The 72089-nt window shown below is 40.6% G+C and overlaps 1 protein-coding gene across 2 annotated transcripts; it reads right to left on the bottom strand.

The window, feature by feature from the left end:
* Positions 1–7808: 7808 nt before the first annotated feature.
* Positions 7809–18660, bottom strand: LOC148038574 (Transmembrane amino acid transporter family protein). 2 transcript variants are annotated; one of them, XM_087673579.1, is made up of 14 exons: positions 18188–18660; positions 17941–18006; positions 17498–17821; positions 11648–11928; positions 11353–11567; positions 10955–10978; positions 10681–10861; positions 10192–10411; positions 9757–9892; positions 9624–9647; positions 8593–8740; positions 8301–8344; positions 8154–8216; positions 7809–8055 (listed from the first exon to the last, which is right to left on the bottom strand). In XM_087673579.1, exons 3-14 carry the CDS (start codon positions 17692–17694, stop codon positions 7957–7959), a joined length of 1632 nt encoding a protein of 543 aa, XP_087529705.1. In that variant the 5' UTR covers positions 17695–17821; positions 17941–18006; positions 18188–18660; the 3' UTR covers positions 7809–7956. The 2 variants fall into 2 exon arrangements, with proteins under 2 accessions (XP_087529705.1, XP_087529697.1); XM_087673571.1 differs by lacking the exon at positions 17941–18006 and having other exon boundaries at positions 18188–18659.
* Between the last annotated feature and the right edge of the window lie 53429 nt (positions 18661–72089).

Raw genomic sequence — 72089 nt, forward strand, 5'->3', positions numbered from 1 at the left:
AATCATGATATTGGACAAAGAGGACAAGCCATATAAGCCCCACATCCAATTTTTGAGACGCTTCACTAGAGCTTCACATCCTCCTGATTGCTATGAGCCCTCTATGAATTATGTCATGGTGGTAGTCTATTAAGCCACTTACCTATGAGGAGGCTATGTACAAAGGTGATTCTCATGCAAAACATGTAAACAATATGAAGTCCACCTCTAGATATATCTTTATCTTTGTTGAAGATGCTATCTCATGGATGTCCATGGTGCAAAACATTGCAGAGCCTGAGGCTTGCAAGGAGACCCTATGGTTAGGCCATCTAATTGTAGATATTAGCATGACTATGACTCCTATACTACATTTGGATTCGAGGAGTGCCATTCAGTTGACCCGTAATCTGATCTTCCATGCGAAGACAAAGCACATTGAGGTGCACTATCAATTCATCAAAGAGGTGGTAGAGGACAAGTTTGCTGAGCTTGTCAAAATCCCTATGGATACGAATCCTACAAATTTTCTTAGTAAAAGTCTCCCAATGGACCAATATGCCTCCTCAAGAAGACAATGGGCATAGAATGAGATGACATCTGTTCCTCATCTTGTTGTACTTCTATGTACACTTTATACTTTCAACTTTTTTCTTGTTTCCTCACAATCGAGCACATTCATCTTTAAGTGGAAGGTTATTGGGGATTAAAGGCCGCATGTGCCTAGCCGCCTATATTTACTTGTGTATTGCACTTGCACACATGTGCACTGTAGGTGGCAAGCGCCCATCGCCGTTGCACATTGTGCTATTGGAGTTCTTGCACACTGGTCTCTCTCCTTACTTGAATCTCCATAGCTCTTGCTCCCTTCTTACTTTTGCTCATGCTTTCACTTTCACTCCGTCTTTCAATCAAACTCTCTAACACAACCCCACCTACTACAAAACTACTTCTTTGAGGTCAATAATCCTTGCAAAACACCCAAATTCTCCATGAGAGTATCAACATCACCTACTATTAGACACAATTTTGCACGAACATAAACTATATGTAGCTAGTTGATATGAGACACCTAATTTTCTATTTGATATCATCACATATCTACACATCTTATTGTGCCACCCATTTAGTCTAGATTCCCTAGCAAAACTCCAAAACTCCACTATAATCCAACTTCAAGGACTAATGAATACCAAAGGTATAGGCATAATAACACTTGTACAAAAATAAACACACTCATTACATTGTGCACAAATAATTTAAAACAAAATCACACATAACACAAGAGTCTACCCTTGCAACGCTTAGGATCATCGCCATATTTATTGCATGATAGGAGATATGAGCTACAATACAAGGTAAAGTGGTCTTCACCAACACACTTAGTTCTTCTTCAAAAATACTTTCATCAATGTCAAGGGTTTGTAATTCAATTATCTTGGCCCTCAATATCCATTGTATGCACTTTGCATGAATTGACCTGTCTTTTATCAACCTTTGTATACTCTTGCACTTCCATCTCTATTCATACAAAGTTAAAAGGTCTAATGCAAGATGATTGTAAGGTTGTCAAGTTATGTACACTTGACGGCCTCCATCATCCAACTTTCGCTACATACACTCAAGGCACATCAAGAATAGGACATACTCAAGGAGTCTTAACTCGCCTACACTTCCACCTATCACCCTAAGTAACTTGCACTTCTTTCCTTTACTTCCCATTCACTCCAATGTTAGAACATCAAACCCCTTCCAAGCAAGGGGGAGAATGTACTTCAAGAAGAAAGACAAGCTTGTGAACAATCCATTGGAGACCATGTCCTTCAAGGACTATTTGGATTGTTCTTGAAATTCATCCATCATACTTCCTATATGTCTCCTCATTATCTTCTTTATGGAATCCTTTTTCTCAAAAATGAAAACTTTTTCTATCCCTCACCCAATTAAGTTCCCTTACTACATCCATTACCACCAATAAGAAGAATCCCAATGAAGTTGTCTTTTAACTAACTACTACCTTATTTCAGTATGTGTACTCACATCATATTTACATCCTAATTTGTATACATGTTGGGTCCTCGAGCATGGAATAACACTCAAGGCTTGCTTAGAGTTCCATACATCTCCCAATCCAACAAAATATATATTGTGTATAAGAATAGAAGACTAGCACTCCCCCCTAGAAAGCAAATGCATGTAAGGTTTTAATTGCAAATATATATATTTGTGGAGAATCCCAAACCATCACCTCTTCTTCTACAGCAAACCTCCCACCTTCTACACCCCACTATCCATCATCCTTGACCCTTCAAGTCCACATACCAACAAAGGGCCATTTATCAAGTGTATCACCATCAATGACATAATCCTTTGTAAAACTTTGTCACCAAACAACATTCACCACCATATACAAAATTAGCTAGATGCATTCTTTGTCATCAACATTAGCATCAACTACTCTTATCAAACCATCCCAATGTTCTGTCTTATGGTATATGTTACAACATACTACCTTTAACAATGTGAGTGCCAAGGGATTAGCATTTGTCTAAGAGGTAAATGTTAACCTTAAGAGAGAATGTTGAAGACAATGAAGAACAAAAAGTCCAAGTGGTGTAGTTTTTTTTTAATAGATATTTTTTTATAACTTCATTATATTATTTTAGGCAAAGTTTATCTGTAATATGTAATTAAATGGTAATTCCATCTATTAGTTACGCATATGAAATAATGCTTTTTTTGTAAAGATTTAGTAAGATTTGGGCTTACTCTCATGCAAATTGCAATATCACTAGAGGTATATTAAAAGGCCCACAAAAGATGAGGGCTACAAGTAACTTCTATTCTCCTTTACTCAAACTAGAGGTATATTAGAAGACCCACAAGAGATGTGAGGACTACAAGCAACCTCTATTCTCTTTTACTCAAACCAGACCCAATTAAGCTAAGTTGTCTAAATTTAGAGGACCTATCAAGAACCACAAAAAGAGAGTAAAATGCCTCAATTTTTTAAGTGGGAAACCCTAGTCCTAATCCTAATGTATAAAAAGTGTGAAATTGAATTAGAGAGCCCATTCTTATATGTGTAAACTTTGGAATTTCCACTCTTCTACCTTTTTGTCTACAATTCTTATGCACCATTGCTTAAGAGATAGTGTATAAGTGAGTGAAAGTGTGAGCTTATGTGAGGGGGAGATTTTAAGAGAGCAAGAAGGTCTTGTTCTCTATCATCTTTCCTTGGGAGTGGAGCTTCTTAACACAAATGCAAAGGAGTTGGAATGGCAACTTAAGAAGCACACTACTTGAACCATGAGACCACCTATGAGCCTTCAAAATTAAAACTACAATGTGGAAAGATAAGTAGAGTCTACTATAGCTCAAGTCTCTTGGTTTCTTGCTGACATAGAAAGCACAAGAAGCTTAGTAGTTTAAAGTTAGACTATGAGCAACTAAGTGAGATAGTTGAGTCATGGAAGAGTTGAGCTTTTGAATCAATAAGTGTCAATCCAATATCACATCGTTGAGATATTCAATTCACAAATACATGCAAAGGTGGAGAGGCCATTCAATGCATGGGAGGAGGTTATACCCAATAATGAGTCACAATGTTGCCTTTTACCTTTCTTGACTAAGGTAAGAAAAAGAAGAGAGAAAGACTAAGTTTAAAACTACAAGCTTAATCCTAACAAGTCCCTCTAAAGTTCATTTGGAGGTTTACTTACATATTAACTTAAGATGAAGTATTACAATAACCTTGAAATGTACTACCATCAAACATCATAGGCCAACAACGCCTCTAGTACATTCCATTCCTCCATCTCCATGACCATAACATCTAGTATCATTATAATCAAAACCATTGCCCTTTCTTTTTAGCAACCCTCACCTTCTCATCCTCAATTGTCACTCCTTCCACAATTCCAAAAAGCTAGAGCTCTAGCACAACTTACCAAACATTCTAACTTAAGAGGAGAACATAAACCCACTTTTGTTGAACTTTTGTTCAATTGTCCTCACAACATGCAAACACAAATACCAACTCCTTGACAAAGAGGTGGTGCTCCCATTGTGCAATATTTGATCACTCCTACAAACACTTCTCCACTATAGATTCTAAAATTTCCCAAACTTCTTTAGACCTAAATGCATGTCTTTTGCTTCACCTGAAGCTGCTTCCTTCCTTCTCGCTATATCTAAATAATCAAAGATATTGTGCTTGTAGGTTTTTCTTCCACACATCACATTCCCCAATCCTTGTACTTTTCTAATTCAAAGAATGAGATAAAAATGAAAAACTTGTGCATAGCATGCATCCTACAGTCAACCATACCTAGGGTCTTGAGCACAATGATGTATAAAGACCTACACCACTCAAATCTTCTACTCACCCCCTAGCCAATTCACCCACTTATCCCAAGTCACATGAAGGATAGTATGCACTCAATGAATTTCAACTTACCTACATTTACATGCACCCTTGGACATTGTAGCTCTCCTTTTTCTAGTAATCCTTTTTTGTTTTGTTTCAAGTTCCCAACTACTACCATTAATATAAAATCCTCTCTCACCCTCCTTAGCTATGTCCCATCCTCAAGTTCACCATGGTTCTCAACCATAGCAAGGAAGCTACCCTTTGGATGTGACATTGGGTGATCTCACACCTCCACACCACACCACACTATGCATTGAGAACCTCCCATTGTGTAACATCAATTCATCAACCCAAATTTCCATACAATGCCACAAAGCTCACCCTCCAACAATAAGGGCCCAATCTAAGACCACATTGCACTAAGCAATAGGCCACAAAAGATCAAGTATCAATCCTAGATACAAAGTTTAAAGTGAGGCATAAATCCACTAAGATAAGCATTAAAAGATAGATATCTAAGGATTTCCATGTGTATTAATGGCATTAATGACATGCTATTGTTAACAAACTAATGCCATGTTGATATTCACACTAAGAAGATAGTGTGATGCAAACAATAGAAAATTCCAAACAATTTAGGAGCAATCAAGGCCACAAGTTTCTTTGGGTGCACTCTTAACATTGCATAGTAAGATTTACAATTGTGGACTAAGAAATTTGGGTTAAATATAATCAAACAATCCAAAATAATGTATATATGAATGTGTTCTTCTGCTAACTATAACTAAATGAGCACTATTATATCAATATAAAGAAGAGTGTCATTTAATTGGCCCCTTCTCCATTACATGCTTATTGATTTTACTCAACTAGTTAGACAAAGGGTGTTTTATTGGCATATCCTATTGCATGAAGTTTGGGTGGCATTTTTTCTTAATGCACAACACCAAAAAATGAGAAATGTGTGCCTTTCAATATAAATATTGGTATCCCACAATGACAAAAGAATGATTATACAATAAAATATTGTTAAATTGCTAATGCTCATGATAGAAAAAGTTATGCACACCCATCTCTCTCTCTCTCTCTCTCTCTCTCTCTCTCTCTCTCTCTCTCTCTCTCTCTCTCTCTCTCTCTCTCATATGCATGGTTTAGTTTGATAATTTGATACTCTTCTATTTGTTCTTTCATTGCCTTCTACAAGAATCATATGACTAGGTCACATAATTTGTAACACGTTCCCCTCAAGTTTCATTAAGATTATTAATATATCCTTCTAACTTTGTATCCTTACTTTTCGTTAGAACTGTATATATTGCAATACATAATTCTTCAAGTTCTACATATACATAATTCTTCAAGTTCTACATACCAATACCCTCTTTGATCAAAGTGAACTTTTGTTAACAAAGATAAGACTTCTAGCTAGCCTATATTTGAGCAAAAGTTGACCAAGAAACAAGCACCATATGTAATATTGACCTTGTTTCCATAACACTATCAATTTTACCTTTTAAGGGTCATGCACTAATTCAAGGTTTTGTTGAATTTTAGCATCAATTAGTGCAAGGTTTTTTCCACACCTATGAACACTATTTTCTTAAGTGCTTCATAGATGACACTAGCAAAATGGATATGATGGTGTCAAGATACCATATTTTACCACCTTGATGCAAAGTGCTACATTAAATGTGCTTATCTTCTCCAAAAAAATTAGGAAGGGGAGAAAAAGACAACCATCAAGCTCTATTAGAAACAAATAGCATAAATTACATTCCACAAGCAATTAGTTTAAAGATAACTTAAGATAAGTTTGAGGTTTTCTTCCTATCAAGAGGAAGGGAGGAGAGAGGTAAAGCAACAAATCAAAATTTCAAGATTTTCTTTGAAAATAAACTTCAAGTTAATGATGCACTTCATATTCAAAATCATGGAAAAAAGCTTTAAAATGCTCAATAAATTTTTGTTTGATATAAGGTTGCAAAACAAGGGATGGACTCCACAATTGTATCCAATGACAAAGCAATGTAAAATTTTAAAAATATATAAATTTTATAAGAGTTTTGAAGCTCTTATCACAAATTCCTTTATTCTACCCATTCTAGAGCTTTAATGTACTTATATGTAACTTTTTCTCAAGTCAAACTTTAAAATTCACTTTAATGTATGGTTCTAAGCCCTTGGCAATCCCTTGTGGTTACATCACCTTGTTTCAATTGGGTGGCTTAATGTTGTAGCCAAAGAATAAACATTTGCTTCCATGATAAGCCTAAAGAAATATTTGAAAGCTAAGATGTAAAGATGGCCGCTTGGCCAATCTAGACCATCAACAATCTCATAGTCGGATAGCACAAATAACCCGTCTACATTATGATATGAGTGCAAGCTAAGGCCATACTCCATGAAGGGAAGTTTCTCAATTTGAAGTCGAATAAAGCATACACACCTTAAGTTGTTATTTGATGTGATGCTCAATCAATGACTAGTGAGACGATGATCAAGGGCATGTACAATGTTCTACCAAATTGCTACACAAAAAAGTCACACTAATAGATACCCAACCATTGCCATTACTATGAGTGTGAAGAACAAGGATCTATACTACCCATGAGTAATATCCTTGGACACCATAAGGAGCAATGTAGGAAGGATACAAGCCTAAGTGTTGTTAATTGGCCAATGATGGAAGATTGTGTAGATAAATTATGCTAATCAAACTTTTTCCAAGCAACTAATGGCATGGCTAAGCCAAAAAGCATAGATAACTAAGCAATTTATAAGCCTATTGCAAGCAATCACTACAAGCCTAACAAGTGGACCACAACAAGTGTTAGATGCAAAATTACTGCAAAAAGAAAATTTGAGACAACAATACGCAAGAAAGGTGTCACAACAACTAGGCTAAGGGGTAGGCTAAGGGGGCAACTATAAAAGACATAAGGAAAAATATGTATTTTTTTGGTGGGGGGGATTTCACATTTTAGAGTTTTTTACGAGCCAATAATGTAACACTTTTTAGCAAAATTTATACCTTAGCAAGATTCTCAACATATTCCTTGGTTTTTTGACACATCAATAGCCCCAATGTGTTTGCTTTTTGACACCGATTTTGGAATTGGCCCCCTTACCACAAACTAGGCTCGTAAACTACTACTACAGCCTCGAAATGTGTATATTAGAACGACATGTATTCTGGTTAACGGGGAAAAGACCTTACCCCTTATCTTTATTAATGTGGGGAGAGAGAGAGAGAGAGAGAGGGAGAGGGAGAGGGAGGGGATCTGTGAGTGTGAGAGTGTGCGTGTGTTCATGGCGATGCCCATTTGCTCTGTGTGTGTGTCTGTGTGTGTGTCTCTCTCTCTCTCTACACACACACACACAATAGTTCTCGTGCCCATTTGCAATTCCCGAATCAGCCTTACCTCATTCGAATTCGCAGAAGAAAGTGCACATGAAATCTGAGAAAGCTACGCTAGCACCTCCGCAGAAATTTGCAGGCCGATAATAATATTGTGATACAGAAATCGAGATGTATCCTGCCAGAAGGGCTCTTCATGATTCAGCTACCTGAGGAGCATCTAATCTAATCTCATATCTAATGCCTACTAGCTAGTGAAGCTTTCGATTATTCCAAGAAGAGATGAGTAGGTGCCTGTGATGGCACAAGCGATCCCTATAATCATGATCAGAATACAGAATAACCTCTGCAAAAAACGATAGAGAAGCTAAATGTCAGGTTTCCAAAAGATGTCGAGATCAAGCATTTCATTATGGAAAGCAGTCAATGGAGTTGCGTATATACTTGGAAAACCGTGGCCCTCCTGCCAACAATCTTTAAAAAGCATGCAGCAGGCAGGATTAGGCACTGCAACACAAAGAGACAAGGGAGATTTGCATAAAGTTCATCACAAAAACTTTATTAATAGCACTGTGATAATGGAAACCCTACCACAAGCATGCTGAGGAATGAGCCAATGAAGGCCATAACATATCCTGCAATAAATACCATGCTTTATGAGCAAAATGATAAGCGGCGGACCAACAGATAATCATTCACAACTAAGCACAGCTCTTTGATCCAGATTTCATGAGCTTAGTCTTAAAGAACATTTTGGACATTTTTTAAATCTGCCTTTCTGTTTTTGATCCAACTAGATTAGCCTGTGTGTGTCTGTATCTGTGTATGTGTGTGTGTGGGGTGTGTGTGATTGATATGACAATTGGAGAGAGAGAGAACTCACCAAAAAAAGGAATCAGTAGGGCTACACAAAGCGTAGACACGACAAGAAGAGTTCGTATACCAATCGAAGACCAGTAGTTCTTCAAGCCATAATCAGATGCAGGAAGTAGCTCCTCCAAACTCAAAGCAACAGGAGTTATGGTCAATGCATATGTTTATCACGCTGTGAAGTCAAGGAGAACCAACATTGGACATTGGAAGCCTATGTACCATTGAAAGTCACAAGACCATGCATAAACTTATAACTGCTTTCTTGATCTAAATTTCATGCTCTTCAAAACGTATGCAATAATTTCATGCCCTCAGAAACATAGGCAAAGTGAAGATCCTCTAGAATTTTTAAAAAGTGTGACACATACTTCCCGGTGCACAGAAAAGTCAGTCGATGTGGTACTGCATACATATTCTATCACCTACTTATGATCAGCCATAAAGCAAAAGCTTTTGTTCCAAGCTGCCCAGTTGCTCCATGAAGTTCGTCGTAGCATGTCATTCCTAATGCATGAGGAAAGATTGTGTGCTCTGAGGTGAGGTACAAGTTTGTGCTCAATACATGATCTACTCAGTTAATGCATGTTTCTCTAAGGACTTCTCTTAATGTCACTTGTTCTTCAAATCCTAGCCTTGCTCTAGACATGTTCCAATTCAGGCATTCCACTTAATGGCACAGTATACACAGTTTAAACCCTTCGCACAACATAGCTAACAAGTCGCTCCAGCTGACATCGCCAAATTTGGGTCTGGAAGAGTTTTCCCAAACAATCAACCCAGACAACCGTACACAATTACAAGCATGTCTACTTTCTACTGCACTGTAACATAGCGCAACCTATGCCACAGAATAGGCTACTTCTCAAGTGGCTTTTCTCACACCCTTGCCATCCTCATCCAGCCTGACCATAAATAATTTCCAGATGACAAATTAATGAGAAAATATCTAGCAACAACTAATACATCATATCGTTGCAAGTAAAACTTGATTAGTAGGAGTATAAATCTGGCTAAAGACAAAGAAGCTGAAGTTCTAAAAGGATATTTGGTGAATGGGTTAACAACCTGCAAACAAAATTTAACTTGTAAGAGACATACAAACACACTTTTCGATTCATGACTATGCTCCTAGCTAATTCTAATTTAAAGACTGCACCAGAAATCATATACTTACAGTTGTCCAAAGTGCAATCTTTGATGCCAAAAATTGCTCCGGTAGATTAAGAGTAATCTGAGACTGTGTCTCATCTCCAAACATTGTAAAGCCCATGATGGCCATTCCACCATACATTGATGTACATATGATGAAGCTGAAGTTCACACAAACAACTTTGTTATGACATTATGGCAAAGTCAATGCATAGCTATAATCAATCATGTTTTCCAATGGCATATGAGTATCCAATTAGCATCACTGGGTAAGGAGCCTGTGCTAGAAAGATTTACGATTGTTTGCCAGTACACTTAACTCTCAGCAGATAGAGCACACTCAAATCTAACTGGCGATTTTTCATGAACTTGTGAACGGTGTACTCACCAAATTAGGCCTACTATTATTTCCGCTTTCTTAAGAACACCAAAAACATGCAGATCCAGTTCAGTTGCATACCTTGTTGTTAAGATAGCAGTAAAGTGAGATCGGTTTTTTAAAGATGTATAGATGTTTGGAAAGACTGCATGCCCTGAATAGCAAAAGCCGTATAGGCCAATTGAGACCGGAAGATTTGACAAGTTCAATAAAGGACCGCTTTTGTGAAAACCTACACCATCCACAACGCCTATCCAAATTACACAAATCACCACCAAAACTGAAGCGATCACACCACCCGCTGCAAATAGGAGAACAAAAAGGGCCATATTTAGAACCTTCGCTCCAGCAGCCAGAGTGCAGCAGCACCTAACTGGCGATGAAGGTGTTCAGGTAAACAGTAAGATGCAGACATACTATAAGATACACATTATACTTCATCATGTAAAACGTGGGGGATCATTGAGAATAAGAGGGAGGGATCATCGAGAATAAGAGGGCAAACTTTCCTATATTCTATCACTCAATCATATGCGATTTTCAATGTTACGAAAAGGGGGATGTTTGAACCTGAAACATATGACAGCAGACTCAAATTCCGAAGCCATACTGTGGGCAACACAAAGATGGCTGTCATTATAGTAAAGAGCTCTGCTGCAGTCAGCTGAAAACCACTAAAGCTTAGCTGTGCATTGGGGAACAATGCAGATAAATTGTCACCCTCTAGAATAAGAAACTCTACACAGCAAGCCTGCAGATTAAAGGTTATAATTAGTTATCTTTGGAGCCAAACTTAAAATATATGCATTCAAATGGAGCTTTTTGTTTCAGGTAGAGCACTTACATAAAGTTCAACATACAAAACTATCTGTTGACACAGACAAACACCATCATGTCAGACAAAATTTCTATCCATCTTCAGTGGAAACTAAAAAGCAAGTAAGGTTAAAGCAAATAGTAAAATCTGGTGAACAAATGAACATTCTCAGATTTGTTCCTAAGGAGCTATTTCTGTGAATTCAAATTTCACATGAACTGCCAAATTCATTATTTATGAAATGCATTCAGACGTCTTCACAACAGATCTGTCTTTCTGAACTTCTGTATACTTCTGTGCATATGGATGTAATGAAAGTTCTTTTTCAGGCCATCCAAATATTTGATCAATGCACAGTGATTCTGAAGCTCTTTAACAGAATATTTAGGTTGCATGTAAAACGACCTTATGATGAAAGAACTTACAGATATAATCATTCTTCCAGTCATTCCAAAAGCAGCTTGGCCAATATCTGGATATGTTTCTAGACCATCGTGACTATCCAAACATCTCCGAAGAAGCAGCCCAGTGTAGCAAGAGACGATAGCAAATATAAATAGGAGGCCTAAGCCAAGCCAACCTCCTTCCTTCACAGCAAATGGTGTGGTTAACACGCCAACCCCACATAGCACATTTATACCTGTGAACACGAGCCCAACACTGTTATTTCAAACTTGCAGACTTTTATTGAGTTCTGATCAAATTTGCATGATATATTACCATTCAAGGCACCCTGTGTTGCACTGCACCCATGAGGGACCTCATGAAGGTCTGCAGTTTTAACAGCAGGACGCTTAGGAGGCACCAAGGGGACTTGCTCAAAATCAGGAGATTCACTTTTGTCATCTTTTGTCGTCAGAAGTGAGGTAGTTAAAGTGTCAGATGACTTGGGACGTTTCCTGAAGGAACTTGATAAATAGGAGGAACTCAGCCGAGTGATACTTGGGCTCAAGAAACCTATACTGGGGGAAGTGAGATTGCTATAAACATCCATAGACTGCCTGAGCATTTAGAAAGAGAAAGTTTTGGGTCAGTTGAAATGTCAATATTACTTCTCCATGTTTATGATTTCAGAAAATTGACATTATTCTGGATCTTAATTGACACAAACCTCACACACTGATATAGCAGCTTATATCAGAGGGCAACAACATCATGCAGTGGGAAGTAAATTGCTTATCACCAGATATTTAATTTAAGACTTGCTACTAGGAATTAGGAATAAACAGTTGGAAAGCTTATGAAAGGAAAGTTCAACAGAAGTAATATGTTACATATTTATCTGCAGATTGGCTTTGACCTTCTCTTAAGGATAATGTGCCAATCTTTTGAGTGCTATATACAGTCTAAATATTCTCAGCCCAGCCACTAATAAGTAAAATTGCACTGTCAAAAATAATCATATGCTTGGGCTATTGTAGATAAAATTTCACCATTGGAGAAGAATGTAAAGTTTGGACTGCAGTTGTTGGAATAAGATTTATCTCGTCCAAGAAGCCACAAGGATACAATGACAAGAAAAACATGAAGTGGAACAACCAGGGTGGAACAAATGATCTCCATCTATGGAGCAGCCACTTCATTGAGGACCGCACTAGCAGAAATCTCAGTATCCTTTGTTATTACTCATTGTACATGGTTTTGTCTCATAGGCCATTTTCAGCATCACTAGACATTGATCTCTCCCTCTTTTCTTTTCCGCAACGTCTGTGCGTGTGCATGCGCATTCAGTGTGAGATCCTCCTGAGATGGATGGCAGCATAATACTGATCTGCTTGTGACAGGAGCACAGTTGTAACCTAAAATTCCTGATTGTTGCAGTGAGATAATGGTATCAAGGCCATGAAGTATCATGGCAATAAAGCAGATATGATCACGAGTAATGATGCAAGAGCAGTTGTGCTTTCCAATGTTCTGACATTAAAGCCGAATGCACTCATGACACTGATCACTCATAAATGCTGTCATGACCCTGGTGTGAATACAAGACTGCAGTTGAGGCAGTTATTACGAACTTGAAACTGTAGTTAGCTACAGTATTGCAGTTCGTGAACATTAAGGAAGGCATGTTAGAGCACTTTTTGCAGACTAACTGCTGTATTGCAGTTACAAGTGTTGTTAGCCACTGTTGACCAACACTTGCAGGTGTGAACACTGAACACAGAAGTGACCATTGAGGCAATTGTTAATGCAGTGTGTATGCAAACGTGAATCACAGTATAAGAAAATGGCCAAAGTCAATGTTGGACATGCTGAAAAACAGGGTATTTACCAAATACAACCCAAATTTTGGCACCAAACAAGAATGAAAGACAACCACACTTTCTATGATCTTGATAAGGGTCGGCGAACTACGTAGAACTAAGAATGATGCAATGCGGGCAGAAGTACAAGTCATGATCAAAGAAAAAATGGACAGCATGAAATATTGGAGGAAGAAGCTAGGAGACAGGCAAGAGCCCTACCAGTGAGGGTCACAAGGTTGGGAAAAAAGGGGGAGCCCACAAGATCATGGAAATGCACTTGGTGCAAAGATAGGGGCATTGCACATTGCCATTGCAAATGCATGTGAGTATGCGAGGATACAAACAAAACATGTGCTTTGATTTAGGGATTCTTAGATATGGGATGAAATCTTAAAGCAAAATAGCAGAAACATAAAAACAGAATCAAATAGTGGAGCTAGAATGCCTCTACACCCAGACACAAAGAAAGATTGGCTCCAAAGCCAATGCTCCTTGTAGTATTTCTTTATCATTAATGACAAATTCACCAAGCACAAGACAACTCCCCCTGCACAGATACTGCATGTTAATCAGCATCTCTAGCCTGTAGAACAGCATGATTAGCTTCAGCAATGGTGCAATCAGAAGAGGATGGCAATGGATCTCTCTTGGCAGCCATGATCTTCCCAAAAATAGGCCACATGATGAAGAAAAGTAATGTTTTCATGCCTTTCATGTGTTTCTCTTGCTGTTCCTGTGGTTTGTTAGCTTTTCACTTGAATACAAAACTTTAATTTCACAGTAAAAGTTAATTATTCAACCATTAACTTATTAAAGTAAATTGTCACAGCCCGAAACTTTGGCCCACGCCCAATTTAATAAATTGAACAAAACTTTCATTAAGGTTCATTCAGATTAATTAATTCAACATGTGCACAAACTTGCACATTAATTGATTTCATTTTTTTACTCATAAAACCTTAATCACTAATGGACCTACCCATGTCCACCGCAACCCATGCAATGTCCTAGACTCTCCAAAAAAGAGAGTTCCAAAGATAAACCATATCCCTGTGACATACCTTGAAATGGCCCTTCAAGCCCCCAAAGGGCAATAAACCACATTTAAGCAAACACTTAATTCAACATAACAGTAAATTCCAGCAACATACAACTAGAGCTAGAGTATTGCACCACATGTGACACTTATTGGCCCAAAAGCCTGGCACCTCTTTCAGTATATCTCCAGATTACTTAGAATATTCTGAATTAGATACACATGGTTGGATTTCCAGCAGTTCTGGCAGCACAAGTGATCCTTCATCTACAATCTTCACTAATACATGTGCCATAGCCTTTACTATTAGTTGGAGAGGGTAGTCATAGTGATGCGATTGTTTGGAGGCGGCTTCTTCATCTTCTTCAAGTATTGTATCATTTGAGAAGGCCCGTGCAAAGGATGGTTTTAGGAGATGATCAAACACATGTTGAGGCCAAGATATGAGTTCCTAGAGACCCCCTAGACTTTTACATGAGATTCACATATTGTGCATTCCAGAGTTTATCTATGATGGAGTTTGTTGATCTCAAAGGATCAAACAACAAAATGAGATAGCAACGAGGTTCTCCATGGAAGAATTGTGTTTGTTAATTGGAGGACCCTAAGCCCAACTGCGGTTGCTTTGTCATAGGATACTTGGAGGCATGTATAACAAGAGGAGCTTGCTTCTATGGAGCAAGAGATGATTGACTACCTTGTTTGAGTCATGCTTGAGTTGTGTTTCCCAAACCTCCCCTTCCCAATAGGCTAGAGGAGTATATCTATATGCAAACAGCCGCTTATTCATGGTTTGCTTCTATAGCCTAGTTTCTTGGGAGATCAGCTTCAGATCTCCCCCTCTATGCTAGCTTATGGGAGGGATCTACACCTTTGTTGTGTGATTGCTTCATTATTACAAAAGGTGGCCAAAATCATCAATCCTCAAAAGTTCCATGTATCTTGAATTTGTACACTTCTTCCAATCCTTTTCACACTTAGAGCTTTCTCTTGGACCCAGTCTTGGTGCAAAGAGGGTTCACCATTGCTTTTCAGTACCGAAAGCTTTGTGTCGTCCTCTCATGGCTTGTACACAACACACTTGACTATTCGTTCCTATCATTTAGAATTTATTTTTCTTCCTATGTTGCAGGGATTCAAAGGGGGTACCAATCTAGGTCTCTATGGTGAGGACTTTTAGTGATTGCTTTGGGAGCTACTCTCCATTGATTCCTTTATGCCAATTGCCTCTTAAAGGTCAAGTACAAGCGATAATGTCTTCTCAAGCCCCACTTCTCAACTTCTATATTCAAATGTGCTACATACAATTTCTCTAGAACTATTTTTGCTCAAAAATGTTTCTTGGAGCCATGACATGACGTGGAGTCACAAACTCTATATAGACAATCCACAGGACTCCTTTGAGAGTAGTTAGTCAAAATTCCAAACCATTTACCATTTATATAAACATTTAGTCTGTCTTTGCTCCAATTCTGGTAAGTTCAATGACCCATTGGAGACCTAAAAGGAAGTCTTCCTAAGGAATCAGTAGGGTTTGCACAGAGAGACACAAAAGTCTACTACAAATACTAAGAATGACAAAACACTTAGACACAGAGAATGAGGAATATAATGGGGGAGCTCAAGGAGCGGAGGCTGTCCAACAGCCATTGTCTCTTGTTGGAGTAGCCTCAGGGGTAAATCCTGAGTGCAGCAGACAGAGTATCATTATGATGATGATGACGACAATGTCAACTGTCCACCTCCTGGCTGTTGTAAATGCAGCCTGCACAGCAGAAAATGCAGACAGCGGCAGCTCCAGACGATGATGGAAACGCAGCCCAATCTCAAACAGAGGATGAAGATGATGATGATGTCAGCTTCCACCTCCTGGCTCTTGTAAATGCAGCCTGCACAGCAGAAAATACAGACATCAGCAGCTCCAGATGATGACAACATGGCTGGGCATCAAGCAACACACTGCCAGGCTAGCAACAGCTCCTCCAGACAGGATAACAGCTCCAGCAGGCTGGCAGTTAGGGCGGCAGCAGCCAGACAGGGCAGCAGCAGGAGCAACAGCCGAAGAATTAGGAAGATGATGGACAGCTGGCACTGGAAGTGAGGGAATGGGATGATCAAAATGTGTGAGATGGTGAAAGAGTGAGAGAAAATGCCCACATGCCCTTTAATTGGAAGTTTTGGGCATAGCTTTCTTTAGATAATCCCTTTTAAGACTAATTTTGTGGAGTTAAATTAGGTCGGAATGCATGATTTATCTGACATTAAGGCCTTTATTTTTCTTGCTCAATGCCCGCTCTCAAACCCAAAAAGGTGCCCAAGGAGAGAGACACAGGATAACTCCGCCATTATGTAGCCAAATGTACCACCCCAAAGAGACCAAGGGTGTCACAATGGACTACCCAAGGGCCTACCACGATCGCAAAGACAATGGATATCTCCTCATGGGTAGCCCAAGTGGATGGGTTTTATGGTGTGTCTGTGTGTGTGTGTCTGTGGTTTTTTTTTTGGAGAGGGGGGCAAATTACTGGTGGCAGAATTCCCCCATTATGGAGGACGGTCATGAGACAAGGATGTCGATGACAAAGACCTGACGAGGTAAAGCTGCCAACTTCCAAGGCAGAGGGGATACCTGACTTACTGACCACCTGTAAACAGATATAGATAATAAGCTAGGATCAACCATCACCTACTAAGACATGTCTTTCCTCTCGACATTACTAATAAACTAGTCAGTATGCCTGCATAAACCTTGTTTCCATCATTATAATGATGTTATACATACGGATGTTACCTCCTTTTTTTTCCATTCACATGGACAGCCATTAGCTACCACCTGATTGAACATGATATGTAGCATTTAGACTCTTGAATTATGACGAATAGGAAATTAGATGCTAAAAGTATGAAAGGCAAAGATAGACGTAGTGTTTGAACATGATAGATAGGCCTCAAGTCACTTCTCTTACTTGAACGTCTATCGATTGACAGATTATTTAGTACAATTTATACCACAAAGGAATGATGATACTCAGTAAAAGAGCACATGCGACATCAATCTCAGAAAAGGAAGGAAAAAAAACTCAACTCAGAATCAAATTATGAAGAATCATCAGAACACATTCAACACTGCCTATGTATTCAGTAAACCTAGATTCGGCTACCATAAAGAAATGCAAACTCATAATTCGACTTGATTGATCGCAGTGTAGGCTTCTGAAGAGAAGTATGAGTGTAACTTTCATAGCAGAACATAGTGATTAGCAAAAGGGGTTGTCAAGAGGAGGGCACCTGTAACTTTGAGGCCAAACCGGTGTCTGGTTATAAGATCCTCCAACTCCAGACCCTCGTCGTCGAGGAGACAGTGCAAGGGACGAGGAAGAAGAGTCAGAAGTCTCACCCCTTTCATACCCACGGCCCTCACCTTCAGGATCGTCTCCGGCATATATGTGTCCATCAAAAGCAGACAAGGATTGATCCTTCCGCATTGCTTCTGGAGGCAAGAGCTGGCTTGAGAGGTGTGGTGACTAATGTATTTTGCACTTTGTCTTGGATCTACTTATCTACTGGTCACAAGGCCTTTATGTAATCCACAGTGTCTTGTGCTCGGATGCTCTGAAATCAGCAGAAGAGGGGAGCGAGAAGGATCATATTTAGAGAATAGATGTCCAAAAATCTCATATATCAATCTCAGATACAAGACCAGGAAAACAGGACAGGTAAAAGACCCAAACCCAGAAAGCCCGCAAACCACAATCCAACAAGCACCAATAACGACAACCCACATCCCATTTTCTTCTCTTTAGTTTCGGTGACACCAACCGAGGCCATTTACCGAATGTGGACGCGAACCAGGAAGGAGAGGATCAGACAAGAGTCCGCAAAAACAGAGTAGTAGTTATAATAACTGACGTCGAAAAGAAAAAAACTGGGTTTGTCCTATAAAATGGAGCCATGTATAGTGTGGCCCTGCAAGTTTACCTCTTATAACCTCTGCTGCCATGGATGGATGATACAAATTGCAATGCTATTTTAATCTATTTCTCGGAGGGGAGGCCAATGCTGTCTGCGCTTGGCATTGGGACACGAGTTGAGTTGTGAGTCAGAAGAGGGATTTAGGCGGAGCAATAGGGGGGGGGGGGGGGGGGGGTGTCTGTGTTCAATAGGCGGGGCGGAGGTTGGTGGGCGGGGTGTGTAGGTGTGTCTTTGTGGATCTTGTGTGCAGCTTGCAGCTGTCTACGGGGCTTCGATAAGGGAACGAGAGACACTTGCAAGTCCTGCCAAGGAAGACTAGGGCAGGCACTACATAGCCTCTAGCGATAGAGAGAGAGAGAGCGCGCCGGGGAGGGGGCGGGGGGGAGAGGGAGAGAGGGAGGGGTGGCCAATTCTGGGAAGTGGGGTTAAAGGCTCAAGGCTTTGAGGCTAAAAGCCAGATCATGCAAAGGCTCTCTTTTGCCACCTTCTCTGCCTCATGAGGCCCCTGGTCCCATGCAGCCAGCCCTTAGTAGCTTCCATGGTCCCTTCCGCCCTCGCTCCCCCAGAATTCTCTGTATAATATAATATATTTCTCTCTCCAGGTCACATGGGGTTCATGCTTGCCACGTGCTAATCCAAATCTACTTAATTCCCACATCCTTGTTTTTGTGTATCTTACTTTGAGATTATCGCCCATCAAAGATGCCAGGAAAATACTGGTTCCGGCCAATAGCTCAGACACTTAGTGCTACGTTTTCTATTTCTCCTTAAGTGCAACCTGTTTTCTACTTGAAAAATTAAAAGGGATATATCCCTTGACTTATTCTCTATGTGAAAAGTTAGAAGAAATATCTAGTTCCCTTCTTGACACCCCAAATTTTCACCAACAAGATGAAAGGTCCTTGGCACCATGATTATTCTTTCTCATCCATCACTATCAAAGCACAAGCATATGCTTACAGTCTCGCACTTACTTTTAGGAAGCCCTCAGGAGTTAGAAATACATTGTCTTGTTTTGCATGTGAAAAAAGTTGCAACTATATATACTAATTAAAGTTTTGAAACACCATTGCCAAATGGTTCAAGAAGGAAAAATGCCTCTTCAAATCCACATAGATTCGGCTAAAATCTTACATAAACATGAAGATAAAAGTTCAAAAGTCTCAAACTAGGATGACAAGCTTTCATATATGGTTGAAACAAAGACATTTCTTGACCCCCGTAAGGCTTACACAAAATATCGATATGTGCACATTTAATAACTTGGTGACAAAGCCTTCAAAGATAGTGAGCCTGAATGCGTCCATTAACAATTTCATTGAGATGAACATGTGGTCCCGAAATGGCATGCCTTGTACTTTTGCTTTCAAACTTACTTGAGACACCGAGAGATCTAGACGCCATGATTGTTTGTTCTAGGGTGTTCCAAAGTTTACCTCTAAACATTGACCTTTTTCTTACAATTGCTCTTTGATTGCTTGAACATGATTGGATGCTCAAAACATGAGTCACATGTGGACCTAGGTTGACAAATATGTATTCAATCCCAAGAGGAAAAAATGTTGCAATTCCATGAGCATTTAGCAATTCCATGAACCCGAATCTATGTGAGGGTGCTAGGTAGTGATGTGTATAAAGTATGAGAATTTCACTCTCAAGGTTGCAAAGCAACCTTTTTTTTTGTTTTGTGTGAGTGTACAAGGTTGCATGAAGGGTCGTAATAGAAACACATCCTTGCACCAAAATTTTAAAGGGGCTAGTTAGACCCTTGAGCTTTGACATTCAAAGGCTCAAGCACATTCTCATTCTAACAATAGATGTGATCTTACGTGTGTGGGACACAAATATTTATGAGCCTCCACCCTATCATTTCGTTTGCTAATTCTAGAGCCTAGAACACAAGGCAATGAATGCATGAAACTATCTACTTGCTCTTTACGTTTTGTAAAAGACAACATATGCATTCATTAAAGATTCCCACCATCTTAAAGATTATGGCTAGGAATGTTTATATCTTACATATTATGACTAGGAATGTTTATATAGAAATTATTTGAGTTTGAAAAGTGGTAAGTCATAAAGTCATATTATGAACTTTATTAAGGTGTTTTTGACCCCTACTAGAGGTGGACGCATTGACTTGAGGTGCAACGTTCCCATGCAAGTCTTTAGTTGTGGGGAGCTAAGTGTGTCGACCTGGTGATTAGCAACCGAAATTTTTTCCATTGCATCTCCTATTTATAATACCATATTACATGGTTTATCTTCTTAACTCTTGAGATCTTATGCTTGGAATTCCCAATAGAGTAGAGGCAAGACAAGCCTATGTGACATTTTTTTCCAACAAATTCAATGCATCAAGGTTTCTACTCAAAAGCATGATTTGTAGCTCTTTACAACTTTTGTTGTATCTTATTTAGTATCTTCCATAAAACCTACATTCAAGGTTCTATATTCTTCCTCAAGGGATAGACTCATATCCGAGTGTAAAGGAAAGATTCATTTCAGTAAATAAAAATCAAATTAAATGGAAACAAGAAACATGTACCAACAAGTGGAATGCTAATTTGGAGGAGTAACTATTGCATGTCCAAATCAACTTGTATGCAACTCAGTGATGCCTTACACATTAGAAATTGAAGAGTTTGGGATGAATGCTAAGAAAAATAAATTTAGAATCATTACATTGCCTACAAAGGCAAATGGGAGCTTGTGGATAGAAGCTATTAAGTTGTAGTGTTGTAAACATGCCTATTTCAACAAAGTCACTAATCATCTTCACATCACATGTGAAAAACTACAAAATGATGCATAAAGGCACTTTTTATAGGTTGAAGTGGAAAAATTTGATTGATATTTTATTGTTATGTTAAGATGATTAAGTTGTATCCATGCTCTTCAATTGGAAACCTCATTTTGTTTGGTGTTTGCCTTCATAAGAAGAGTTGTATGTTAAAAGAAATAATCTATTTTAATCTCTAAAACCCTGAGTAATCCATTTTCAAACCAATCTCACTTTTTTTCATTATCGAGAGACTTGAATTAAGAAGTTCTTTGAGAACTCCTATTAAAAGTAACAATAACTTTTAGCTCACCTGTCACAACCACATGATTGTCTATTTAACCTTAGCGTGCTCGTCCTCATTTGTCTAGAGGAAGCAAAAAGAGAGGTGCAACTTTTTAGATTGGCTAGCTTTTCTACTTTGTCATATGCAAAGAGGAAACTAACTTCTAGAGCTTTATGGCATTGATACATTTACATGTGGCCGAATGAATCTAGAATATTAATACATACTATCTTTCCAATCACTATGTACATAGATTCCAAATTGGCGATGTCCTTGATGTCATCAAAATCAAATTGGACAATATCTCACATTTCATTTTGCTTATATCTAGAGGATGACAAAATAACTCACATAAGATATGGTCATAAACATAGGTTGTTTTATTGATAGTTATAATCTACTTGCCACACTTTCTTGTATATCGTTTTCTTATTGTTTATATTAATACTACAATATTATAGAAACAAGAGTAATTGTATACCTATTTTGACAAACAATGTGTGTGTGCACATGCATGTGTATAGCATGTGGTACTGCTTAGAAAGCCCCTCTAACATGTAAATGATCAAACTAACTTTGTATCTATGGTGCAAAATATGGATGAACATTTAGGTGGTTAAATGAATTACCCACTCAAATAAATCTTGCAATTGCCAAGTTGAGTGCAAGATCCATCTCTTCCTCACAATAAGCAAACAACAATTCGGACTAGAAATGCACAAATGTGTTATGTCTCAATAGAACTTGTTCTACTCATCAGAATTAAAAAATACCAAAAGCTTTCCATATTGCGTGTATATTGAGTAGCAAACCACATTTAAGTATAAATACATAAGATGCATGCATGTTAAAATAAGGGAAACTTACCCTTTGTTCTATAAATACATAAGGTATATATGCACATCCAAAAAAGGGAAACTTTTTAATCATTTTAAGAATGAAAATGTTATCACCATTATTGATATGTACCATGGAAATTTGCAAGATGAAAGGTAGATAAATGGAGCTACCACCCGATCTCCTTTTTAGGTAAGCTATTGGTTATAAAGTTGATGCTAGCCTCACTTGTAACATTACTAGCAATGGTGCTAAAAAACCACTTGGGTATCAATAGAGAGGGAATTTGCAAGGAATTTGCTAGCTTTATGGAACAACCTTGTAGGAAAAAAGGGATGGAGATCCAAATAATGGCCAACGATCACTCCCCAAGTGAGTGATGGGGGGCTACATATCCCCAAATGAATTATCAAAGCCAAAGGTTTGATTTTCAATTTGTTCAAAAGGGTTAACGAGGACTAACCTTGGATGGCTATTCTAAGGGGTTGGCTATCATGCACCAAGCTTTAAAGAATTCAAAGTGGTTGGCATGCGATGGATGGATCTAATCATGTTAGGTCAAAGCATTAAACTATTGCAATCTTATGTGGCTTAGAAGGTGGTGACAACATGTGATTGGAGATGCATCATGCATCATGGGGTGGTGCACAAGATAAGAGAGGTGATTCCTAGTTAATGCAAATCATTTGGACGAACAAATGCATCTTTGATCCACCCTATAGACCGATAGATGAAAACGCCCACATGACCAATAGAATCTCAACTAAAGGCTTGGTAAGATGGCAAGACCTATGGGATTATAGGAGTATAGAGTTCATGGAGGTTGATAGATCCAAAGGTCAATTCAATTTGATGGAGGGATAGGCAGATTATTTGCATAGTAGATTTTACATGTTTATACATATTTTTAATCTTTAATAGCTCAGCCTTCTCAAAGGAGAGAAAGACTTCTCAAATAAGTCCATGGAGCACTTTACACAAGCCACTGCCTATGCTAGGAAACGTGGCACCCCAAATCATGGCTCACGACCTGGGCTAAGAGGATTATGAGAACTTACAATGCCACAGGATTAAGAGAACTTACAATGCCACTCAATCAAGAATGCTTAGCTATTTCATGTGGAAGATAGTCATGAACAAGCTCCCCATCACGGAGTGGTTGCATAAAATAACCAAAACCTCCCATTGTGTTCTTTTTTTTTAAGGGAGAAGGAGACGATTATGCACTTGTTTTGGGAATGCCAAGAAGCTAGAAGATTGTGGAATAAGGTCAAAGAGTAGACTAAGAGAGCAAGGTTAATTGAGAATTTCGATTTTAAACTAATGCTCTTTGGAGATAGGGGAAGAAAACATGAAGAGACATCCTACTAGCAACCCTATAGGCCTTTGGTGGGAAAACTAGAATTTATAAAGCTCTTTAAAAAGCCATCAATAAAGTTTGAGATTTTTGTATGCCTTAAAAGTCACCCATTTATGGCATTTATCTTTTGTATATATTTCTATTGATAATACAAATTACAAAGTTATAAAAAAAGTGGAGAGTTTTGTTGAAAGAAGGGAAACTTACCTAAATAACCTTACTTTTTGTGGAGTTTCCCAAATCACACCTCAATCCTCATTTTTACAATTACCATTATAGCCTCATTTTTGTGGAGTTTCCCAAATCACACATTTTAAAAATTACCATCATACCCCTCATATTTGGTCAAATTTTTCAAAATACCCCTCAATCTCAAATATTCCCAAATAGCCATCATAGCCCTTACATTTTGTCAAAGTTCTCAAAATACCCCTTAGATTTCAAAATATTCCAATGCCCCTCAAAGTTTGAGAAATTTTCAATATAGCCCCCATAATTTTTGCATAGATCTACCAATATGTTATATCATGCATGCTCTTATTATGAGTATATCTATTTCATGAATGCAATACAATAAAATGAATATATTTATTGATATAAAACATTAATGAAGACAACATAGCTCATATTCATAGACGCAAATGCCACAAATTTTATGCCGCTTTCTTGAAATCTTTGTTTAAAGGCACTCAACAATGGACCCTTATTGTAAAAACCAAATGACTATGAAAATGACCAAAAGATACAAGATCAGTTTAGTAACTTTAAAATTTGAGGGCCATTTTAGGAATTTCCCAATATAGAATAGATTGGATAATAGATATGACTCAGCATCTTGATAAGAAAATAAGTATAGTAAAGTTAGCATTGAAGGGAATAATACTTGGAAAAATATGGGGTTGGATGCAAGTACATGAATCATGCTTGTTTTAATGGGATGTACATTGCACTTGGACATATTCTCTTGCTGAAAGATTGAAGGATTCAATATCCTCAAATGTGCTTTTTTTTTCCCCATCCTAGATGTTTTGTTACATGAGTTGTGCATGTTGGGGAATTGTGCCATGTAAACTCCTCCTTGGTAAATGGCATGCTAAAGATCCATACATTTGCCTTCCTTCATAAAGTGTAAGATGTGACAACTTAAAAAGCTTACACCATGTGACTTTAAGGCGGTCTTAAAAGAATCTTTCTAGTCAACTATCATCTTGTTCAATTGAAGATGCTAGAACACTGAAAGGTTCCCACTGAGTTTTACTTTTGGCTATGTATAGCTAGAGTTAAGATATTCATCGCCCCACTTTCCATTGTGCAAATCAAATCAGTAAACGTGGAAAGGTTCCCATTGAGCTTTATTATTGGCTAAGTTGTACAACTCTAGCTAAGATCTTCATCACCCCACTTTCCATTATGCAAACCAAACTAGTAAATGAGAAACTATTTGCCCTTAGAGCATTTTTGTAAGTTGGTTTGCATGAGAATTCTACTTCTAATTTCACTATTAGACATGAAAACAAGTAACTTTCTTGAGGTTCCTTGGATTACCCCACACAATGTGGTGAAGGAAGTCCAAAAGCTCAAAATAAAATTTGGGGAACATTGTAGAGATATGCCCTTTAAAGAGCATGATAGACTCTCAAAATTCCACATGTCTCATATTTTGTTTGTAAGGTATTCCCACATGACAGTATAGAGATGTGTTCATGCTAGATGCAAATTCATGACTTGTTACTATCACTAAAAAGAACCACCATATATATTTGTTCTTAGCATAAAAATCACAAAAAGTTAAAGAGAATTGCCATAGATTGTTAGTGGCCTATATAAATGTTCCTTTAATACAAACAAAGAGGGCATGGATGGGCATTTCTATGGCAATTTTTGCTTTGAAATAAATATGTCCATACAAGAAGGAGTATTATTAAAGAACATGACGCATACTAAACAACATGGACATAAGATTCCATTTTCTATAGTTTTTATTTGGGAACATTGCCCTGACCCTATGGCAATGCTTAATAATGAGTGCCAAGTTGGGGGATATGCCCATTTAACTCTTTTATATCAAAGTTAACTGAAGTTGATTGTCATTTGGGTTATAGAGCATGGGATTTTGTATTTTTCTTTGGATTGCAATACTCTAATAAAATATATATTCTCTCAATATGTTTGCATGTAAGCACATGGTTCTATGCATGTGCATGTGTGTGCATGTACATGTGTAGGCAATGTGCTAGCATGCTTCTTCATGTTCCCAAATTTTGAAGAGATGACTTATGGCATATGGTATCTAAGATTCGTTAGAGAGAGGCATAACCCTACAAGTTCTAGAATTACAATGTGGGGACTCTGACATTCTCATATGTCACTTTATCTTGAATCTAAAATGTTTACTACCCACACAGATTGTGTGTGATGAAGAATGTTTTCCATTTTGTTATGAAAAGATTATTCGTGTGAATTTCTGAACATGTGTCCTATGTATGCCTTCAAAACATCAAGCATTGTAGGTTGTAATTTTATGTAATTGTCGGCTGAATTGCTATTCATAGATGTGGTATTAGCTTATTGATGATGAAATAAAATTTTCTATCGACGCATGATGCAAAATCAATCCTTTATCTTAGGAATGTAACTACCTCAAATTCCTTAATTTAATAGAACCAAATTGGTTGGTCATGCTATTCAAACAAGAGTAGAATGTGAGGGCTTGGTTTCTATGGTTGTAACATAGAACTCATTAGCAAGTAAGCTCAATGCTCACACCATTCAATAGCATTTACTAGACCTCCCTTACTCATGGATTGTAGTAAGTTCTATAAAGTCATGGATCTAGGAATGTGTCTTATAGTTCTATCTTTGACAAAAATAACATGGATGTCAAAGGCTTATCTCTTACCCATGTTTATTTGGGAGCATTCCCTTATCTTAAGTATTCGTTGTGTTGAGAAAGTCACAACACCATGATAATAATTTATCCAACATTACAAAACCCTTCTTCACAACATAGCAAAGTAGCCTATAGCACTCTAGTAAGGAAAATGTGCAAACACAAACATCACTTAATGTATTGCAAACACAAAGTCCACATTTGGACAATAAACTAGAAGGGTCTTTTACAAAGTAAGCAATAAAGCACAAGGATAGAGTAGTATGGAAGACCAAACATTAGACAAAAAGTGACTAGAAAGGGCAATGCTCATGTGCAGCTGTGCACTCTTTTTTTTTAATACTAATGATTCCTTGAGAATATGATTGGTTTGATTCATTTACATGGGGAATATGTTGTTTCAAGAAATGGTATATTCACAATTAAATTTGAAAAAAACCTGTCCAATATAAAAAAGGTTAGCTTTCCAAAGGAAAGATGAGGAGTGCATGCATGCATGTGCATGCACACGTGTGCACACACACATAGAACCAATGGGGGGAGGGGGGAGGCAACATTATGAAGAGTTCTTATAGCTTCTATGTCTTTTTGGTGGCATGTGGAAGTTTAATTATTTATTGATTAGAATGTTGGTTCTCGCATCTCCCAAAAAGAAATGGACACATGCACACACACTCCATGGCAAAAGGGAACCCTACTAGAAGCCATATACAAGTGTTTCTGTAGAGTGTGGAGCTTGGAACCAACCTAAATAATGAGCTACCTAAATTTCTACTTTGTATTTATCATTACTTCCTTGCATTTCTATTTTGATCCATTAAGTAGACACTCTAAACTTCAAAACCATGCTTAAAGATTGTGTTATTTGTTGTATGGTGCATTTAATTGGTCATAGTTCACATTACAAAGAAAACACCTTAATGATTGCTGATCATGATGAGAAGTGTAGTTGAGCAAGAGTCATTGGATAACTTCATACATATGTAATACAAGGGACATTGAGATGCTAACAAATAAGATAGACATAGGCTACATAGAGAAGAGACATTGACAATGTGTCCAAAGAAGTGGGGTATAGTCATTTTCAAAGGGCTCAATATGCAAAATACAAGGTGATGCGTGGTTAGATGCTCCACATTGGTGTGCTGATTTGTCATCACGTGGTGGTATGAACATCGCTATCCTTATCTAATTCAACTTAAGTCCATGCAAAATAATGTCGCATTTTGTATCATGGAAAATCAATGTGATATAAGGTCAATCTCAAGTATCCCCAAACTTGTCAGCAAATCATGTGTCGTCATGTTGCATATATTCCTACACATCTTTCTTACAACACATGTAAGTGGCTCTAAAGAAAAACCAAAAAAAGTCGATTGTCAAAATTATCCTAAAGTGAGAGAAGATGAATGCAAGATTCTAATACAAATTAGGAAAATACTCCAATTTATTATTTAACTCTCTATATCACTAGTCAATATCATCCTAAAGTGATAAAAGATGAACATGTATTTTAATACAATCAAGAAATTTGTTCAACTTGCCATCCAATGCTCCTAAAATATTCTTTCTTTAAGGTGAAAAGTAGACATTAGCTTGCTAGCTTTCGAGAGGTCACCATTAGTCTCTTGCACTAGAATTCGAATACCACATAGAACCAAATACTTAAACAACTAATATAAATGGTTTTTATAGTTTCTAAGAAATAATACTATTACAAGTACAAACCCCCAGTTATGATCAATTACATTTAGTTTGTCTCCTCGTTCATAGACCCAAAGGCATAAAGTTCAATTAAGCACATATTTTCCAACTTTGTTTCACTCTTGTATGTGTATGATACATTAATCCATATATGGAATAATAAAAAACTTTTAACCACCTTACATAGGGCATATACTTCAATTAGATTTATGTCTTCCACTTTGTTTTATTCTAACATGTTCCTATGAGCTTAGAGACATTTGTCCATGTTGCATAAACTTGATCATGGTCAAGCTTGAGACATTGGGATAGATTTAAATAGCTTAACCCTATCAAGATCATGCATTTTTTAATGTCTTTTAAACATTTGATTGAAAAGACACCAAAGAGCAACTTGCTTGTAGCACTACCTAAAGCATGAAATTGATTGATGATGGAGTTGTTTTGCTCATAATAATTTGCTAAATATCATGAATGTAAGCATGCATATGCTCGTATGCACACATATAATGGACTTGTAGACTAATGTAGACATAATACTTGCTTACTATTATCACTTAGGGGTCTACAAGAGTGTATAGAGATAATAATGAGGGCTATTTGACAAGTGTATAGCCCCAATAGATTCATCTATATGCTTAATAAACATGTGAAATCAAAACAATAGTTATAGTGATTGTGTCTATTGTTGTACCGTGCCACATTACACTCAAAAGGCTTAAGTAACAAGTTTAGGTTTTATCTTAGGCGGACAATCCTTCTATACACAATATCTTGTCATTGCAATTCAATGTCCTAATCTGGCCACTATATATATTATATGGGACGAAATATCCCTATGGCAAAGAGAATGTAGTGCTCTAAACACATCCAAGTTGAGGGGGTAGTTGTCCCTAAAGGAAAAGTTATCAAGGTCACAAAGTCTTCCACCTCACCTTGGGATTTGATTCACTTATGATATTATATATTTATTCGATACCTTAGATATGCACTATAAATGGACATGTGTGCAAGTGTCCGTGGGATGTCTCAATTTTGTCTACTATAGGCTTTATGTGCACTCTTCCTCAGCATAGACTCTAGTGTAAAATATCCTCTTTTTTAATTTGAAAATTTTCTAAACATGATTTTGAAATTATTCTATAATTAGAGAATGTACCATCCATGTTTTCTGAAATTAGTGTTTCTAGCATTAATGAGCAAGGCCTACAACTTCGAGTTTCCTGTTGGGGGTAAAAGCGCATGTGCCTAGCTGCCAATGTATTACTACACTAACAGTACCCACACTTGCACACTACAAGCAATAGGCACCCATCACTATCACTTCATTCTTTATTCTTTTAGCGAGATTTGAATAAAGGGAAGACCGGTCACACATTGTGACTGTTGGAGTTCCCACATCTTGAGGCTCTCTCTCTTGCTCTCTTGCTCCATCCGCCATATTGATTTGGGACTGATTCGAGCCCATATTTGGCTCAATTTTACTATCATTTTTACTACTGTAATAAGTAGGTCTAAAGATTATTTTATCAGTGAAAGCATATGCCTATTTCTTGTTGATGTTTCTCGACTACTTGGGATGATACATTGATGTCCATGGTTGATACCACATGCTTGGACATGCTCTGCGAATGCTTTTGGGCTTCGATTGAGCTCACTTTTGCTCAATCCTGACTGTCATTTTACTGCTATCATATAGTGGACAACAAGATTTTAACATGGATAGTCTATGCCTGATGCTCTTTCATGCTATTTGGGCATTCTATCGGATGTATTGGTGCATGGCATTGAAGCTCTATGCTTGGTTATACTATTGAATGCATTTGAGCTTTGATTTGAGCTTAGGACATTTGACATCAATTGTTAGTTACTTCATTGAATGCTTTAGAGGTCTATGACCTTAGGGGCTTGAAGATTTTATTGGGTCTTATGCTCCCGACTATGTATTTGATGTATCTTGGATGCTTGGATGCCACTCACATGAGGATTTGAGCCTTGTTTGCTCATCTGGCATTTGACTTTTGCTCCAGTGGGAGCTGCTTACTTGACACTTGGATGTCACATTGAGCTTTGGATTTTATTTGCAATGAGCTTATGTTGTACCTCATTTTTAGCATGCTATAATTACAGACTATTGTACTATTTATGAGAGCAGTCTCCTCCATTTGATGCTATTTTGGTCATAGTTTGTGGATAGCTCATTATTTGGTATGTACCTCTTGTTTTCAGCTTGTTTTGGTAGTGGTTTTGGGGTTGTTTGTAGATATTACAATAGCCTCTCCATCTATATTATGCCTTTTTTTTCTTGCAATATGGCTGGTAATTCAAATGACAGTACCATCTTCAACATTGAAAAGTTGGATGGCAGCAATTATGGCTATTGAAAGACCCAAATTTGGTAGGTTTTGGTGCATAAATCTCAGATTAGGCCGATCAAATGTAAAAGCATTAAGCCTAAAGGTCATGATCATGATGTATGGGATGATTTAGATGAGCTTTGCAAGTTCGCGATTATCCTGTCCCTCAACAAGTAGGTTTATTATAATGTTGTCATATATGGGCAGTCTGCATGGGATCTTTGGGAGAAAATCCATAATCTATATGACAAGCAGAGCCTTGCTTCTTAGATGTATTGGGTAAAGCAGCTTATGGACCTTTGTATGAAGGAAGGTAGCAGTGTTTCTTAGTATTTGAGCAAGCTTCATGCTATCATTGGCCATTGCAAGGTATTGACTTTAAGGACAATCTTCCACCTTTGTTCTTGTTGGTCACACTGCCTAAGTCTTGGGATGACACATTCCATACTACTATGTGTGTAAATATGCACGAGAATGGGCTGAAATTGTCTGATGTACAGGGTGTGCTCCTGATAGAGGAGATCAATAGGAAGAATGTGGATGCTTCTCATACTTCTCATGCTTTGACTATTCAGGGTCACCATGATGGCAAGAGTGGGAATGACCGTCGTGGTAGAGACTCGTAGAAGTCTCCTTCTAAGTTCCGTGGGTGGATAGACTCGTAGCAGTAAGTCCCATGGACATTAGTTCAATTTAACATGTCATTATTATGGGAAAGCAAGACATATCAGGTCACAATGCCATAAAATGTGCAATGAAAAGCACAAGGAAAAGGGCAAAGGGAAAGCACAGGACAAGTCTGATGATCACAACATTGTCCCTGCTAAGTCTAGTGTTAAGATTGAAGAGACCAATGTAGTGCAGCAACCTGACTCTGATGATGATTACATACTTGCATATTCTTATTTGGATGAGTCACAATTGTCTAATGCCTTGCCTGGTTTTACTCAATGTTGGTTGATTGATTCAGGGGCTTTCTTTCATGTGACCCCTCATAGAGAGTAGTTCCACTCCTATCGCATTATGATTGGATTTGTACGCTTGGGAAATTGCTTGGCATTGCAAATACTTGGTATTGGTGATATTCATTGCAGTTTGGTTCAGGTAGCTTGTTTACTTTGCATAATGTTTGACATGTACCGGCTCTCACGAAGTGTGGGAGCTCTCGCTCAACTGCCAAGACCCACGGACCGCTTATGTTTCAAGTGTTCCAAGCCGAGAACTAATGGCTACCTCTTACATAGTTGAAGTGCTATCTATCACTATGGGTGTAGTGAGCTTACCTCCATACACGATCAAGTTACCTCCTCTCTTGAGCACTCCGGTAGCTGCATGATCCAAGTGCAAGCTTCAAGCAAGCTCCATCCTCAAGCTCCAAGCTCCAAGCTCCATTGCCGCGAGCAAGACAAGAGAAGAGAAGAGAAGAGAAGAGAAGAAGAGAAGAAGAGAGGAGAAGATGGAGAGCTTCTCCTCCCCGGTCCCTCACACTCACACACTCACTCCCTCACACTCTCACACTCCCTCTCTCAAGCACAAGCTCAAGCAAGCAAGAAGAAGAAGAGGAGAGCCACTTTTGGCCACACACAAGAATGAGCTTCTCATTCACTTTTCAACTTTATATACAAAACCCTAAATCCCTTTTGGATGGTCATCCCCTTATCCCCTTTTTTACATGGTCGGTCGTGGCCTAGGCCATTTTTCCCATTGTCATCCTATCTTCCTAGCTTTCTTCCAAACCACTCATCTACCTTTACAATTTGCATGGGTGAGAGCCCGGTCCTCTTTAAAATAAATCTTGGTGCGCCTTGTGCTCTTTTATACGAGTATTAACTTGTGCTTCTCTTATGCACATTTCTCCTTGATTTAGGACTTTTCTGCACTTCTTGCGTTTTCGGATTCTTCTTGGCACGCCTTCACCTTCCGTTTGGCTTTTGTCTTGGTCTTGTCTTCTGCTTTAGATTTTCTAGATTTTCAACCTTTGTTCGTTTGAGGGTTAACATTACCCCCCTTCGAGATGAGTGCCAATCCCATGGCACTCATTGTCAAGGTAGCAGGCTTTGGCATGCATCAAAGACGTGGGTGGAGTCCCATGGCACTCATTGTCGTAGGTAGCAGGCTTTGGCATGCATCGAAGATGTGGGTGGAAGGGACATCTATGGTTTCCTGTGGAGGAGTTTTGGTGATGGTGTGGATGAAGGTCGTTGGGGGCACGTTGTTGGTGATAGGGCTGGAGTTGCACTCATGGGTTGGCATAGGTGTTGATGTTCTAGGGATTCTACGGCCAACGATTCTTGGTGGGCTTGCATGATGAGAAAGGATAAGAATTCAGAGTTGAGTGTTGATGAGGGCGAACAACACTTTCGTGGGAGTCTTCAATACCTGCAATTGAAAACCTCTCATAGGTGGTCTCTCCCTCGGGGTAGTGCTAGTCTTCTTTATCGTGCACAAGACGTAGTTCAATTAGTTTGGAAGACAAGTCAAACTCTAAGCAAGCTGAGAGTATTGTCTTGCACTTGAGGATCCAAACTGCATATATATTTTGGTGCAGATATTATGTGAGTGCTCGTGCATACTTAGATATTATGTAGTTAGAAGACTGCGGGTCTAGTTCCTCATTACAAACATGTGGATGAAGCAAAGTTGTCCATGTTGAGGAGAAGTGCACATGAAAGTGTATGAGACATCCTTTACGTTGTGACAGCATGATGTAGCATAATTGAACACAGGGACACCGCACTTTCGGTAGCTGGTAGCTATTGGACTTGTTCGACAAGTACGGTGTACTTTTCATGGCTAGTCGTGCAGTGCTTACCACGATTGATTGCAATGCTACTAAGGCAGAGTGCAAAAAAGGAATCGTGCAATTGGATTAGGGTGACAGGTCTAACCATAGGCGAGACAAGCTCCCTAGGTATGTTCTGCCCTTGATGTGCCCTGAAAAATTGTGGGGGATGTGTAGAGGGCTAGGGGACTAGGGACGAAGCTAGCCAACCAAGGTCACTAGGCGTACCGAATTTGAGGACCCCTAGGTGTCGTGCTGTGATTGTGAGTGTTTTTTTTTCTTTTTTTTCTTTTTTTTCTTTTTTTTCTTTTCTTTCTTTCTTTCTTTCTTTCTAAAAAAAAAAAGAGAGATTAACATGAGTACAACCATTGCAATACATTGAGACTATCAGTCTTTCAATGGGTTGGAGAATGTCGAGATTCAAAGGCTCTGAAAATGGATATTACAGCAATGATTGTGCCTTAGCCTCGTTGCTTAAAGAAATAGTTGTTGAGATGGGGAGATACACTGGAGATTTTGCAAAATCTCTTTGTACCATGCGATGTTGGTACAATTGAGGTAACAGTTGCCGTGAGTGCCAAGCATCCAAAACGAGAGAGTGGCCAACTGATCATGCTTTGGGCCATGCGATGTGGGAGATCGGCAGGGGTGATTTTCGCTTTCGGCGGTGAGGCTTCCATCATGGCTCTTTGTGAGGTTGGTGGTCTTGCGGTGATTTGGGCATTGAATACTTTCGTACAAAGACCTGTGTCGTCCTCTTACATCCACTTGACACTTCGTGAGAGTATATGTAAGTCACATGCATCAATTATAATGAACAAATGCACACAAGAAGATATTAATTTATCTAAATCCTATGGTGTTGACTGCGATGCATATCATCGGTGCTTGCTAAAGACGTGACACGTATTAGTAGTCGGTAAGGGAGGTTTGTACAGTTCGAGAGCCTGTCCCTTTAACCACTTAAGGACAAAAAGTTATGACAAATGGCATTTGGCAAGCAGCTTATACAACATAGGCCCTATTCTATTTGTATGAGGCAGGGTGAATTTGGGTGGTCGGGCGACTGGGGCTGTGCCGTGCGAGACTCCCATCAGGCTGAGTAGGGAAGATATCGGCTGGGACCTGTATGGTGTAGTCCTTGGCCGTAGGTGTTTCAAGAATGCTTTTAAATAATTCATCAAATTCCCTCTTGTTTTTAGCTTCCTTCTCCTCTTTCGAGCACTTGGTGCCTAAGCGTCTGGTGAGGGCCTACACGGCCGGGGTTGCCACCCCCCGGGCATTCCCTTGAGCCTTTGTTTTCCTGGCCTGGAATTTTTTGGCCTGCATCTGGGACGATGTCGCTTAAGGCCTCTTTTTGGTGCGTACCTCTTAAGGATAGGCACATATTGCTCTGGTGGAGGTGCTTTTGCCTTATGCCCTTCTGCAGAGGAGAGCTTCCTTGCACGCTACCTGCATTGTGTGCTCCATGATGGCTACTGTGGGGGGAACCTACAAAATGTGAATTATGGGTTAAGCCCTGAGGTAGGATAGAATTATTCACATGGAAGAGATTAAACAATGGATTATCAAGCGCATATGATGAGGGGTGCGGTGAGGCAAGTAGCGTTTGTTGTAGAGGGACAGCCCCGTAATGATGTTCGTCCTGCCTGGAATGCAGGGTGTATTCCAACTAGTAGCAGATCTTTGCTCATGCCAAGTTGCAGGGGCTAGTTGTGATGGAATGGGGCAGGGTTCATCCCCGAAAGGATAGATTGAAAGTAGGAGGAAAGCTTGTAGAAAGGGATGACGCCCCGTCTACACTCTCAAAGGTGTTGGTCAAGGCTTCCCATGGTGGCAATGAGGGTTGCATGCCTTCCACGTGGAGGCAGAAATGGTCACACAACTTCTAGACGTGTGGTGAGAGGAGGACTTGAGGAGCTCAGTCTGTCAAACCCAACTCTTCTCCCTGTGCTTGACTATCATTGATTGTGTGTGAGCTCCCTTGGGTATTATTTATTCACAGTCACAAAACACATTGTTCATTTATGTACAATTTATGCATCCATGTTGTTTCGCAAGGATAAAAACTAGTTGTAGAACTCAGGATTATACTGGAGTGTGGCACATGCATCCAGTACTCATGGCAACTTACTCAATAACAATAGATATTTTGCAACATCAAGTAGCATGGTACCTTGCCCGAGCCTACTAGCAAAATGTAGCTCCTCCTCAGTGAGAACCTTATTAATTAGAGAGTTTTCTTGGTTAGTTTTGGCTAAGTCCATACCTCGAATGGCAGTCAGCACTTGAAAGGAAGTTAGCGCCACATAGGTTGGGTCTCGTTGAGACTGCCATTTGGCCAATCGCTCCTTTGAGACCCTCATAATTTGGGCTCCTAGTTTGGCCATTGTAACACGGGTTTCAAGCCAACATTTTTCAAATTGACTTCGACCCTCTGATTGTTGCTTTAGTTGCTCTATCTCCAAGAGATTTGGTTGGCAAAGCACATCATTGAATGTCACAGTTAAGCGTAGTTCGTTGGCTTCCTCATTAGAGATGAGTCGCATGCATTTATGCAGAAGCCTGTCATAGTGCTCGCCAAGATGTTCTTGCTCTTCCGAGGATAGGGAAAATGGCAAGTATTCTTTCAGCTGCCCCCTAAGGAATGCACCCATGTCTGCAAGGATGTAGACACATGCGAACACTTTGAGTTTAGCATCCAACTCAATTAAGCACTCTCTGACACTTCTATGTTCAATGAGGGCTTGCTCGGTTGCTATCTCATGTAAGGTTCTAGGAGTTTCCCTAGGCTTTAGCATAGCTGGGGGACTCAGGCCTAGATGAGCAAGATTGGTCAATGCTAGGATTGCTTATGCTCTCGGGGTTTCCATGTTTCTCCTGAGGCCTTATTGCTATTGTGTCATGGTTCTCCTTGGATGTGACTGGTATAGTCTTGTTACCTATTGTGACAGTGTTGTATCCACTCTTGATTGGTCAATGCAAGTTTTGTTATCAGTGGATTGAGTGGTGTGAGCAACCGCCGCTGATGGTGATGGTCACTTTGACTTAGCAGAACACACAGATGTTTCTGAGGTTTCACCGTTGTTAGGGGAGATGGCAATGGGTTCCTTAGTGGGTGGACTCGATGCTTTATTCCCAAGTTCTTCTTTGCTCTTGGCATTTACAACCACTTGTAAAACTACCATTGTGTTTGTTGTGTTCTCCTCTTGTTCGTGGGCAATGAAGGTGTCTTTCTCAAAGACTCGGGACCTTGAACTAGGTCAGTCGTTGATGTGCTTGGTTGGGCCTTAGTACTCTCTTTCTCTGGTGTGCTCTCATGGGACTTAGCTGCAACGTGCTAAACAGCCTTGCTAGGTTGATTGGTCAGATGCGCCATCTCCTTGGCCACACCTTCGAGAGGTTTCTCCTCAAGCCTAGGCTTTAGGTGCTTTGGCAGTGCTGGAGATATCAAGGATGTTGGTTGCAACACCTCTTCCACCGATGAATGGCTAAGGTCATGTTCCTCAAGGGGCATCATCATGGCCAAAGGCTATGACTGCTATGATTCCTGATTGGAAGTAGTAACGGCTAGTTCAGCGGACTGGCCACCATTGGTAGGTTGCAATGTCAAGTCCTTAAGCAGATCAGAAGTGGTTTTGTATTTTGTTTCCCTTTGCACATTCACCTGTGCAGGTCGAGCATTAGTTGAGCTAGTCATGATGGATTGCACATGCATATCCTTGGGCCGAGAGCTATGGGTGGTGTCATTTCCCACCTCTTGGACATTTGGAAGCTTAGATGGAGATAGAGATTGGGATTGAGAAGCTGCACTTAACGACTGTTGTTGTGCTTCCTGTGTCCGTTTAGGGAAAGAGAGTGTAGGAGATTTGGGACTCTTAGGTGGACTTGGCACTGGCCGAAAGATTTGCTCGTGGCTGTTAGACAATTGTGCCATTTTCTTTGTTGAGCAATCAGCCTTCTTATGAGCAGCGTTGTGCCTGTGGTGCTTATTATCCTCTTGGGAAGTCAAAGGCTCCTTGAGCACTAGCAGCTTTTGTGCATACTCGACGATTACATATGATATCCGCTTGTTAAGCATGCTAGGCTGAGATCTACCCTTCGAATAGTCCCGTTTGGTTACTTGATTTCAATCGTGAGGGGCTCGGTCACTCCAATGTTTGTGACTTGAGACTTGTTTTTTCGTTTAGATTTCCTCTTGCACTTCTTTGATCTTGATAAGTCATGGCCTTCAATTGATAGAGGTGGTTTAGCAAGGGGCTTTGGTACCCAAATCCATCGGTTACTTGCGTAATACCCTTGAGCACATAGCAACGCTTTGGGTATCCATCACGGTGTTGTGTTGGCTCTCCATCGATACCTTCATCTATAAGGCTTGGGCTTCTTTTGTGGTCTTCTACAATATTTTGTAAGTCCAAAGCCCATCCTTGGCATTGCCTCCTGACCTTCTTGTTTCAAGCATGGCCTCGCTCAATGGTTCTCGTTGTTTAACCTGTGCTTGTATCAACTCCTTCAACAAGTCCTTGCTCTCGTTAGTATACTTGACTATTATGTCAACACCTTCCTTGCCTTTCCCTCAAGGTTCGATGAGGTGACCCTTACTAAAGGTTGTGATTATCCTTACACCCGATAGTGTCAAGTGTATCCTCTGTGCTACATAATCGGCCTCACACTTGGTCACCCTTTTGAAAGGTTGTCTGAGGAGGGTTTCCTTCCCATAATTAGCACTATTTGGAGGAACATAGAATATGATAGGCAAGCTTTCCGTTTCAATGGTTACAAGGATTTTTCACTTCCCCATAAGTGCTTGGGAGTGTCCCCCGTAAGGGCTAAGAGTTGCATTAGTCAGTGTGAGCTCTGGTTGGCCTAGTAGAGTCCATGCTTTATAAGTCAAGATATTAAAATCAGCTCCTTCATCAACGAGAGTGTCGACATAGTGCTCCCTTTTTGTGCTGAGTTTGACCCTAAGATAAGCAGGTGGTACTATGTCTTCGTCTTTCGAGTCTTGGCTTGTAAATTCAAGCCTTCTGATACACACCCTTGAGTCCCCAATTACATGACCAAATGTGGACTCTCCACTGATTTCTTGGGTTGTCTGTGCAGTGTCAGTCAAGGTGCATCTATCTTCAAGACTGTCATGTCTAGTCATCCTCGTAGTTTGCAGCTTGAGGTTGTTGCATTCCGCTTTGACTGGGTGCAATCCGGATGCAATCCTAGACACAATCTAGACATGTTTTTGTGGTATGGCCTTTTTGCCCTTGTAGGCTAGATTGGCCCATTGAGGTTCTAAGGTCTCTGTTTGTCTTTGTTCGGGTATGGGCTTTTAGTTGCTCTTTTGCAAGTGAGAATCCATGCTTGTGTAGAGCCATTACTACAATAGGATCTAATTTGGAGAACTTGTCACGGTGTACGTTTTCTCTCCAACCTACTTGGGGGAGGTGCAGAGGAGCCCCCTCTACAAGGGTCTGCGGGGGGGGAGTCCCCCCGGCCCACAGGGTCGTTACGGTAAATGCCATGTGCGATTTGAAGGACCATTTATAGCCAGGTTTTGAACTACTTGCTCTAGATTTCAGCCCAGTGATAGATCTATGATGTGGTTTCGGCTCCATATGGTCTCTCGATCAGTTTCAGGGTCTACATGTTGAAATTTGAAAGAATCCAAATTCGACCCAATAGGTCCGAATTGCAGGGGGCCGAATGCCCAATTTGACTCATCCAAATGGCCGAGGGCCAAATGTAACTGGTATGAATGTCAAATTTAGCCAGTCCAAGTGTGGGTGTCCAAGGGCCAAGTGGCCAAGTGGGCTGAGTTAGATTGGGCCGAGGACCCGAATGGTGAATTCGATCGGGCCGAATGGCAGCTTGTCCGAGTGGGGTTGGGCTGAGTTGGTAGGGCTGAGGGCCGAATATCAAGTTGGTTTGAATGCTTGATTCGGTCGAGCCGAGTAGAGGGCATTTGAGTAAGATGGGCCGAATGGTTGATTCGGCTGTCGAGGGCCGATTCTGGGACTCGGCCCAGAATCATTGTCACTCAAACGGCGGGCTGAGTGTGGTGTGATTTTGGCCGATGTAGCAATAAATCACTCGAATTACACGATTTAGGTCACGGTGTGGGAGTATTTGGGGTCGAAAGTCTATCGCGGGGGTAAGAGATAGCATGGTGAAGGGAGATTCAAGGAGTGGAGTAGACGGAAGAGAAGGGGTTGAAAGAAATAAAAGATATGAAAGAACACTTGTAGAAAGAAATAGAAGACGTAGAATAATACTCACAGAATTGAAGCTTGTCAGTTTATTTCTCCATTATGAGAAGAAAAATCTCTTATACACATAAATGTACACAAAATAATACCTTTCTCTATGCTGCTTAGACCACCAATCTGATGCTTCCATTGACTCCAAAAGGGGGGTAAAATACTAGCACACCTGGCTAGAATTCTGCTAGATCACTCCTTATTCATCTCCCACTTCAGAGTGTTGTTCATTGCTTGAAAACAGCGATTGCGATGCGCGCGATTTCGTCCATATCTCTTTTTACATAAAATCCTCACAGATGGCTGAAAGCTACATGCTTTCTTTTGCATGTCATCCAATCTAGAATTTATCTACAGTTTTTGGATTTTTACATGAGATAATATCTAAAATATCATAAATTAGCTACACTTGTCCAAAAAACTAATATTTTTGAACCATGGACACTAACACTAATGTCTAAAATGGCATTGGCTTTCTAGATCAATAAGAATGCCACACTTTAGAGTTTTTCACATGCTGTGCGCGTAGCGGCACGACATCCATCCCCTCCTAACCTGCACATCCTCTGGCATGTGCCAAAGTCTTATGGATCCGCAATGTCAGAAGAAGTATCCTTTGCCATGTCAATGTCTTCATCTTCTACCTCTTCTTCTTCCATATTCTCATGTTCATGCTGAGTATCCAGCTCCTTCAACTCATATGCCAAAGACTCCCTATGTTTAAAGAGTTTGATACGTTTTCCAGCCACTGGAATCCTTAGAGTTGTCCCATCCATGTTATTTAATGCATAGGTAGCATTGTCAAAAACAAACCTTACCACATATGGACCAAACCAGTGCTTTGTCATCTTCCAACTAGCACTATGTTGATTTTCTAAGCTATTGTCATAAACTAGCACCCACTCTCCTTCTTGTATAGCTCGTGGTCGAAGTCTGTGTCACTTGTCAAACCTCTTCTTGTTCTTGATCCTTGCAGTCTTCAACTTTTTCATGGCTGTCTCAAAGTCTTTAAGCCTTCTTTCTAACTGTCTAATGTGTAGGACCATCAACTCTTCTCTATTCAAACCCTCTTCCCATGGTAGAATACTCCAAGTAGAAATAGTATCCTCAATAGGCATGATTGGCTATTGTCCATACATTAATTCAGCAGGCATATACCTTGTAACTGCACTATGAGTGGTCCTATTAGCCCACAAAGCAAAGGGTAACATTCTTGGCTATTCTTTCATCCTGCCCTTGCATGACTTTGCTAATGCCTTAATGATAGGTTGATGACCTCTTTCACTTTTTCCATTTGCTTCAAGATTGTAGGCTGAAGTTAAAGCCTACTTGATGCCCAATCATGAAAAGAAGTCACGAGTCTCATCCACATCCAATTCTCCTCTATCAGCAACCACTTTACCAACACAACCATACATGCAAAAGACTTCTTCCAATTAGAACCTACAAACTACTTGAGTAGTATTTGTACTAAGAGCTCAACCTTCCACTTGATTTGTCAAGTCTTCTCGTGCAAGCACAAGATATCTCATATTCCATAAACCTGTAAGCATGGTAACCAAATCAACTACCCATTTGTAATGCATAAACAATGGATAGGTCGGTTGCAACCCATCTCTATGCTTTACCATGGAATACATCTGACAGACACCACAAAATGTTCCACATCTTTATACATGTTTTGCCACCAATACTTCTCTTTGATCTTGGCAAATGTGCCCCAAACTCCTCGATGTCCAGCCCATAAGCTTTTATGAAACTCTTGCATCACATGTTGTTGAGAAGCCCTATCTCGCAAAACACGTACTGGAGATCCTCTCTTTTTCTTTGCATGCTTCCATAAACATCCATCTTTTAAGAAAAACCCATAAGCTTTTCTTTTAATCCTTTTGGATTCAACCTTTAGCTTTCTTTGTCATGAGGCTGAGATATTGACCTATTTTCAACCAATCATCCTCATGCAACTCTTCCAAAAATTATGTTCTCACTGAAGCATAACACCGATGATGCTTTCTCTCTACTACCCATTTCTTCTCCATGACTGTAAGCTCTTTTCTTACTGCTGAAATCCCTATTACAACAGTTATACTTGTAGTAATAATATATGCATACTCATTCCCTGTTGTCATAAAGTCATTTTCAACACCTATCACATCATCCTCTTCAGCTTCCATCAACTCCTCTTTATCTTCAAACCTCGCTCATGAAAGCATGTCAGCCACAAAGTTTTCTCTACTTGCAATATGCTGAAAATCAGGGTTAAGTGACTTTATATATGCAATCCATCGTAACATGGCAATATTAGGAGTTGAGCAATTTGCTATCATGCCCAATAGAGGTAGACAATCAGTCTCTACCACTACATGAGCTCCCATAAAATACTCCCTATCACACTTAAGAGCTATCACTACACCCCAAAGCTCTCTTTTGACTTGAGAATACCGTCGTTGGCGTTCATTGAGGACCTTTGCTCCAAACTGAATGGCATATCTATTCCCATCAGCATCATCCTGACCCACTGCCCAACCAATGCCAATTGGGCTTGTATCCACAGTGAATATAATAGGTTGCCCATTCTCATAATTTGCTCTCTTTAGTGTTGGGGTTGAAATCAATAAGCTCTTTAACTTCTGAATTGCCTTCGTATGCTGTTTTTCCCACCAAAACTTTTGCCCTTTTCTCAAGATTTGATATAGACTTTCAGCCACATGAGCAAAATGTGAAATCCATATCAAGTAAAAGACACATGCACCCAAAAATCTTCTTACCTTGGATACATTCGAACATGTCTCCCGCATCTTGCTTATGGCATCAATCTTTACTGGTGAGGGCTTTCTTCCATATGGTCCACACATGTGCCCAACAACCAATACTTCCTCTACTCCAAAAATAGATTTTTCTCCTAACAGAGTCAAGTGCACTTCTTCAAGACGGTTCAAAATCCTATCACAATCAGCAATATGATCAGCCACAAATCCTCTACATCCCTGATCATTCAGCTCTTCATTCTTTTCATGGATATCACACCCTTTTATTGGCACATCATCAAGAAAGGGTAAGGTCAATTGAGGAATATATTCCCTCAAAACTTTATACATAGCATTCATCATATGCGCCACTGAATTGGTTGCCCCCTGTGGAAGCGTACACACCCTAACCAATCCAAGTGGTATCTTCATGGTAGTGATATCTCGGCTTTCTAATGCAAGCTGGAACTAATCATATCTTGAATATAAATCTCCCAAAGAGTAAATTGCATCGCCTGCAAATGCTTCTACAAATTCGTCCACTATCGGGCCTAATCCAACATTCCTTATGGTGACTTTATTAACTAGTTGCGAATCTTGTATAAACCTCAAAGAACCATTCTTCTTTGGAACAGTAAAGCACTTATTCAAATATGGAGCTGAAGAGGGCTCCAAAATCCGCATCCTAATCTTCTCGTTCAAAAGCTTCAGCAACTTAGGCAAATATGCCTGAGGTACTGGATTAGGCTTTAAATATTTCTAAAGTGTCAACATAAATAACCTCTTTTTTTGCCATGCTTTCAGCATTAATTTCTGCATAAATTTCAACCACTGTATCAACATCAATTAGCCATGAAAACAACCCTAAAATACCTTCATTTGTAGCCATCAAACCATATGTCTTCATCTCTTTTTCAGCCCATCCGACATATTTCTTTTCAGCCTTGCACATGGCTGAAACATTCTTAAAATTGCCAAGACTACATGCTGTCCATTCTGCAATCCAGACACACACATAGTTTCCCCCTTTCTTGGAGACATAATTATCTTCCTAGAGGCACTGCCATAGCCTCTCCTTACAGCAGTGTTATCTAAAAATCCTTAAACTCTTGTGCATTAGGTGGCATGGGATTATCCCGATTGCGGAGATGATTCACACAAACAGTGAGAAACTGTACTGCCTTTGTATTATCTTTACTTCGAACCCGAGCATATGAAGAACCATCATCCAAGGCTTTTGTTTCCAACCTTGATTCTGAAATATAGGGCTGCCCCAAAATCAATGGATAACTACATGAATCTTGCACAAAAAAATGATATTCATCCCTAACATCTCCAATAGTCATGGGTACTTTCAGACAAGCTGCATAAAAATCCCTTGATGAATTGTTTGCCACCCGCATGCGCCATCCAGGATCTACATCAATTGGCCAACCTCCATTCTCATACAAACTACGTGCCATAACATTGATTTCAGAACCATGATCCAAGAGAGCTATGCAAGGCGTCTCTCTTTCTCCCACTTAAACAATTGTCTCTGTTGTAGCACGAGCCCAATGCATTTGTGAATAATGATTGCTTGGAATAAAATGAGCATCTTCTTCTTCATGTGCTTGTTGATGGAAATCCCTAATATACATAGCCTTTTCTCTATGCTTAGTGCTGCCCATAATACCATTTTTGGCCACAAGCTTGTTGTCTATACTTCCATCTAACCCATTTTCAGCATCAGCCTATTCCAAAATAGCATTACATACATCATCATATTCCCTCTGAAGATGTTTCTTTGTCTTTGTCAACCTACATCAATGCTTGCAAAACTTCACCATCAAACTGTCTTTTTCGTTTCAGCATATCAATGATTGCATCATGAAATTCATGCTTTGCGATTCCAAGAACTTTGCCAAGTGTGAATTCCACTCTACTGCCAAGTATGCGATCTTGCAAAAAAAATTTAAGATTTGTGGCCGTCTCAAGATCTGATTGTAACCTATAAACTAGGTTGCTTGCCCCTTTTCTTCCCTTCTTGTTTCTTCTCTTGAGATGCATCATCCATAACACGCTCATGTATGACTTTTTTAGTCTCTTTTTGTTGCTCCATTTTACTTCGTGTTATGCATTTAGATGGGCCTGAAGAGGAAGAACCAGTAGTGTCCTCATCTCTTCTTCTCTTTTCTTCCAAAAGAGCTCCTTGATTATGAACCTCAGCCAAATAAGCATAGGCTGAAAATGAGTCCACTGGTGCACTCCATCCTGTTCTCCCTTGTATACTCTGACTTGCATCAGCCAATTCAGACTTTGCTGTTTTGCCCTTTTCCATGCAATCTAATGCTTGCATCCAAATACGAGATTTTGCTTCAGCCATGCTTTCTTTATGAGCTTCATCAGTCCTTTCAATTCTCAACCAATATGTGGATGTATCTATGGCAACAAATGCTGTCCTTGCAGCCATATCTTCCAACTTCTTCTACATGCCACCATTTCCAAAATTTATCTCTATTGGAAGACCAGTTTCTGTTGCATGTATTTTTCCATCTTTCCAAAACATTAACCTTTTCGCTTCTGCTTCATGGTAAGCTGTACAATCTCGATTTTCATGTTGTAAACTGTCACACCAAATGCATCTCCTCTTGTATCCTTCTGTGTACAATCTTTGAGCTATTGTCCGAGCCTTCTCTTCTACCTTAACATCCAACTTTTCGACGTTTGCATAGATCTCTGTCAAATTCAGCCTCAAATCATGCATGCCTTTGATTAATTCATCCATAGCATAAGCTTTAAGTGCTAGACCAACAGATATCGCTGGTTGTTCTGCCATAGCTACAGGCACCTTGGCTGCAATTTTAGCCCCCTTCTGAGCACTGGCAGTTGTGGTGCATGTACCCCATCTTAAATTCATTCACTCTCTCTTTACCAACATATGCACTACTTCATTTCAGCCATGTTTCAGAAGAGGCATCTTCTAAACGATGAGTCAGCTTCTCTTGCAAGATAGGATCTGTAGCCTTTCAGAAACAAATCAATTTTTTGACTCTCCAATGATTGATGCTCATCGGCATCCAATTGCGCATACCGACTTTCAAATTCATGGAGCAAAGCTATAGCAGCCAATCCTTTATTGGGCTTTTCAATCCAATCTATAAATGTCTTTTTAGTTACCAATCATGCATCTTCCAAGAGAAACTCTTCTCTCAAAGCTTTTTTAAAAGCTGCCCAATCAACATCTCTTCTATGTAACTCATCAATTCGATTATGCAAAGCATGCATGGCTAAACAGGAGAAATACCAACTCCATGCATACTGCGGTACCCCATGAAACAACATCTTTTCTTCATACAGTCGGATGAAGGCCAAAACATTTTTACCTTTAAACTGCTTCAATTCTTGTCCCACTGCTTGCAATGCATTCACGGCTAAGGAATCAATTCTTTGTGCTTCTTGCCAAGTTTGCATCTGTTGTTGTAACAACAACTGCTACTGTTGTTGTTGCTGCAACAAAGCAGTCATTTGTTGTAAAGCATCACCACCACTTGAAGCTATAGAATCTCCCATCTTTACACACCTTTGCTGCTGACTTTCATGTTGGGTTCACCATTGTCGAAGCATTTGGGGTCGAAAGTCTACTGCGGGGGTAAGAGACAACAGGGTGAAGGGAGATTCAAGGAGTGGAGTAGACGGAAGAGAAGGGGTTGAAAGAAATAGAAGATATGAAAGAACACTCGCAGAAAGAAATAGAAGACATAGAATAATACTCACAGAATTGAAGCCTGTCAGTTTATTTATAGTCAATCCTTACGGAGGATCACCATACTCTCTCTTATTAGGCAAATGCAAAATTATAATTCCCCTCAAAACTGAGAGTGTGTGGACTATGTTCTATGTGCTTCCCAATAGAGAGGACATAGAAAAGGAAATTCTACTTGGATGACCTTTCAAGTGCACAATAAGTGCAATGTGGACTATGAAGCACATCAAACACACTTGATCCTACCTAATGTCAAGATAATCATGACTTTTGGCAAAAGCATACTTGTCAATGTGCACAAGAAGACCAAGAAAAACCAGCACAAAACTTAAGTGTTATGATTACAAGTTGGTGAATTTTTCCCTCGTCATCCAAAGATGATGCTTCCTCCTCCTTGAGGGTAGGGATAGATAGCTCTTAGGATAGGTTCATAGTGGACTACTTCTTTGCTATAGATGATAAAGTAAAAGAACTTATATTCTCCACCTCCACTGTATGTGGCTACTCCTCGAACACCATGATCTTCTTTGCCTCTTGGTTATAAGAATTGTAAGCCTTTTTCTCATCACTATAACTCAAGAAGATATATTTTGTGCTTTTTGGGTTTAACTTGTTTCTCTTATCCTTTGAAACATGTGTAAAACATTCACATTCGAAATTTCCAAAGTGTGAGACAAATGGTGTCTTACCAAAATAGACCTCATGAGGAGTTTTACCAGTAAGAGCCTTTGTGTAACTCCACTTGAGAATGTGGACTGTAATACTAACAACTTCTGCCCAAAATCGATTATGCAATCCCTTGCCCTTAAGCATGCACCTTGCCATTTCCACAATGGTGCTATTTTGGATTCAACAATGCCAATCTACTAAGGTATATGGGGCATCATCAATTGATGCTTAATTCCTTTGCTCTTGCAAAAGTCTTCAAACTTCTTTAAGTTGAACTCACCACCACCATCTTTTCTAAACTTCTTCACACTTTGCTATGTTTCATTCTCACAACAAGTTTTAGCCATTCTTTAAACTTACCAAAAGCTTGAGCCTTATCATCATGAAGGAAGTACACCCAGATCTTCCTGTTGTAGATGTCAACAATCAACATAAAATAAGAAAATCCTCCCCATGTAGGCATTTTATTGCACAAGTCAGCACATGCACCAACCGTAGAGGAGCCTTCACTTTGTTCTTGCTTTCTTGTGGAAATGTATTTCCCTGTGCTTGCCCATCATACAAACTTCACATGGTTCCTTCATTTTAGTTGTTGTAGGTAAGTGAGCAACCATATCTTGTTTATGCATCTCCTTCAATATTGCAAAATCAATGTGATAAAATCTTTCATGCTAAAGTTTACTTGTGCACAAAACAGCGGTGGCTATAAGAGCACTTAGCTCATGCATATTATTTCTTCTTTCTCCTTTAGCAACAACTTTGCTAGCACTATTGATAATTTCTACGCCTATCTTGGTGAACCTCACCTCACGACCAATATCAGTTTTATAGAAGTAATTGATAGAAATCTTTTCTCAATATCTAGAACATATAGTACATTTGAAAGATTTTTGAGTTCACCATTTGCAACAATAAAGGAAATAGTATGTGTGTCCTCAATAGGGCATTTTGCATCATTCCCAACCGTCACTGTGATGGATTCTTGTAGAGGTTCCATAGAACTATATAGAAATTTCTTATTGGGGAGATGCCACTATCCAATACCCATGAGTCAAGGGTAGATATTTCTTGTGCCAAGGAATGCGCTTTCTCAATAGTCACCATATTGGCTCTCTTCTTCCCTTTAGTCTTCACGGTACCATTCTTTTCATCTGCCTTCTTAACACAATAATCTATAATTGCATGTTCTTTTTACTTACAATAGAAGTACTCTCCTTGAAACTTTTTTGTACTACCCTTCTTCTTTTTGTTAGTGTTGGTAGAGAAACCACATTTTCCTTTTGTATTAGTGGAGAATGTAGTATCTCCATTGTTGGTACCTTCTCGAGCATTAAGCCACAACTTTGCCTCCATTAATAGTGTACAAAATTCCTCAAACATTAAACCTTGGGTCTCACGTGAGTCTTCAAGGCAGCTATCAATCCATTAAAGTTTGGTGGACAAATCCAAAGACACCTTTAGAGCTAACTCCTCATAGTCTTTTCTATCCCAATTCTACTAGTCATTTGGTTGTGTAGATTCTTGATCCAAGAGATGAATGCTTCAGCTATCTCTCCTTTAACAAACTTCTCTACTACTAATTGATTCTCTAAGTTTTAAATCCTCATTTTATTTTATGTTTTGTATCGACTTCTCCAATATGTTACAAGCCTCTGATGCATTGGTTGTATATTGAATTAAGGTCAAAACATTATCAGAACAACTTGTCACTAAGGCACACAATGCGTTGGCATTTCTTTATTTCCAAGCTCATAGAAGATCTACATTTGAAGGAATCATAACACTCATATTTAATAGGTTGGGGGTGGGTTATGGTTTTGAGTTAGTCGCCAATAAAGTCTCTATAAGCTCATAAGAATCAAGGATAGTTGTAATTTTAAACTTCCATAAAGTATAGTTTGTACCATCTAGCTTGCCTTTACTGAAGGCTCGTAGATGAATCCTCAGTATTTGAAGAGAATGAACTATGATGAGAATGATATTTTTTTACAAAGGAATTCTAAACCTAGGTATGAAGGATCCTAATTATCAAATGGCAACAAGCAACAACCAATAAAATAATGAAATAATGGTCATGTATTTGATTATTGCATCGTGACTTTTTGTGTTTTTTGAGTTTTGATTACTTCCCTTCCTTTGATGCAGATACATCTAAACAAATATGACAAGCATGATGCAGTTTCAATCCATAATAATGTGACACAAATTTTTCACATAATACAAGTTTGAATTTTGAGTTTTTCCGTTGCCTTTTGTGTTTTAAGCTTTGAATTTTGTGGTTTTTTACTTTTACTCACTCTTCTTCCTTCAATGCTCATAGTATCAATCATCAATAATGAGAAAGTTGCATCTACAATATTGATACACATATTAGTTAAGTAAAAAGAGTCGAGCTTTGAGTTTTGCATTTTGTGTTTTGCGTTTTTGTGTTCTTTTTATCCCCATACACGCATGACCCAACAAGTATAACAAGCATGCTATATCTTCAATCCACAATAATTTCATATGGTTTGTTTAAGTAAGAAAAGTTTAAGTTTTGAGTTTTGAGTTTTGCATTTTGCATTTTTGTATAGTTTTTTGAGTTTTAGTGTTATTTTGAGTTTAAGTTTTTTGTTTTTGTATAGTCTAATAAAATTAATATTTCCAATCTCAATCCAACGAACCCATTTCCCCCAATTCGGCCTTCCTAAACTAGGTAGATGTTTTTCAGAGTATATATGTCACAAGTGTAGACAATCAATACCACATCAATCCCATCCACTCAAGCATACAAGCCTCCTATTCTACTCTACGAATGTGAGAATCTTGGTGGTTATACCATCCTTTATCTTGGAAATGAAACCCAAATGTTGAGCTAAATACAAAACAATTAGGACATTGAAGTTGTAACTTGCTTTAGCGATAACCTCTCACCTTGTGTCTCAACAGTTTGCTCTAACTAGCATGCATCTCTCTCTCTATCCCTCGAGAAAGCAAGAACAAAAGGCTAGCTTTGAGGTGTACTGAACTCACCAACTTATCTTCCTGAGTTTTAGTTTGAAAGCTTGAAGGCTCCAAAGATGATTCCATGACCCAAGAAACATGATCTGATATCACCGCTCCTTTGCATCCAACACCAAGTCCACCAACAATGAGAGGCGAAGACATAGAAGAAGGAGAGAAAGAAGAAAGATAGAGAAGAAGGAGGAGAGAAAGAAGTTGAAGAGCTTTACCTTGTTGGATTTCTCATTATCTCACAATCTCACAACCTCATACACAACTCTAAACTCAATCATGGGAATAAAAAGACATATAAATTCACTTTCCCTCAATCCCTCACTCAACACACCTCTCACACACACTCTCTCTCTCTTGCTCACTCTCAACAATGGAGGCAAGATGATAGAATACAAGAAGATACTACAAACCTTCAATATTTGTATTGATAGAGCTTTAGCAATCATGCCTCCCACCCTTGTATAAACACAAATAAGGGCTAGGGTTAGGTCACTTCTCTAGGATGGCGCCCCATTTGCATTTTAGGGTTTGCACCCCACTTTGCATTTTAGGGTTTGTACCCCTATGAATTAGAGTTTGCACCACTTTGGGGCATCTTACCCCTTTTTTTGGATCTAGGACAGAAGCATGCTTTGTTCTTAATTTGAATAGACCTGGCCTATGTTGTTCTAGTCACAAATCAATATGCATAATCCACATGATAGTTGCACGTGTGATAAATATAGCTATAGGTAATGATACAATGTGCATGGGAGTGACCTTGGCTCTCACAAAATAATACAACCATGATAATCTAATGTCTATAAAATGCAACAATAATACACAAGTTTTTCCCTATAATCTAGATCATCCAATCTCCCAATACGCCTAGTGTTCTAACTGTGAACGCGTCTGCTATAGTCATATTAGAGTGCATTGGCTCAATCAATGGATCTTCCAAGGCTTGAAGTACACTTTGGCTAACTATGCTGACACCAGCTCTAGTGTCCACAATTCCTCATTCTGTAGTGTCTTCAAGTTGAGGTGCCTCCTCCAACAGACCCGAAGGAGACCTCTTAGTAGTCGACTAAAATTCATATCCATGCACATCACCATCCCATCTCCCCATGGGAAACCTTGGACTTAGTTGAACATGGGAATCTCAGTTCTACTTCACAGGGGAAGCATGGACAAGTTACCCCTAACAACAATTTAACGCCCACCTAAGAAAGACCACTTTGTAATCAATCAAAGGTAGGAGTGAGGTTAACACCGTACTTGGATCAAAGAGAGTGAGAGACGGGGGAGAGTGTAACTCGATCCCCCTACCCATAGGGTAAAATCTTAGCTTTGGCCCCCTAAAATGGTGTTAAACCTGGTAAATAATCCTATCAGTATTGGGAGGGCCACGATTTATTTAGCTCTATCTAGTGTTGGAAAGTTACCCGAATTATTGGGTCCACCCAACCATAGGTGTCCAATCATTAGGATTGAAGCCTCCCACTTTCCTCGATGGGGTTTGCTTAGTTTTCTAATTAGCAAAGCATACTACCACACTGTCTAGACATATAAAATCAGTTTCCTTTTATTATTCTATTAAACTGGGTTCGTTAAACTCAATCTTTAGCACATAACAAACAATTCGAAAATTAGATACTTTATTTCAACATCACTCTGTAGAGTGATACAGAACCATCTTTCCATAGAAAGACACCATCCATCCTAGGATAGGACCTTCCAATCCCTCAAGATTGGGTTGTATGTGATCGCACTCCATCCACAGTCAATAGGGAATTTATTGGCTCTCAGAGCCCCTCTAAGCTTCCCTAAGTCTTCGGAGTCATCCTACATTACAGGGGCACTTATCACTTGGCCATTTACTCTCTCAAGTGCTTGAGTGATCAAATATCAAAAACACCTATCTCCCTCAGGAGCATAGGAACCCCACACACATGTGAGTTTTTCCAAAAACACCTAGCTCCCTCAAGAGCATAGTATCCCCACCTTCAAGTGAGTTTTTCTACACTCTGTAGAGTGTTTAGGGAGCATTGGGTTGGGGACCCTAATGTCTTGAACCACCACAATCTATAACTCATCCTGATTGTGCAAGCCTGGAATCATAAGAACCATAATTCATCATTCACAAATCCAAAAGCAGTGATAACCATAATACAGTTTTAACACACTTGTATGCGATGCATAGAATCCATCCTCTTTGTCAGTTTCTGTGTTGCTTCCTAAAAAGCAATTGATAATACTAACATGCTTTTATAAGTTTAAGTAAGTTCTAACTAATTGTGATTCTTTTCTTATGTACTAACTTGATTATCTTTGTTTGACCATCCATCGTGATTGAGTTCCATTAACAGCAATGGCCACTTCCTCGCGTGGAGAGCTCTCTGAGCGTGACCTTGCTCAACATCTCAACGACTCTTGGGAGCCATGGAAGAAGCTGATGGATTTTGAGCAGTGCTTCCATGTAGATGTGGAGAGAGAGAGAGAGAGAGATTGCAGCAGAGCTTCGTCACGTCAACCAACAAAGAGAGATTTTTGCATGGGTCATTGTTGTGTCTGTGTGTATCTAATGCGACACTCTACCCCTCTTTATATAGTAACCAAGGGGAGATAAAGAGAGGACGCTTGCTTTTTAGTGTTTTTAATGACATCATCGAATTATAAAGAGAGAATGCTTTCTTTTAGCATTTTTGATGATGTCTCTGACGACATCAGGGAGGGGGCTCCATTTTTACCACGTGTCATGTCATCGGGGTGGGTAGGCGTTATGACCAAGGCATAGACCTTGGCATCGTGGGCTTGGCATACTTGGCAACGAGCTATGAAGGCTTCGTTGGTGCCATTGGTTGCACATGAGAAGCTCCCACTAGCTTGTAGGAAAATCTTCTCGGGAGGTCACCCATCCCGACAGTGTCGTCACCCAAGTGCACTTAACTGCCAAGTGACTATCCACTAGGCTATTTCTTTTTGTTGTTCTATACTACAAACATAGTCTTGGGAGGGTCTCCCAAGTCTTCCTTCCATGAACTTGGCATATAATACCTCATTAATAATAACAATTATCTTCATAATGAGAGTCTGTTTCATAATTAGAGTTAGTTTTTAAAAATGTGCAACATAATCAATTTTCTTTGGAATGTATATGCACATTAAAATAAACTAAGTAATGGGGACATTACACCAAGGGTTTCCATGGGAAGAACAACATGCTGCTCGACTCCTTTCCAGAATGTGTTAATCCCCAAGGTGCTTAGGGTCCAAAGCACACTAATGCTAGATTGTGGAGTGGGGTGGGATTGGTCAGGATTTGTGACTTCTACCCATACTTTCAGTCCTTATTGAATCAATGAACTACCTTTATGTAGAGTTCTAAGTGGAATGATAACTTTAGCCAATGCAAGTGCTAGAATTATGGAAGGTTCGATGTTTTCATAGATATATTGCAAGTGATTTGCATCTGAAGTAGAGAAACCTCCTCTTCCATGGATTGTGGGTTGTTTGCTAGCTCAATTGTGATCTCATTTGGTAGTCATGGCCTTGCTTGGAGAGATATATCAAGGATGTTAGACAAGCTAGGGAGGCTGAGCATCTCATCACCTTGCTCTTTTTGTAGCTCTTCATATGTTGCATTTACCCATTCCTTGACTTTGTCAATAGCATCAAGTTGAGAGCTAACTATTGTGCCAAACAAGATTTATCCTTGGCAATAGTTTTGTTTGTGGTATAAGGTGTCGTTATAGCACTCTCTACACTAGAGCCATGAGAAATTTGTGGTAATGCGGAGAGGCAATCACTCTTGTTTGAGTTCAACTCTCTTTCTCCTTTTCTTAGTACTCTTTTTGCCAGTTAGTGAACCATTCATTGTCGTAGGGCCTTCAATGCTTACTCCCCCCACCTTGCTTTGTGCACAATTGATAGCATGCACTTGAATGTAAATATTAACTTTATCATTAATCATTTCCACTACAAATAGGCATAAGGGTACTGAAAGCACAATGGCCTTACTATTACTTGCCTTGCATTATGGACAATTAGGATGCATGTGTGTGACTCCACATTTTAAACAACATTGGTCAACTTTGTTTCCCTTAACTTGCTCTTGTTTTTGTGAACACCTCGAGGAAACATGTCCTAGTTGCCCAAAAGTCCCCATAAGTCTAACAAGCAATGGGGTCTCTGGTTGAAGGCATGCCTCACCAATTCTCTCATCCCAACAACGTGATTGGTACAAGTCTATAATCCATGAAGATTGGTTGTCCTTTGTCATCATAATAGATAAAAGGATTTCTGTACTCTTCATTCTCCTTTGGTTTCTCAATGAAGTGGATGGGAGCATCACTATAGCCAAATTGTGTGATTATTGGCATGGGTGGTCTAGATATTGTTGAGGGGTTAATTTCTATCATTTGTGTTGTCACTTTCGATGCTTTGGAGGGGACAAAAATTACCCATTTTGCCTCTTCATCCTCCATTGGTTCCTCAATGAACTAGATAGGGGCATCACTAAATGGATGCGTGATTATTGGCATGAGTTGTCTAGGTATTCCTGAGGGATTAATTTTTGCCCTTTGTCGCAAGCGATGTCACTCGATGCTTTGGAGGGGCTAGCAATGGCCATTGTGGAGCAAGTGGGGTTGTCTTGGATAATTAGCACCTCTATTATCCTTTTGATAGACAAAATTAGGGTGGTTGAGGAGCCTTTGTGGGACTTTACACTATGCAAGTTCATGGCCAAAACGTCCACAATTCCCTTGGTGGTCACGCACACTCCAAGGGGAGGTGGTCTCCATCCCAATGTATGCATGTTTCGGCGATATGGCCTTGAGATTTTCAATGACTCAGCCAACTTGAGCAACTCTTGATGTTGGTTCTTGACTTTAACAATCAAATCTAGCATGTCTTTACTCTCCATGTGAGTTTGTCTTGTACAGGTTTCTTGGAGGGATCCTATTGTGCATTTTTCTTACTTCATTCTTTGTGGAGGCTATCCACGTCAATAGCCTCATTGAGGACATCATTGATGATGGAGCGATTTAGCTCAGAGTTCCTAGCTAAGATTTTGTATATCCTTTCATTGAGAATGCCCTTGATGAAGGCCTCGGTGATGACTACCTTGGTTGTGGGCCTCTATACAAGAGGAATGCATTTAAGTATGATCTAGACCTTAGAGATGCAATTCCTCATGCTTTCCCCTTCCAGTTGTTCTATTTCATTAGTTGTACGATAAGGGTATTCCCATAGCTAGCTTCAGTAAATCGTTTGACGAACAAATCTTTCAGTTGTAGAAAAGAGGCCTTTTCTATTGTGTCCAAACCCATAAATCGAGTTCGCTCTTTTTCTCCTAAGTAAAATCTAAGCACTTTGACTTGATTGTCATCATCAAGAAGATTGTTTGCCTCACAAACTCGCTTGAATTGTTGTATGAAACTATAGGGGTCATTGCAAGCTTGATATTTATCTAAGCACTTTGCTACTAAAGGAATTTTTGATTGGTTTTTTTTCCTAAGCGTGTTGTCCATTCTTTTCCAAATAAACTATGCAATATGGGTTCCTTCTTGCAACATATCAATGTGGTGAAATAAGTGCATGTTGGGGGGTAAAGGTGCTTATGCCTAGCCACCCATGTATTAGTTACATTGACAATACCGATATACTTGCACACCTATACATTCCATGTTGCAAGCACCCATCATTGTCACTTGATTCTTTATTCTTTCAGTGATATTTGAATAAAGGGAAGGTGTAAAGGGAGTTCTTGCTCAACCGCCAAGACCCACTGACCGCTTATTTCTTCAAGTGTTTCAAGCGAGCACTAATGGATACCTCTCAGATAGTAGACATGTTATTTCTCTCTACGAGTGTAGTAGGCTTACCTTGATGTTTGATTGAGTTGCTTCCTCTCTCAAGCACTCTAATAGTAGACATGTTATCCCTCTCTACGAGTGTAGGATCTTACCTTGATGTTCGATTGAGTTGCTTCCTCTCTCAAGCACTCTAATAGCTCTACGATTCATGATGCAAGCTCAAGCATCCTCAAGCCTCTTCCTCCAAGCTCCATCCTCTATAACCATGCACGAGACTAGAGAGAGGAGATGGTGGAGGGCTTCACCTCCAAGATCCCTCACCCTCACCCACTCACTCTCTCTCTCACTCACACTCCCTCCCTCAAGCACTCACAAGCAAGCAAGCAAGATAAGAGAAAGAGAGAAGAAGAAGAGTCCACTTTGCCACACACCAAAGAATGAGCTCTTCATTCACTTTTCAACTTTATATACAAAACCCTAAATCCCTTTTAAGCAGTCGTCCCCTTATCCCTTTTTTACATGACTGGCCATTGTAGCAAGGTTCTTTTTCCATTTCCTTCTATGTGCCTTCTATTTGCCTTCGTTTCCACCGCCGATCTACCTTTACAATTTGCATAGGAGGGAGCATGGTGCTCTTTTACAAAAAGTTTTAGGGGTGCCTTGCGTTAAAGAATGCACTTCTGCCTTTGACTTAGCTTACATTTTTCCACTTTTTCACTTTCTTTTTGTGTTGACATTAATGTTACCCCCCTCCTACTTTAGTGCCAGTCCCATGGCATTGATGGTGGTGGGTAATAGTTGGAAGGTGGGATGGATGTAGCCAAATAGATTTTTTGAGTTTGTATACAAGCCCTTGCGGGGGATGGTGTTGGGTGGACCGGCCTTGAAATTGAAGATATAGTTGGTGTAGATCCTTCCCTGCCGCCCTGACCTGGAGTGGATCTCTCCCTTGAATATGGTGTTGGACAGATCTCCCTCTTGCCGGCCGAGGTTGCAACGACACAAGTGGAACCTAGCTTTTTTCGATCCCCTTCAAGTTGCCTTATCTCTTCACCTATGTCTGTTCAGAGTTCACCATTCGCATAGGAGGAAACCTATATTCCTTATAAAATGAATTACATTGCGCCTCACTCTTTCCTTGTAAGGGCCTTCGGAGGTTCTCCTTCACTCTTGAGATAGCCTTGCTAGAATATTTGGTGCTTACCATCATCCTTGAAAGAGCATCCTTCATCCTAGACAAGGCCTCCATCATCCTTGAGAGGACCTCATCACAATAGGTGGAGCTCCCTCTTTTTCTAGCTTGCCTTGTCCTACATTGTTCCAAATGAGCTTCTTCATTCACATTTTGATTAGATCTACCTTGGTTTGTATTTGTTGTGTTTTGTCTACATGCTGACATGTCGTGTATGAGGACCCCCTCCTAGACAAGTACTAGTTCCAGGACACTTGTAGTTTGGAGTTGATGAAGGTTCGTTGATTGGAAAGGGCGGTTGTGTGAGTTGATGATGATGGGGTCTCAAGGCTATTGGTCTTGGGAAGCAGCTGATCAACCGATTAAGGTGGTGGAGGCTAGGAGTGCATTGCATGGATGATGGGGCCTTCGACGTTGGTGGCTAGAGTCTTATTTGCACTTGAAAAGAAAAGAAGGCGCACTACTTGGGGGTGTGTCTACTTTGCTGTGTGGTGCATTGTGCTTGTGCTAGTGGAATCGGGAGGTGGATCAAAGCAACCACAAGCAAGTCTAGGTGTTGTCCCCCACTTGAGGACCCAGTTTGTGCATAAGGGAGTTGCGGTGTGTGTAGCTTGGGGTGACAGGTCTAACCACTATAGGCAATTGTTACCTCCCTAGGTATGTCCTGCCCTTGATGTGCCCTAAGTGTCAAGTGGGAAATTAAAATGAAGCTAAGGGGTAAGGGACAAATCTGGCCGACTGAAGCCACTGGAGGCACCCAACTTGAGAACCCCTAGGTGCAATGTGACTATGACCTATGTGGAGTTAAGTGCTTTTCTTGCGTTTGCTTCTCTTTCATTCTCCAGATTTGTTTCTTCATTTTCTTTCTCTCTTTTCTTTTCTTTTTCTTTTTCTCTTCTCTTCTCTTCTCTTCTCTTCTCTTCTCTTCTCTTCTCTCTCTCTCTCTCTCTCTCTCTCTCTCTCTCTCTCTCTCTCTCTCTCTCTCTCTCTCTCTCTCTCTCTCTCTCTCTCTCTCTCTCTCTCTCTCTCTCTCTCTCTCTCTCTCTCTCTCTCTCTCTCTCTCTCTCGGATTCTTTCTTTGTTTTGGATTTACATAGTTATGAAGAAAGATAAGCTTCGTCCTCAGAGTCATGATGAGGTGGAGGAGGGGATCTAAGAGATTTATTGAGGAACAAGCAACCTTGTATATATCCCTTCACATCGAGGCAGACTTGGAGAGTGGTGGCGGAGAGGAACTAGCTATCATTCATGTCCTCCAAGAGAGCTAATCAAAATGAAGGAAGTAGTGTAGCTTGCATCAATAGTCGAGCCATTGCACAGCTATCTATAGCATTAGGGTCAAAATAGAGGGTTGGAAGGCCGCACTCTTGTGGGGTGGGGGCTTGCCTAAGCAGTATTCTAAATAATCTAATATAATTATAGGCGGTAATAAAGGCAAGGTCAGGACATGAAGAGAATTCTTCATGGAAGTGGACTAAGGAATCATAGGGGTCTTTTGAGTTGAAGAGGAGGGCGTCTTCAGGCTTAGTGCAATGCACATTGTAGATTACACGGAAGTCGTATCGGCCATGGACATTGAGGTCAAAATCCACTCCTATCCTTCGAGGGTATGGTATGAATGTAGGATTATTTTGTTCGTAGGGCATGATGTTACAAAAAGTTATCCAAGTATCCATATTTACATCATAGATACGCCTCCTCCACGTAGGCTTGCACTCACAGCCTAGCACTGATCTCAGAACTTCAAAAACCTTATTTTGCCAAAATTCCACATCCTCAATGCCCTAGAGGGTGGGGTTCTACTCTCTCTCCTTCAATCATTTGTCTCCTAGCCTGCTTCCAATGGCAATCACCTCTTCCACCACCTTAATGGACAGGACTCGGTGCAAGTTGGTGGGGAAGTGGAAATTAAGATCAAAGGGCTGCTGTGCATTATCCTATTGCTCCCAACTGATGAGATCTGTGTGGAAGCTTGCTGGGAGTTCATTTGAGGTTGGTGGAATGGGTACAGTTGTGGCCCTATCACTGGTCTAGCATTCAATCTTCTCCTCGCTTCCTCCACCATCTGTTTCCTTTTTTCTTTCAGTATTGCTCTCCTCTCGGCAGAGGCATCCATTGGTTGTTGGTCTTCTGGGGGTGGAGAAGGAGGTGGTGGGACTAATTCCTCCTCATGAGGTCCCATCTCAAAGTTCAGTTTGGCCTCTTCCTCTTGTTGGGCTTCCTAATGTGCCTCTTCGACAAACCCTAATGCGTCCACCTCTTGTGGGGTCAAGCTTGCTTGCAACAAATACTTTCTTTGTTCTTTGGAGCTTGGGCGACTCCCACTGGTGCGCCAGCATCTGTAGGCTTGCATGCAATCCCAAGCTTCTTCTTGATTGTTTCAATGGTCTCCCTTTCCTTTGTCTAAGTGATGTCAAGTAGAATATTGAGGAAGGCACGTTACTGGGCCTCGAAACTCATGTGGACGGCCACTGCTCTGCTTTCAGCCAATACTTTGTCTTTCTCCACCTGAGCTAGACAGTGTGCCAAGGTTTTAACTCTTCTTTCATTCTGATTAGCCCATTCTTTTGCTCTCTTCTTCATGTCTTCGAGGCTTTCCCCTTGCCTCTAGGCCAACACTGTGAGCCTTTGCTCCCGATCCTCCATTTCTCTTTTTAGCCTCCATTTCTCTTCTTCATGTCTTCGAGGCTTTCCCCTTGCCTCTAGGCCAACACTGTGAGCCTTTGCTCCCGATCCTCCATTTCCCTTTTTAGCCTCTATTGCTCATCCTACTTTGATGCTACTTCTTGTGTAAAATTTTCCATTTTTTTTCGTACATGCATGCTCTTTCCTCCCTTGGTGTCTCCAAGTCTTGTGTGGCTTTAGTGATCTTTTCCATTTCAGCTCTTGCAAATCTTCATAAAGCCCCATGATCTCTTCGTTGTGTATTCGCATGCTCACTAAGGCTTTTGTTTCTTCGTCTAATCTTGCTTGCCATTTAGCTTCCATCTCCTCTTTAGCTTGTAGCTACTCTTTTAGCTCATTAATTTTCCTTTGGGCCATGGCTATTTGGCATGTTTTCTCCAACTGGGATGTAGCCATGGCCTCCTTTTCAGCTTCACCTCTGTTGCTGCTATTTTCTTTTCTTCCCTGTCTTTTTCCAATTGCGATAGCAGTTGTTTTACATATTCATCATACTCCTTAGCTGGTAGCTCCGTTGTGGGTATGGAGGTGTTAGAGGCTTCCACCTTCTACCTCTTTGGATCTTGCCTAGAATTGGCATTAGCTGCAACCGGGGTCTCTTGATCCTTTTCACTAGGGTACCCTCTGCGGTCCCTTGGGTCATCTCCTTATCCACAAGGCATTGCACCCAGGCTAAAAAGCCCTGAGTGGTTGTGACTGTGGGCATGGTTGGCATTAGGAGGGTAGGAATGGGCACATTTGGTTCCTTGCCCTTGCCTTCTTTTGGAAGAGACGGTGTGACTTCCGGCACATGGGTGCTTGAGCATGGCCCTTCCTCTCTTTACGGGCTCATGGTATCCATTTCATCTCTCCTGCTCTGCTGCTCTATTGATTGGCGCATAGCTAGAGCCATATCCTCATCCTCCTTTCTTTTCGGCTCTTCCTCTGCCTTCCTTTTTCTGTCCTCCTCAAACCTTCTCGACTCTTCTCTCAACCTTTCTACCTCTTCTTTTGCTTTCTTCTTCCTTTCTTCTTCGATCTTTTTAGACCCCCTACAAGCCCTCTCCAAATCTACTTTTTATTTTTTCCTCCTTTCTTCTTCCATCATTCCCTGTGAAGCTTTCCTCCTTTTCTCCCTACGCCTTTGTTGACTAGTCTACATCTCTCCTTCCCCTTCATCATCAATCTCCATCTCTTCACTTATTTGAGTCTGTTGCTCTTGTTGAGGAGGTGGTCTTAGTGGTGTCTCTCCAACTCCTTCTTCTTCTCCTTCGCTCTGCCCTCTCCCCAAGGCTTCTCTAATAATGGCCGTAAGGACACCACCGAATCCAATGGTTGAGGCTTTAGAAGATGAGGCTTTCCTTTTGGCCTTGGTAGTTGGGGACTCTCCTCCTGCTAGACCTCCTCTTGTTGCCAGGGCCTTTAGCCGAGGTCTCGATGGTCTTTTTCTCACAAAACCATTGAGATTCACCTCATCCAATGTGCTTCTTGGTTTGCTTCTGTGGCGGTTGTGGCTTGGCCTCATGTTCAATGGGTTTGGTTGGAGCTACAGGTGTCGTGCTACTAGGTGCTTTTGAGGTCTGAGGGGCACCAGTAGGACTATATTTGGGCGGTTTGTTAGTAGTAGGCTACGATTTTGGGTGATAGATTGGTTTTAGCCCTGTTGGTCTAGGCTTTGGAGGTTCTATGGACTTAGCAGCCTGATTCTCTGGTGGCCTGAGTGCCTGACTTCTCTGGATGTTTTGTCATGTGGTCAAGTTTGAGGGTAGCTCATGAGGAGTGCCTTTGGCTATCTTGACTTTAGGTACCTAGATACGGGGGTTACTTTGCAATAAGGTCTTTGTGACCCATCGCGGCTTGGCCGTTCGCGTCGATATTGATAGCTTCTTCTATGCCTCTTAGGTTTCAAGTGTGGGTCCTTAGCCTTGTGAGGGCGTGGTCTCTAATCCTAGGTAGTGGTCCTTGATGTTTAGGTACCCATTTGAACTCGGGTTCATGGGCTTCAGCTTTGGGTTCAACGGGTTGCTGGCATTGAGGCTTGGTGGGTTGTGACAAGTCACTATCCCCCTCCTTAGACTTGATGGTGGGTTTCTCTACCAGTAGCTTTGCAGATTTTGAAGGAGTCGCATACCCCTTGTTGAAAGCGGTGACTATACATGTGTTGCCTATTGCAAAGTGAATACGCTGGGACTCCTAGTCAACATTACAGCGAGTTTTCTTTTTAAATGTGTGTCCTAACAACGATTCCGTACCTGCATCTTTGGTGTTTGGTAGCACATAAAAGATTATTGGTATGTTTTCAAACTCAATAGAGATTGTAGTCTTGCACTTTCCCAAGAGTGCATATGATCGGTCCTCATACGGGGGCTGAGTTTGGTATTAGTGGGTTGTAGCTATGGTTTGCCAATTTGGAGCCAATGATTGTGAGTCAAAACATTAAAGTCGGCTCCCTCATCGATCAATGCATTGAAGGTGCATGTTTGCTTGGCAGTGCCTGTTATGCTTAGGTAAGATGGTTCTACGGCTTCCTTATCCTCATCATCTATCTCAGTGATAGTGGCCACTCGTACATTGGCAGGGGACTCTAGAATCAAAGGCTCATGTAGCGGGTGCATGGGAGGGTAGTACCTCTTTATGCAGTTGCCATTGAAGAAGCGTATGCCCTCTCCTTCTAGGGTTTCGAGTTCTACGTTGCCAATTTGATTTAAGGCACAAACTCTGAAAGGTCTTAACCCTCAAAATTTCATTTTCTGTTTATATCCCTTGACTAGTACAGCAATACTAAGTTGCCCTATTCAAAGTCTCATTGCTTGACATGCTTGTCAAACCAACTTTTGCATCTTGCCTTCTTACATATTAGCGCATGAGTGGCTAGAAGCCGAGTCTCCAACAGGCATTCCAGCTCAATTAAGCGCTCCGTCCATGCCTCCTTTCCATCCCATCTCTCTTGAAGAGCAACTCTCAGGCTAGGAAAGAACAAAGAACTCTACAGGTAGAATTGCCTCAGTTTTGTAGGTCAGCCTGAAGAGAGTTTGATCGTCTACCATTTTATAAGCCGTACGGTAGGCCTACAAGGCTGCCATGAGCTTGTTATCCCAGTCACTGTGCAATAGCAGAGACCACCTTGGTCAAGATGTTTACTAGGATTTTATTTGTAGGCTCAACCTGACCATTCGCTTGAGGGTAGTATAGCGAGGATTTTCGATGGATGATTAGAAATGTGGATAGGAGATGAGCTATCACTTCATTGATGAAGTGTGTGCATTGGTTGCTGACAAGTTCGATGGGGTAGCTAAATCGTGAGATCACCTGCTCCCATAGGAACTTAGCAGTGATCCTAGTGTTATTCTTTCTCGTAGCTCGTGCTTTCTCCCACTTCGTGAGATAGTTTGTGGAGCCATGATGATGTACTTAGCCTGTGAATAATATACCATGGGACTTATTGGTCCAATGAAGTCGATTCCCCGTTTCTCAAATGGTTGTCTTGCAATGATTAGGGTTAGCTCCATTCGATCCTTACGAATTGGGACCTTGGTCCACTAGCACTCGTCACAGTGCTTTATGAATCATGTTGCATCTCGGAAGAGAGTAGGCCTACACTGAAGTGTCCTCTTGCAATTCCGTCATGTGCTTCAATAAGCACATCATGCATTTCATGTTCACACACACATCAACGCAACAATCCGTCTTGCCCTAGCCAGTAAAGTTTCTCTGCTATTAGCTGATAAGGTTGGATTTTCAGGATGATTTGCCTAAATCGGGCCTTTTCTATTGGTCGTTTTCAAGGAGTCTATGCTCAAGCACTTGGACTATGTCATCTGCCCAATATGGTGTCAAATCAGCTTTAAATAGATCTCTTTTGTCGAATAGGTTAAAGAGATGGACATTAGGTAGTTCGTCTATAATGCCTTGTCCAGCAGTTTCTCTTATGGGAATGCAAGACATATGGTCAGCCATGTAATGCTATTTCCCATTGTGTACAAACATGGAGAAGCCAAACTATAAAAGAAAAAGTAGCCATCGAGCGATGTGTCATGTAGCACAAGGTTTGCTAACAAGATATAGCAAGGCTTGATGGTCAACAAAGAAGGTAAAGGTCGTAGCCAAAAGATAGTGTTGAAACTTCTTTACATCAAATACCATGGCTAACCCCTCTCTCTCCATTGTTGAATAATTCATTTCCGTATCTGTGAGTTGTCTGCTAGCAAAACTCACATGATAGTCTAAGTTGTGTTCACCAGGTTGGCACAACACTGCTCCTACAACGAATTTAGAAGCATCAATGTGAACATGAAAGGTGATTGTCCAATCTAGGGTAGCCCATAGAATTGGTGCAATGATTAGAGCCTTTTTCAGTTGCTCGTATGCATGTTGGCATTCCTCAATCCATTTGAATACGATCAACAACTTGTATAGAGGTCTAGCGATCAATGCATAGCTCAACACAAACTACCGATAATACCGTGTATGGCCTAGGAAGCACTGAACTCCCCTGTAATTGGTTGGTGGTGGGAGATCGACGAGATGACCTTGACTTTCAAGACGTCAGTGGCAATGCCGTTCGACACCACATGCCCTAGGATGCATCCATGCTTCACCCAAAACTGGCACTTTACGGGATTCAATGAGAGATGATATAATCAACACTATTCAAAGACAGCTTGGAGCTTGTCTACGTTCTCCTTCCAAGTGGAGAGAACACACAGATTGTCACAACAAAAACCTCTAACTCCTTTCTAAGCATGTCCTTGAATATAGCACACATGAGCCTTGGAAGGTAGCTGGTGCATTAATCAACTCGAAGGGCATGACTATGTAGGTAAAGATTCCCCACTCAGTGGAAAAGGTGGTATCATTAGGGTACACTTGCATGTGGTTCTACCCCGAGAAGCCATCCAGGAAGCCATGGGCCTCTTTACCAGCTACTCTTTTGAGCATGTGTTTAGTATACGGCAATGGATAATTATCTCTCTTTGTAGCAGCATTTACCTTCTTATAGTTGACGCACGCTCTGATCTTCCCGTTCTTCTTTAGCATGATGACTATGGGTGAAACCCAGTCCGCATGCTCAATCTCATAGATGAATCCTACTCTCATTAGCTTATCAATTTCTTCCTTGACAGCATGGGCATGTGTTGGATTCATAGGGTATGGTCACTACTTGATTGGTGTTGCGATAGGTGTCATGGGTATGTTGTGAGTCACTACACTCGGATTTACCCCCTTGAGTTCCTTGAGAGACCAAGCAAAGACGTCTATATACTCTCGCAAGAGAGCAATGAGACTTGCTTCCTCTTCCTCAATCAAGTCATCGACGATAAAGACATGTCAGGGGGTTTCTCCTTCATTAGCTAAATTGACCTCCTTGACCTTGGCAGGTTCCTTGATTGGTTTGCTTGCTTGCCCTTGGTGTTTGGCTCCTAGCAAGATCACTATCCTATCGCCTTTTTTGAACTTAGTGAACCTCTTTGATAGGTCTTGCGGTTTTCTTTGCTCTTTTGCATGCATGTCCCTAGGTTGTTTCCTCCTTTAAATTTCGTGGCGCCTCAGGTGAATGAGTAGTTCCCCTTTGGTGTGTCTAGTCTTAGCAAGTCGAGGTATTTCAGGATCACTGTTTGAGCTCACTTTCGAATCGGAATCAAACTCTCCAACTTCACTAGAGGAGGGAGTCTCTCATAGTAGTCGTAGCTTGGAAGGTGAATCCGTCCTATATATGGGTGCAACACTTGGTTGGAATAGTCCTGCTTGCTCATAATCTATTGCACTTATGTGCTCTAACCAAGTGAGATCGCAATCCATGCGCATGACTCCCTTTTTTATTCTAAAGGCATTTCCCTTGCACTGTTTGGAGTCTACTCATATTTGCTTGATTATGCATCCCTCAATTTCATATTCTATCGTATCAATCTCCCCTTCACTCTTGTCACTGAAGGAGTAGCAGTCCTCGTACTCATTATCAAAATCGCCCTCATTTGACTGCCCATCATCTCCTAAGTTGTGATACTTAGGCTTCTTCTCATTGGCAGTGACTAAGGCCCAATTGTACATCAAGTTTAAGTCATGCACTTTGGTCCCGCCACTTAGGTTCGTTCAAGAGATCTTCAAGTGGTTTAAGATTTGCTGATGAGTTACCAGCTAACTTGTTGGTCAGGTGCTCTAAGATCACATGGAGCTCTTGTTTATTTTTTGGTACTTGGAATGTGATAGGATTGGGTTTTGTATGTGAGCTTTTGCTTTGTCAATTGCCTTGGTGGCTTGTTTGTACTCCTCATAGTTCGAGAATGGCAGGTCAATTGTAGTAAGGGCATGCATCTAGTCTCGCTCCTCCTCAGGACAAGGGATATACTTAGTCAGTGGCCCGTAAGATTTTCTATTCAGGCCGTCACCCTTTAGCATAGTGGAGATGGCATCTAGGTCGACTAGCGTGGCCTTCCACGGGTCCATCTCTATTCTTATAGCTTTTGTTTGATTGCCTAGGAAGATTAGACCGTTGCCCCAATCTTCTATGACTCTCGCATTATTGTGCATCCAAGGTCGACCTAGCAAGATATCATAGTCCACTCCCTTCACGTCTATAAAATCAACCGAGAATTGAACTCCTACAATTTTTACTGGCCAATTTTTTAACACGCCGAATGGCTTCACTTTTATTCCATTAGCTAGAGTGACATTAAACCTGGCCGTCTCGACTGGTGGGTTGCCCCAGGTTTGGAGCAATGCATGGATCAACACACTAACTCCCATTCCCATGCCCACGATCCCTTTCCTTGTGGTGTCGCCTAGAGCAGCAAGACAGCATGTGTCTCAATGCCCTCCTACAAAGCATTGATGTGTAAGGATTTTGGCACTGAGTGCACCATCAGACCTGCGTTTTTGCATCGTGTTTATTCAAGTGAGTGGTACCTTGCCCCATTTGTCCTTCAACCCACTGTTTCAGCTCTTGCCACAGTGGCGGCCAATGCTACCTTAGCAGATCTCCTAGGCTTAGCATCACATGGGTGGTTACCAGTGAGGTGAGGAGATTGCTAGTTGCTTACTGTGCTCCTCTCTTTGTGCTTCCTAGCCAATGGCCTTAGCTGTCGTGGAGGTGACACTGGCGTGCTTATTGAGAGATCATCAATCTTGACCTCCAATATGGGCTCGGTGTCTTTTAGGTGTTCCTTAGCTTCCTTCACCCACTTCTTCACCTTTTCGATGGCTTCAAGTTGGTGCTTTGGGTTGGGGTACTCCCTGACCCTCACACTTGCTTTCTTAACTGTCTTTGGAGTTTATGTTTCTACCCCTACATCCGTCACTTTCTTTCCAATAGGCAGTGTCGTGACACTCTCAATTTTCAGTGTGACCTTTACATCTGGTCTCTTCTTTCTTCGTCTCCCGCTCTTTTTCCCTATTAAGGACGTGTCTAACTTGCTAGGCCTTGGCAATGATTTGCCGGCGTGCTTGGTTTGCGCACACGTCATGACATGCAATGGGATAGGCGTGGCCTCCCCATCGAGTGTCTCAATACCAAACAGTCCAAATGGAACTAATGGCTTGCTTACCAAACTAGAAGATGGCTTCCATCTAGGGAAATCAACAAAGAGAGGAGTGATTATGCATTCAGGGCATCTAAGATCAGTCTTGTCTTAATTTTCTTGCTCCCTTTCAGAGCAATGTGAAGAGATATGTCCTGGGTGACCGCAAGTCCAGCATGTGATTGGTTCTTGGGTCTACCCTCCTAAGCCTCTACCTCTCCCTCTACCTAACACCATCACTGGTATTTTGGTCGATAGTCCATAAGGACTGCATTTCCCTCATCGTAGGAGACGTAAGGGTGTACATAAGGCTCTTTGTCATTCGACTCTTCCACATAGTGGATTGGAGCATTACTAGTTGGATGGATCATGTAGGGTCCAGGTGGTCTAGGTTTGCTTGTATGGTTTATCTCCATCTTAGGAATGGCTGGTTTGGTGTCATTGGGAGCTGGAAGGACCAATGGGGCTCCCCTTCCAAAGAAGTTTAGCACCCTATTCACTAAGTAAGGCTGATTGTACGGTTGCAAGTATACGGGAGTCTCCTCGGCAGTCTACAATGCATGGGATCGTGACTGGACCTACTGCAATTCACACAAGGTCGAGACCTAGGGTCTTGACACTCAGCTGTGGCATGTGGTTTCCACTACAATGCACGCACTAGATGTGAGGATGTGTTGGTCATCTCATCATTTCTTGTAATCTAGCTAGCTCCATCCTCATCTTCGCTAGCTCTAGCTTGAGTCAGTGCCCTTTCCTTTATCCTAAGTACTTGGGCCTGATCTTTCACTTGTCGTTGAAGCTCTCTCGCGATTCCTAGAGGTAGGTTCTTCTCAACTCAATCTCCTAGAATTTCTCTCCTTGAGCCGGTTTTCCACTCTAATGGCCTCTTCAAAGACCCTCATCAACAGGTCTCGCTGTAAGCTCGAGCTCCTAGAATTTCTCTCCTTGAGCCAGTTGTCCATTCTAATGGCCTCTTTAAAGACCATCATCAACGGGTTTCGCTGTAAGCTTGAGTTGTAGGCCAAGGCCTTATAGAGCTCTTCATTTCATATGCCATTAATGAACACTATGGACACTGCTCTCTCGGTTGGTCACTCGCCATAGTAGGGATTCTCTTGAAGAGACTCCTCACATGGGTCACATAATCCCAAATATCCTCCTTATCCCTTTGCTTGACATTCATCAGCTATACTAGTAGGTTGTTAGAGTACCCATGCTCAGAGAATCTCTTAATGAAAAGACTCTTGAGGTTGTTAAAGTCAATTCACTTGGCATTGTCTAGACTCTGTACCAAGTTCTACCCTTATCTCCTAAGCACAAACCAAAAGCTTGCGAGGTGAGGTCATTGAACTCGCAGACTTGCTTAAACTGCTCCATGAAGCTATATGGGTCATCATTAGGTCGGTACTTGTCTAGCTGCTTCGCGACTATCGGGATTTTAGACTGGCTCTTGGAGCCCTGAGTAACTTCTAATCCTGCAAGCAACGAGGTTGCCATTGCAGTGGCACATTGCTAAGTGAAAGTGTTGTCTAATAGTCGCTTCATGAGAAGCTCACTCAGTGTAAGATCTCCCTCTTGGCATCAGGACCTGTCCCATTTTTGCTTGCTAGCGCTAGCACCTGCTGAATTTCTTGCATTTCTATGCTTTGCTGCAAGTTTCTGGTTTGATGCTCCTAATTGTAGTTCATTACACCGTGCAAAACTTCTCGCACTAGTCTTCTTTCCTCTTCTAGGTCCACTATGATATCCTTGGGGGTCCTACCGTGGCAGTCTGTCTAGGCCTGTAAATCGTAGTTGGTGACCAGCTAAGCTGGATTTCTATCGGGAGACCACCTAAGTTGAGCTCCTCGTGCCATTTGTGATTGTGCTTGTCTTTGCCATGTCCACGGTCTTGTGCTCTACAAGTTGTTGATGAGATTGATTAGGTTAGGTAGATCCACTTCTCCGATGGGGTCTGTTTTTACTACGTCTAGCTTCTCTATTGCATTTTCAGTTGGGTCCTACACTTGGGGTTTCAATCACCTAGCCAAGTCTTAGGGTCTTCTCCTAACTAGTGGGTTCCTTCAAGTTATTGCATCTGAGTGTGTTCCTTGTTACCTACAAGCAATTCTCAATTTATAGCCGCTTTGTGTGTGTGTGTGTGTACTCTTTTCCGTGCACTGTGCACAATCAAGCTTTCAACTCTCATCCAGCGTACTTCTAGTGCTGGAAAATAGTACGAATGCAAAGACAAGATGACTATTTAGCTTCCACACTCTTGCTTGTGCTCGTGGCCTGATGGGGCTCTAAGCTCGGTTCCTAGCCTTCCTTGCCACTTATTAGGGTCTACGCTACGCCATTTAGCTTGTTCAGGGTCAATTTGGGATCTTACAATTAGCCTATAGTACTAAGCGTGTCAAGTTTACTGAAATGTGCGTCAGCACGATTCTTGGATGTTCGGCTATGATTTCTAGGTCTATAACTATCTGTAAGGCATTCGGTGAGTTCTCCTGGTGTGGGTCACGGCCTTTTATCAATTGCGTTGGGCACAACCTTAACCTCACCGATCACTCCCTTTGCTATTCCAACAGATCTAATCACCATTTTTCCCATTTTTCCCCTATTTATGCCCTGTTTGGGCCTATTTTACAACAGCAAACCCTAAGCTTTCTCCTTCGATTTCCCGATCCTACCCTACTCTAAATGCAACAAAAATCAAAAGCAAAGTAGTAAAATGATTTCTTCTACTCAACTAATCATCAAAAACCAGAAATAATTACTTGTAGCATAGATTAAAAACCCAAAACCTCCTATCTATCTCAAGCTCCGATTCAGGGATGAAACCCTTACTTTAATACTCAATTTGAAGTGCACAAGTACTCAAGCTTGAATTCGTTGGGCTTGGCAACAACAGAACCAAAATGTAATGGGAGCTCTTGCTCAACCACCAAGACCCATAGACCACTTATTCCTTCAATCGTTTCAAGCGAGCACTAATGGCCACCTCTCACATAGCTGACGTGCTATCCCTCTCTACGAGTGTAATGAGCTTACCTTGATGCCCGATTCAGTTGCTTCCTCTCTCAAGCACTCCGATAGCTCCACAATTCATGATGCAAGCTCAAGCATCCTCAAGTCTCTTCCTCCAACCTCCATCCTCCATAGCCACGCATGAGATGAGAGAAGAGAAGAGAAGAAGAAGAAGAGAGGAGATGGTGGAGGGCTTCACCTCCAAGTTCCCTCACAGTCACATACTCACTCCCTCTCTCACTCACACTCCCTCCCTCAAGCACTCACAGGCAAGCAAGCAAGAGAAGAGAAAGAGAGAAGAAGAAGACTCCACTTTGCCACACACTAAAGAATGAGCTCTTCATTCACTTTTCAACTTTATATACAAAACCCTAAATCCCTTTTGGGCAGTCATCCCCTTATCCACTTTTTTTACATGACCGACTGTTGTGGCAAGGTTATTTTTTCATTTCCTTCTATTTGCCTTCCTTTCTACCACCCATCTACCTTTACAACTTGCACAAGAGGGATCTTGGCGCTCTTTTACAAAAAGTTTTAGGGGTGCCTTGCGTTTAAGAATGAGCTTTTGCCTTTGGTTTAGCTTGCGCTTTTTCACTTTTTCACTTTCTTTTCGTGCTAAGGTTAACAAAAGGCCAGTCACATGCTATGCTTATCGGAGTTCCCACATCTTGTGTCCCACTCTCTCTTGCTATTGCTCCTTCCACCATAGCTTTTACTTCTGCTCCATGCTTCCACTTCAGGGCTTACTCCCTTCAATTATTGGTGTGAGAGCCATCTTTCCATGAGCTTGAGCTTGGTCCTTTAGCTTCCATTCGAGCTACCTACAATAGGGATTCACCATTGGCAACCATTGCTTCATCTCTTGAGGTTCGTATCAATCATCTATTGCTCTTGCCCTTATTTTATGACCTCTTCATGCCAGATCTAGGGCCTTGGTAGAGGTTCTTCATCACTATTTTATGCCCTACTTTGGGTAGTAAAGGTAGATACAACTCCATGCCAATATGCATCTATTTGCAAATTGTTTGGGATATGAACACTCCTCCAACATTTCCTCCTCTCATCGGGCTAATCATTGAGCACTTACAACTCCTCTTGGGTGCTCTTTGGCATTGGCTTTGACCCTTGGCATTGAGATTGGGCAGGTGGTATTCAACTCATTGATTGTGTATTCAACATACAATCTATAAAAATAGGGAAGCTTCCTATCATTGAGGCATCTTGCTTAGTGTTGATGCATAAATGATGCCCGTTCATGCTTGGTTGATACCAATAGGTTGTATTTCTGATTCCCACTTTGAAACATGGATTAAGATTTAGACATATAGCCAAATCTTTACCCCTTACTTGTAAGTGAGACTTGGGAGATTCCCAAATTCCCTAATATGGTGTTTATGTATGATACTACCATGTTTAGGGATGATATGCCTATGCTTTGAGATTATTTTTAGGTTGATTAGAGAACTTCATTTGCTAAGTCTGGACAGACATTTGCTACTACTTATAATAGGGTTGAAGCTTATTTTATCTCATTGAAAGCATATGCATATGTTTCCCACGTTATTATCAACTATTCGAGGTGATGTACCAATGGTTATGGATTATGTGACATGCTTTGTCATGGTTCCAAAATGCATTTGAGCCATGATTGAAGCTCATTTTGATTGACATTGTATATCATTTGCTACAATAGGTATCCACTTGAGACAACTTATGCTTACTATCCTTTGATGATACTTGGCTATCCACTTAGATGTTAGATGTCTGATATGGATGCTATATGTCTTGGCTATCTATGATGGACATTTGGACTTTGTCTTGACTTGCATTGAGTTATTCTGGAGCTTTGGGTAGTGACATTGGTCTATTAGTCATTGCCATGAATGCTACATTGGATGCTTTGCCGACCATCTAAACTTGGATGCTCCCAAATATATGCTACTTCGATGTTGGATATGTGGATGCCTTCCAATGATGTTTTGAGCTTTGTTTGCTAGTCTGGCATTCGACTTTTATTCCAGTGGGAGCCACTACTGGACACTTGGATATAACATTGAGCATTTGGTTATGTAGTCAAGCTTGAGGATCTTCTTGTGAGATCGTGGGACTCGGTGACATGTACATACTATTATCATGCATTATGTATGCAGTTGATGCTTAGTGGACTGATCGGACATTCCTCTTGGGCCGACACCTATCTCTATCATGATGTTGTCATAATGATGTATGCATCTTGATTGGTTATGTATTTAGCTTATGTTGCATTGCTCAGTCTGTTGTGCCCTTAGTTGGTTGTCTCTTTTATTACCCATCAGACCCACTCTACA

This window comes from Lygodium microphyllum, chromosome 3 (genome assembly GCF_053477565.2).
Source record: "Lygodium microphyllum isolate KBCC chromosome 3, Lygodium_microphyllum_v1.1.10, whole genome shotgun sequence".
Lineage (NCBI taxonomy): Eukaryota > Viridiplantae > Streptophyta > Polypodiopsida > Schizaeales > Lygodiaceae > Lygodium > Lygodium microphyllum.

Coding starts and splice junctions, on each gene's coding strand:
- LOC148038574 (XM_087673579.1), bottom strand. CDS start 17,694: ATGCGGAAGGATCAATCCTTGTCTGCTTTTGATGGACACATATATGCC. Junction 10,862..10,954: donor TTTTGTATGTTGAACTTTAT/GTAAGTGCTCTA, acceptor TTTAATCTGCAG/GCTTGCTGTGTAGAGTTTCT. Junction 8,056..8,153: donor GGAGGGCCACGGTTTTCCAA/GTATATACGCAA, acceptor CGTTTTTTGCAG/AGGTTATTCTGTATTCTGAT.